The sequence below is a fragment of the Manacus vitellinus genome, unplaced genomic scaffold (genome assembly GCF_001715985.3).
Source record: "Manacus vitellinus isolate BGI_N305 unplaced genomic scaffold, ASM171598v3 scaffold_85_pilon, whole genome shotgun sequence".
NCBI lineage: Eukaryota > Metazoa > Chordata > Aves > Passeriformes > Pipridae > Manacus > Manacus vitellinus.
In genome coordinates, this window is record NW_021940845.1 from 140,007 (window position 1) to 201,912 (window position 61,906).

A 61,906-nucleotide genomic window follows, 5' to 3' on the forward strand; every position below is an offset into this window, starting at 1 on the left:
ATAAGACACGTCTCCAGAATTTATTGACATTTTCAGAATTTTCTAAATACAACCAGCATTCCTCTTTACAGAAACGACAGTCTTCTTTATGAAAACAGTCGTAATAACAACAATCTTCTTAATAAAAACTACTATCTTCTCAATGAAACAACTATCTTCTTAATAAAAAACTGTCTTCTAAAAAGAAACCTCATCCTCTTAATAAAACTACCTTCTTAATAAAAAACTATCTTCTTAATTAAAAATCTATCTTCTTAAACTATCTTCTTTATATAAACAACAAATTTCTTAAAAAGTCAACAATAGAAATCGTATTTACAGAACAACAAGGAACAGGGTGAAAGACATATGTACAAGTGGCCGATTGCATGGCCGGCACATCCATCAGTCCTGCAAGAAAAGCAAGGGCACGGTCAGTGCAGTCGGGCCCTGCTGGGTGTTCCCTGTGCCCCCAGCCTGGCCCACGCGGTAGGTGACCCTTCCAAAAACTGAATACAAATGGAAGATTCCTCCCAGACAAAAGGTGCCACCACACAAAGCTCTTGCTGCCCACAGAGTGCCCAGGCTAGCCCAGCAATTGCACCTGAAAGCCAAAGGTTCCAGGCTTTCTTTCCTGGGGGAAAGGGCTGCTCTTCCCTTTTTTCTACCCACCACTGCAATTGCCGGTCCCACTTCCCCAAAAACTGCATACAAATGAAGATTCCTCCCAGACAAAAGGTGCCACTACAGAAAGCTCTGGCTGCCCACAGAGTGCCCAGGCTAGCCCAGCAATTGCACCTAAAGCCAAAGGTTCCAGGCTTTCTTTCCTGGGGAAAAGGGTTGCTGTTCCCTTTTTTCAGCCCTGCACTGCAATTGCCGGTTCCACTTCCCCAAAAACTGCATACAAATGAAGATTCCTCCCAGACGAAAGGTGCCACCACACAAAGCTCTTGCTGCCCACAGAGTGCCCAGCCTGCCCCACCAACTGCACCTGAAAGCCAAAGGTTCCAGGTTTTCTGTCCTGGGGGAAAGGGCTGCTCTTCCCTTTTTTCAGCCCTGCACTGCAATTGCTGCTCCCACCTCCCCAGAACTGAATACAAACGAAGATTCCTCCCAGACAAAAGGTGACACCACAGAAAGCTCTGGCTGCCCATGGAATACCAAGAGTGGCCCACCACCTGAACATGAGAGACAAAGGGTAAAGGGCTGAACTGCCCTCATTCTGTTTTTGAAGCCCTCCACTTAAATTGCCAGTCCTACTCCACAAAAACACAGAAAGTCACAGACCTACCTCACAGACCATCAGACAGAGCTGGGAGGGTGGCTGTGTTCTTCCTGCTCTCCCTGCCCAAAGTGCCCTGCCACGTCCTCACTGACATGCCACACCCCTGTTTGCCTCCTCCTATTGGCCACACTCCAGGTCGTTTGTACTCCCTGGACCAGTTTATGTCACCCAGAAACGACCTGGACTCCATCCCCTGGTGAGCTGATTAGGCCTCGCAAGGCAGCTGGGCACAGCTGGGCTGAGCTGGGAGCAGTTTCTCCCTGCAGTTTAAATCTCCCACAGACACTCTCAGCTCCATCCAATGATCAGATGATTAGAGCTTGCAGGGTGGCTGGGCTGAGCGTGGAGCAGCTTCTCCATGGACTATAAATCTCCGACAAAGAACCTTGGCTTCTCCCTTGGTCACCTCAGAAAGCCTCGAAGGGCAGCTGAGCTGAGCTGGTCTGCTCAGATGCCAGGACAGAGAGCACTTGCTGCCCATGGAGTGCCGAGGCTAGCCCACAAACTGCACCAGAAACCATGAAGGTAAGGGTTTTCTTTCCAGGGGAAAAAGACTGATGTTTGCTTGCAGGTATCATAGAGCTGAAATAGGAAGTCCAGCTCCAAAAATTGAATATGGATGCGAATATCTCCTAGACAAAAGGTACCAGGACAGAAAGCACTTGCTGCCCATGGAGTGCCTGGGCTGTCCCACCAACTGCACCACAAAGCAAAACAGTAAGTGCTTTCTTATCTGTGGAAAAGCGATGTTGTTGAATTTCAGGAATCCTGTGCTGAAATGGACAATCTGACTCTCAAAATTGCATACGGACGAAGATTCCTCCCAGACAAAAGGTGCCAGGACAAAAAGCTCTTGCTGCCAATGGAGTGCCCAGGCTGGGACACCAACTGTACCAGAGAGCCAAGGGTTTCAGGCTTTCTCTCCTGGGGATAAGGGCTGTTTGCTTTTTTCATCCCTGTGCTCAAACTGCCAGTCTTGGGCAGGGAATGGCCAGTACATGGCTGTCCTGCTGCTGGGGGACTGTCCTCATCCCAGCACCATGTCCTCCTCCTCATCTTCGTCATTGACATCCATGTCCTCCATCTCCTCCACCACATCGACTTCCATCTCTTCTTCAAACTCTTGCACATCCACCTCCTTCATCTCCTCTGTGTCCACCACAACATCCACATCCATCTCTTCCTCCGTATCTCTGGCAGTCTGTGTAAGGGAGCACAAGCTCAGAGAGGGGTCCCTGTCCCACACCAGCCCCATTGAGCTCCAGGGGAAGTCCGGGGTTTCCCACCTGCATGGATTGGCACTGTACCTTGACTGAGAGCAGGCTGCACAGGGTCCTGTCCAAATGGGCCTTCAATGTTCCCAGGGATGGGGCAGCCGCAACCTCTCTGCACAGTCCCTGCCAGGGCCTCATCACCCTCCCAGGAAACAATATTTTCCTAACATCAAATCTAACCCTCCTCTCTGTCAGTTTGAAGCCCTTGTCCTGTCACTACAGTTGCTGACCAAGAGTCACCCTCCGGCTTCCTTGGAGGCCCCTTCCCACACGGGAAGGTTTCTCCCAGGTCTCCACAAAACCTTCTCTTCTCCAGGCTGAACAGCCCCAACTTTGCCAGCCTGTCTGCAGAGGGGAGGTGCTCGAGTGCCCTGAGCCCCTTGGTGGCCTGGTCTGGCCTTGCTGCAGCAGTTGCCTGGCCTTGTTGTGTCGGGGACCCCAGAGCTGGAGGCCGCACTGCAGCTGGGGTCTGCTGAGAGCGCAGCAGAGCGGCAGAACCCCCCCTGCCCTGCTGCCCCCAGGGCTGGGGATGAGCCCAGGACACGGGGGGGTCTGGGCTGAGAGGGCGCATTCTAAGGGCCCATGGAACAACAGTAATCTTTGACATGTATTTACAGAAGGACAATAAAACAAAAACATATCAGAGATGTCTACAGAATTTATTGACTTTTTCTGAATTTTCTTAATAAATCCAGAATTCTTCTTTACAGAAGCAAGAGTCTTCTTGATGACAACCGTCTTAATATGAAGAACCATCTTCTTAATAAAAACTATTATCTTCTTGAAAAAACAACTCTCTTCTTAATAAAAATATCTTCTTAATAAAAACAACTATCTTCTAAATAAAAATATCTACTTAATAAAAAACTATCTTCTTAAAAAGAAACCTTATCTTCTTAAAAACCTATCATCTTCATAAAAAACGATCTTCTTAAATAAAAATCTATCTTATTTAAAAAAACCTTATCTTCTTAAAAAAGCTATTGTCTTATGAAAAAACTATCTTCTTATTAAAAATCTATCTTCTTAATCTATTTTCTCTATCCAAACTACAATCTTCTTAAAAAGTGAATAATATAAAACGTATTTACAGAAAAACATGAAAAACATATGTACAGGTGGCCGATTGCATGGCCGGCAGGTCCGTCAGTCCTGGAAGAAAAGCAAGGGCACGGTCAGTGCAGTCGGGCCCTGCTGGGTGTTCCCTGTGCCCCCAGCCTGGCACACCCAGCAGGTGACCCCGGGGCAGGGCATGGCCAGTACGTGCCTGTTCTGCTGCTGGGGGACTGTCCTCATCCCAGCACCATGTCCTCCACCTTGTCCTCTTCATCCACTTCCATGTCTTCTACTTCATCTTCCTTCATATCCACCTCCATCTCATCATCATCTTCCACATCCACCTCCATACTCTCCTCAATATCCATCTCCATGTCAACTTCCATCTTTTCCTCCGTATCTCCGGCAATCTGCATAAGGGAGCACAACCTCAGAGAGGGGTCCCTGTCCCACACCAGCCCCACTGATCTCCAGCCCACCCAGGCAGCTGGTGGGTGCCCACCTCCATGGAATGGCACCATACCTTGATTGGGACAAGACTGCACATCCTGCTGGGATGGATGCTTAGCTCCAGAGAGCAGGGAGAGTCCAGGACTGACGGGTCTTTCGGGGATCACCTGGCGAGGGTGCGCTGGGAGCTGCTCAGGGCTCACTGTCAGCAGGGGAATGGCTGCGTTGTGCTCGTCGCCGGGCCCTGGCAGTTCCACATGGAACATGGGCACAGCTCTGGCAGCTCTGATGTCACAGGAGTTGTGGGACCACTACACAGTGGGGATGGGGATCATGGAATGATGGAATCCTTGAGTGGTTTGCCTTGGAAGGGAACCTAAAAATCTTTTTTCAACCTGACCAAGTTGCTCAGGGCCCCATCCAAGTGGTCCTTGAATGTTGCCAGGGATGGGGCAGCCACAGCCTCTCTGCACAGCCCCTGCCAGGGCCTCACCACCCTCACAAGAAACAATATTTTCCTAACATCAAATCTGACCCTCCCCTCTGTCACTTTGAGCCCATTCCCCCTTGTCCTGTCACTACAGTTGCTGACCAAGAGTCACCCTCCGGCTTCCTTGGAGGCCCCTTCCCACACGGGAAGGTTTCTCCCAGGTCTCCACAAAACCTTCTCTTCTCCAGGCTGAACAGCCCCAACTTTGCCAGCCTGTCCGCAGAAGGGAGGTGCTCGAGTGCCCTGAGCCCCTTGGTGGCCTGGTCTGGCCTTGCTGCAGCAGTTGCCTGGCCTTGTTGTGTCGGGGGCCCCAGAGCTGGAGGCCGCACTGCAGCTGGGGTCTGCTGAGAGCGCAGCAGAGCGGCAGAACCCCCCCTGCCCTGCTGCCCCCAGGGCTGGGGATGAGCCCAGGACACGGGACCGGGGGGTCTGGGCTGAGAGGGCACATTCTAAGGGCCCATGGAACAACAGTCTTTGACATGTATTTACAGAAGGACAATAAAACGACAACAGATAAGACACGTCTCCAGAATTTATTGACATTTTCAGAATTTTCTTAATAAAACCAGCACTCTTCTTTATAGAAATGACAGTCTTCTTGATGACAACAGTCTTAATATCAACAACCATCTTCTTATTAAAAACAGTTGTCTTCTTAATAAAAATATCTTCTTAATAAAAACAACTATCTTCTAAATAAAACAACTATCTTCTTAAGAAAAAGCTATCTTCTTAAAAAGGAAACTTATCTTCTTAAAAAACTATTTTCTTAATAAAAAACTATCTACTTAAAAATCTATCTTCTTAAACTATCTTCTATAGAAAAACAACAAACTTCTTAAAACTTCACTAATATAAAACGTATTTACAGAAAAACTGGGAAAAGGGTAAATAACATATGTACAGGTGGCCGATGCCATGGCCGGCAGGTCCGTCAGTCCTGGAAGAAAAGCAAGGGCACGGTCAGTGCAGTCGGGCCCTGCTGGGTGTTCCCTGTGCCCCCAGCCTGGCACACCCCCAGCAGGTGCACCCCGAGGCAGGGCTTATGGCCAAGACGTGCCTGTCGTGCCCTGATGCGGCTGGGGTGTCCTGTATCCAGGATCATGGCCTCCCCCTCTCGCCTTCCTCCTTACTTCACTCTCTTCTTTCCATCCCTCTTTCATGTCCACCTCCATCTCCTCTACATCGTCTTTTAGATCTCTCGCCATGTCCACTTCCATTGGCTCTTCGGTGTCTCTCTGAGCCTGCAGCAGGGAGCAACAACCTCAGAGAGGGGGTCCTGTCCCACTCCAGCCCCCACTGAGCCTCCTGCCCACCCGGGCCAGTCAGGTCTGGGGTTCCCACCTTCTATGGATTGGCACTGTACCTTCACTGGGAGGAGGTTGCCCATCCTGCTGGGGTGGATCACAAGACCCAGACTGCAGGCAGAGTCAGGACTGACGGACAGAGCAGGGATCGCCTGAAAACACTCCACTGGGAGCAGGGTGAAGGGTGGTCTCAGACCACCTGCGCTGGGAGCTGCTGACGGTTCGCTGGCAGCAGCGGGAATGGCTGCCGTTGCTGCTCGTCGCCGCCGGCCCTGGCAGTTCACATGGAAACACGGGCACAGCTCTGGCCAGCTACTGGTGTCACAGAGGTCCAGCGCCACTCTGCACGGTGGGAGATTTGGATTGTCGAATGCTTCAAATCCTTGAATGCCGTTTGGCTTGGTAGGAGCGCTCTAAAAATAAATTCATCTTTTTCTAACCTGGTCCACCTTCCACCACACCAGGTTGCTCAGGGCCCCGTCCAAGTGGGCCTTCAATGTTCCCAGGGATGGGGCATCCTCAGCCTCTCTGCACAACCTGTGCCAAGGCCCTCAACACCCTCCTTGCTAAATAAAACCTCCCTAAAGCAAATCAAACCTAAATCCATCTCCTTCAGTGTGAAGCCATCGCCCCTTCTCCTCTCCCCAGGCCCTGCTGAACACTCTGTCTCCAGCTTTCCTCTGGCTTTCATAGCCAATAGGAACCTGCATGGATTGTCCCTGTCTTTTGCTCTTGGCAATGGACCTGAGGACACCTGGATCATTTTTTCCCCCTGAATTCTTGATACTCAAATAGAGACTTATTTTCTCTTTCTTTAAAACTTTATATTTTTCTTCCTTTTTTTCTAACAAGAAAAGGGCTGGGCTGAGGTTCAGGAGTGTCCAGCAACTCCCCCTTGCCCACTCCCTGCTCCCACAGCCCTGCCTTCCCCAGCCCTGCCCCTCCCAGCATCGCATCCCCCGGCACTCTCTGCAGCACCCACGGCTCCCACACCCTGCACCCCCTCCAGGACCCTGCACCCATGGGGCCCATGGCACCCCACCACCAGCACCCTCACACCAAAGGTCCCCGGGTTCTCCCCAACACAGCCTGTGCTGCCCACTCCACGTGTCCCCCTGAGTGGGGGACATGGGCCCGTGCCCGCTGCCAGCAGCAGGAATCGGGCAGGGCAAGGATCCCTCACTGGCCTTTGGGCTCTTCCACAGCCCAGGGCAATGCCATGGGGATGGGAAACAAAACCCAGAGTGCTTGGAGCTTCAAAGCCTTAAACATCAGCCCCTCCAGCTCCAAAACCTTCTCCCCACATCCTGCCTCCAGCCATTCCCAAGGCTGCCATGGCCTTCGGGGCATCCCTTGGCATTTGGCCTCCCTGGGGCCTGATCCCGGCTCTCGCCCCACCAGTCCCTTTGGCTGCAGCAGGAAGGGCAGCAGGAGCTTTCCTGCCTGCTTTGGGGCAGCTCTGCAGGGGCTGCTCATGTCAGACCCCCCTGTGTGCTGGGGACAGCTTTGCTCTTGGGGACACCGCTCTGCCCCAGCCCAGCAACACCAGCAGTGCCCAGGGCCGCCACCTTCCCAAGGGGGACCCCTCTGGGCACAGGGACCCCCAGCCCGGGGGGGCCGTGCCAGCACCCCCAGACAATGGAGTTACACAAGGACAATAAAACAACAACACAGCAATCATCGATACAGAATGGATATACAGTAAAAAGTCTTTATATAAACAAGAATCTTCTTTGTAAAACCAAAAATCTTCTTTATAAAACCAGTAGTGTTCTTTATAAAAACTCTTTTCTCTATAGAAAAAACAATCTTCTTAATAAAAATAAGTCTTCTATTTTTTTAAAAAACAACTATCTTCTTATTATAAACAGCTATCTTCTTATTAAAACAACTACCTTTTTAATAAAAAAGTATCTTCTAAAAAAACTATCTTCTTAATAAACTATCTTCTTATAAAAAACTATCTTCTTAATTAAACTATCTTCTCATAAAAAAATCTATTTCTTAATAAAACAACTATCTTCTTTATAGAAACAAATATTTTCTTAAAATATCAAAAATGTAGGGCGTATGTACAAAAAAACAGGAATCAACTTGGAAAACATATGTACAAGTGAATGGTTTGGCTTGGGACAGACCCTACAAATCATCTTGTTCCAACCTGACCAAGTTGCTCAGGGCCACGGCCAAGTGGGCCTTCAATGTTCCCAGGGATGGGGCAGCCGCAACCTCTCTGCACAGTCCCTGCCAGGGCCTCATCACCCTCCCAGGAAACAATATTTTCCTAACATCAAATCTAACCCTCCTCTCTGTCACTTTGAAGCCCTTGTCCTGTCACTACAGTTGCTGACCAAGAGTCACCCTCCGGCTTCCTTGGAGGCCCCTTCCCACACGGCAAGGTTTCTCCCAGGTCTCCACAAAACCTTCTCTTCTCCAGGCTGAACAGCCCCAACTTTGCCAGCCTGTCTGCAGAAGGGAGGTGCTCGAGTGCCCTGAGCCCCTTGGTGGCCTGGTCTGGCCTTGCTGCAGCAGTTGCCTGGCCTTGTTGTGTCGGGGACCCCAGAGCTGGAGGCCGCACTGCAGCTGGGGTCTGCTGAGAGCGCAGCAGAGCGGCAGAACCCCCCCTGCCCTGCTGCCCCCAGGGCTGGGGATGAGCCCAGGACACGTGGGGGGGGGTCTGGGCTGAGAGGGCACATTCTAAGGGCCCATGTAATGACAATAATCTTTGACATGTATTTACAGAAGGACAATGAAACAACAACATATAAGACACGTGTACAGAATTTATTGACTTTTTTTGAATTTTCTTTATAAATCCAGTATTCTTCTTTATAGAAACTACAGTCTTCTTGATGACAACAATTTTATTATAATAACCATCTTCTTAATAAAAACAACAATCTTCTTAATGAACAACTCTCTTCTTAATAAAAATATCTTCTTAATAAAAACAACTATCCTATAAAAAAACAACTATCTTCTTAGTAAAAAACTATCTTCTTAAAAAGGAAACTTATCTTCTTTAAAAAACTATCATCTTAATAAAAAACTATCTTCTTATTTAAAAATCTATCTTCTTAAACTATCTTCTTCCTAAAAACAACAAACTTCTTAAAAAGTGAATAATGTAAAACATATTTACAGAAAAACGTGAAAAGCATATGTACAGGTGGCCGATTCCGTGGCCAGCAGGTCCGTCAGTCCTGGAAGAAAAGCAAGGCCACGGTCAGTGCAGTCAGGCCCTGCTGGGTGTTCCCTGTGCCCCCAGCCTGGCACACCCAGCAGGTGACCCCGGGGCAGGGCATGGCCAGTACGTGCCTGTCGTGCTGCTGGGGGACTGTCCTCATCCCAGCACCATGTCCTCCTCCTCATCTTGCTGGTCAACATCCATGTCCTCCATCTCCTCCACCACATCAATCTCCATCTCTTCTTCCAGCTCTTGGATGTCCACCTCCGTCATCTCCTCAGTGTCCACCACCACATCCACATCCATCTGTTCCTCCGTATCTCCAGCAGTCTGTGTAAGGGAGCACAACCTCAGAGAGGGGTCCCTGTCCCACACCAGCCCCACTGAGCTCCAACCTTCCTTGGAAGTCAGGGGTTTCCCACCTGCATGGATTGGCACTGTACCTTCACTGGGAGGAGGTTGCCCATCCTGCTGGGATGGCTGCTGAGCTCCAGACAGCAGGGAGAGTCCAGGATTGGCAAGTCTTTTTGGGATCACCTGACGAGCTTTCCCTGGGAGCTGCTCAGGGCTCGCTGGCAGCAGGGGAATGGCTGCGTTGTGCTCGTCGCCGGGCCCTGGCAGTTCCACATGGAACACGGGCACAGCTCTGGCAGCTGGGATGTCACAGGAGCTGTGGGACCACTCCACTGGGGGCGATGGGGTTATGAAATGATGGAATCCTGGACTGGTTTGTCTTTGGAGGGACCCTAAAAATCATCTTGTTGCAACATAACCAGCCTCCCAGCAGACCAGGTTGCTCAGAGCCCCATCCAAGCAAACCTTGAATGTTACCAGGAATAGGGCATCCACAGTCTCTCTGCACAGCCCCTGCCAGGGCCTCACCACCATTAGTGCAAAAATACATCTTCCTAAATCAAATCAAACCTGAATCCCCCTCCTTCAGTGTAAAGCCATCCCCCCTTGTCCTCTCCCCGCAGGCTCTGCTGAACACTCTGGCCCAGCTCTCCTCTGGGCCCCCTCAGCTCCTGCCCGGCCACACTGAGGCCTCCCCGGGGCCTTCTCTTCTCCCGCCTCAGCAACCCCAACGCTCTCAGCCTTTCCTCAGGGCACAGGGGCTCCAGCCCTTGCAGCACCTCTGGGGCCTCCTCCCCACTGGCTCCAGCAGCTCCACAGCTCAGCACCCCAGAGCTGGAGGCCGGGAGGAGCCCTGCGGGGGCTGCAGCTTCCTGAGGAACAGGGGGAATGTTGGGTTATCCCTGGACAGCAACTAAACGCACTCCTGTGCTGAGGGATAAAATCCCCGGAGCGAAGCCTGTGCTGGGCAGAGTCCTGCTGCCATGGGCTGTTCTGTGTGGAGTCTGCAGGGATGTGTCGGGAGCAGATCCCGTCTGTCCCCTGGGCCCAGCTCCCAGCCCGGAGCGGCTCCATGAGGTGCCTGGGCCGGGCCGTGGGTCCATCCCCCAGCTCAGCTCCCAGCTCCCTGTGCTCCCACAAGCCCAGGCTCCAAAGCAAACCCTGGCAATGGGGACACAGGGGCTATTTGGGGATCCTCTGGGCAGTGCAGGTTACAAACCACAGTTTCTCAGGAGGTTCATTGAAAAACAATTTTTACTTGCACACTTTAGAACATCCAGATAGATTAAGGCAGTTGGCAACGCTTGGACTTGATTTTTGGGTTCCAATGTATTTTGGGGAGAAGAAGGTAGGAGAAGAAAAAGATAGAGAGGAAAAGGAGAAAAAGGTAGATAGTCACCGGCCTTGGATCCAGCAGGTTTATCTCCAGTGCATGGGAGCACAGCACCAAGCACATACCTTTTATCTTTTATCAGTCCCCGGTGCCCTGGGGCCCTGCCCAGATGGGCATGTGCTAACTGTGGCTCCCAAGTCTCCTGCCAGAGCTTTACACAGTGCCAGAAGATTCCCGGTGCCATTTGGGGGCTTAGGGTGTCCCATGTGCCCAAACACCCCATTCCAGTTTATTATGTCTGAATTAATCTTTGGGGGTTTTTTATCTGCAAAAAACTTTAGGGATTTGCTTCCAGGGAAGGCATGTCCCAATACCTACTCTGCTCAGAGACAGTGGTTGTGTCAAGTATTAAAGCCCTATTCTAAACAAGGAGCAGGTACAGGATTTGGATCCAGAAATTCTCCAGCCTTGGTTGTGCATGACATCCCCCTGCTTCAGCTTCCTCAGGTACAAACCTCAGGCAGGACAAAAGATAACAGGGGAGGGGGGAGCAGGATCCAACAACATACACTGCTGTTGGAGCAGGATAAAAATTAAAACCTTGGAATTTCCATTTGATTAGTTCTCTCCTGCTGCTGTGGACACCTGGCACAAGGTGCTTCTCATGGAACAACCTGGGTTGGAAGGGACCTACAAGGATCAGCGACTCCAACCCCTGGGACACCCCAAGAGTCCCATCACATGCCTGAGAGTGTTACAACACAAACCTGCCCTCTTCTACAGAAAGAAGCCGCTACTTCCAAATCATTTGGGTGATTTTTGTCCTGATCATGGGAATCTTCTCCTGCAGTCTGGGCTTATGGACAATTATCCTTCTCCACATACATTATTTAGTTTATAACAAATGAAATTGCTGTTACACAGTGGCTGAGCTGCTCTGAACTCCTCTCCTTCCATTTTCCAATTAAATGGAGCACCAGCAACACACTCATCTTGGAGTAAAGCCTAAAGTTGCTCCTTCTAGGACATAAGCTTATGAAACCCTTATCACTTACAGTATTTAAACAAACAACCTCTTGTTTTTATCTTCTATTTTCCCTACAGCTTCTCCTTTATACCTTCTATTTTCCCCACTTCCCAGTATTTTAGCTGATGCCTTGAACCAACACACTGAATTTCTGTGAAGTGTTTCTTTTCAGGGAGGAAAAAAAATAACCATTGATCTCATGTGTTATTAAAGAAAAGACATAACACCGGGTATGAAGGGAAATGGTCAAATTTGCTAAAAAAAGACAATTGTGAAACACAAGTATGACTTTTGCTTAACAATAAAACCCCTCTCCACTTTGGAACATTCTGTTTCTAAGGTGTAATTAATAAAGTGAGTTTATCAATGTAAGGAACGAATGGCAATGCAAGGGCATGAAGCTGAATTGGGGCGGTTTAAGCTGGATCTCAGCAAAAGGTTCTTCCCCCACAGGGTGGTTGGCACTGACCAGGCTCCCCAGGGCAGTGGGCACAGCCCTGAGGCTGCCAGAGCTCCAGGAGCATTTGGACAATGCTCTGAGGGACAGGGTGGGATTGTTGTGGTGTCTGTGCAGAGCCAGATTTGGACTCAATGATCCTTGTGGGTCCCTTCCAACTCAGCGTATTCTATTCCATTCTATTCTATCCTGTGCATTAATGACAAAGTTGGGAGTCACTCAGTACTTTGGGAGCATTTTGTTCCCTCAGGTCCCAGTGTCTCAGGAAGCTCTGGGGAAGCTCCCGTTTGCCTGTGGGCACAGCCAGGGGTGCAGGAGGCTGCAAAGTCTGCACCGTCCCAGCCATCCCACCCCGGGGGCTCGGGACAGTGGGAACTGCCAGAGTCTGAACCCCTGTCCTACTGCTGCCCATGGGGGCTTTGGAGCTGGGACAAAAAGGTGGGTGGTGATGCAAACCAGGGAAAGCAGGACTGGGTTAGGTGAGCCTGGCCCAGGGGAACAGACATGCCACTGCTTTGGGCACTTTTTCATTTACAGAACTCCTTGGAATGGTCTCAGGTGTCTTGGTGCACGTGCAGCATTCCAAGTATTAAACACAAATCCTGTTGCTTCCATGTGTACTGCCTGGACAGTTCTCCTAGTGGCACTTTGCCTGGACAGGTCTCCTAGTGGGACTTGTGTGGGCTGTTCACTGTAGGACAGTCACTGAACATCAGCTGCTGCTCAGATAACAAGTACCGAGCTTCATTTCCAGGGAGGACTAGGAGCTGGGGCGTCAGGGTGAACTCTGTGCTCAGAATTAATTTAAACTTTGCAAAATATATCAGTGAGAATTTCTGTGAGGAAATCCTCACTTTTAAGCATTTCACAGATAAAAGGAGAGGTGTACGACAGCCTGGCTGAAAAGCTCGCCACAGTTTATGACTGGGGCTTGTGAAAAACCTATTGGAGATGTCAGAACAGGAGTGAACGTGTGTGTGACCCCCAGGCAAGGCCGGAGCAGGGCTCTGCCTCCTGCATGTTTGGTAGGCATTGGCTGTGCCAGGGGGCCAGGACTGCAGCCCTGCCCATGCCAGCCCTGTCCTGCACCAGCCAAAGCCACTGCAGGCTGGACAGGGGAACTGGGAGTCCAAGGTCCAGCTCACAGAGCGGCTCACGAGTCGGGCCAGCTCTGCCTGGCACCTCACCAGCACCTTCCCTGCTCACGAGTCGGGCCAGCTCTGCCTGGCACCTCACCAGCACCTTCCCTGCCTCGGTGCCGGCTGGCTGAGCTGTACAGTGAGGGCTCCCCGTGCCCCAGGGTAACACCTGAAAGTGGTGTTGCCCCAGGAAAGTGGGACAAGAAGCGCTGCCTGCTCAGGGCCCACAGTGGCTCCGTGGCTGGTCCTGGCGCCGTCCTGAGCCCCACTGTGGTCTCGTGTGGCTCCAGCCACAGAATCCCAGAATCTCAGAGCGGGTCAGGTTGGAAGGGACCACAGTGGGGCATCTGGTCCCTGCTCCTGCTCCAGTTATCTCAGAGCACATAACACCGGATTGTGTCCAGAGAGTTCTGGAATATCTCCAGTGAGGGACACTCCACACTCTCTCTGGTCTCTGCTCAGTGCTCAGCCACTGCACAGGAAAGAAATTCTTCCCCATATTCAGGTGGAACTTCCCAGGCATCAGTTTCTGCCCCTGACCTCTTGTCCTGATTCTGGGCCCCCTGAGCAGAGCCTGGGCCATCCTCAGACCCCTCCCTGCAGATATTTATATATTTATATATTTATATATTATATATTTATAAATTTAATATATTTATATATTTATATATTTATATATTTAAATATAATTTATAATATTTAGATATTTAGAATATTTAGATATTTAGATATTTATTTATACCACAGGGTCTTGCTTGGCCTGCTCCTGGTGGGTGGCAGCGAGTGGCCAGAGCCTGCCCGGCGCGTGGGGCTGGGGCGGCGGCCTACCTTGGGGTGCATGTTCTGGGGAACAGGGCGGTCTGTGGGGCCCGGGACGACGACGCTGCGGGCCGGGGCAGGTTCAGGGCACGGCCCATGCCGGGGCAGGCAGGGCCGCGCGCCCAGGGAAGCTGCGGCCAGAGGAACGCGGCCACAGCCCCGCCTTTCACGCAGGCGGCACCGCCCCGTCTACTTAAAGCGGGCGCGGGGCCGCCTCCTTCCCTCCTCCTGCCGCCGGCCAGGGCCCCGCAAGCTCACCATGTCGGACCGGCCTTGCTCCTACAAAGTGGGTGAGTGGCGAGCCCCGGCCGCCCCGCGCGCTCCCCCGGGGCCGGGCCGGGAACGCGGCCTCTGCGGCCGCGGCGGCGGATCCTGCCCGGCGGGGAGCCGGGCCCGAGCCCCCTGCGCTGGGGCAGCGGCCGCGGGGAAGGGGCGGCTCGGGGGTGCCCGGAGGGGTTTCCCCCGCCGTGGTGCCGCTCTCCGGCCCCGCAGCCCCGGCCCTGCCCCGCCGCTGGAGCCCCTGGCGGGAACGGGCTTTGCTGCGAATGCGAAAGTGTTTCCCGGCCCGGGACCTGTGATTCACGTGCCCTGGAGGTTTTGGCGGGTGTTTTTTGTGGAGCTGAGACTCACAAAGAATCCCGATTTTTATAAAAAATCGGGTGTTCCTTGGAGGCTGAATTCAGAGAGAAGAACGTTCGTCTCTAAGGCTCAGATTCATAAATAATTTACCCTGGAGGCTCTGAACCCAAAATACTGCGGGATATTTTTTTAAGCAGCCCTGGTAAAGCTGCCGAGCCCTTAAAGGGGTAAGATTCAACCTCCTCTTGATGTATTTGTTTCCATGGTCCTTCCATTGCCTGTTTTCAGGCACTTCTCAGACCCTGGTTGTTGTACAGTCAGCTCTAACACGTGCAATAGCTTCAGTGGCCCCAGGCTTCATCCTGCAGCAAAATGCAGTTAGCCTGTCTGTGTTGAACCCGCCAGTCTGACTCGGAGTCCTGGTGTTCCCCAGTGCTTTAAACGACCCCTGTTCACGAGGTAGGTGAAAGAAAAGCATCTGACCATGATCTAAGTGGAATCTTCTGAAATCTCTGAAAGAGCAAACTGAGTAAGAGGGACAGTGGGTTGATGCACGTGGGCGTTACCTGTCTGACCCCTGTGTTTTTAAAGCTGGGGTCAGACATGGTGAGTGTAGTAGCCTGTTAGAAGCCTCTCTTCGTTTTTTTGCTGAATTTCTACCTTTGTAAAAAAAGATCTGTAGTAGAAGACTGGTAACTAAGGTAGTAACGTAGCCTTAAAATAATTTCTGTGCATCCAAGGGGGTAGGACCTGCAGCTTTGCTTTGAGGAGGGGGAAGGTTCCCCCGGGAACCACAGCTCCTGGTGCATTCTCAGGGAGCATTCTGCCATACAGGCAGCCCCTCCCCACATGCAGGTCATTACTGTGGAAGTCGGTCCTCTATAGGAAGTGTTGGACACTTGGGCAGTGTCTTTAAGTGCTCAAGGCTGTGGCTTACTGAATTAATGGGCCTCAGGATGTCTGTGCACTAGATCACAGCTGATTAATATGCTCATGCAGCGTGCTTTTTCCCCAGAGGGGCTCTTAGCTTTGGTCTAAACTCATTTGAAAGCCTTTTACAATAGTAGAAAAGGAGGGAGTGGCTGCAATAGGGTCTAGTTTTCCCCCGGCTCTGCCTCCCAGCTGTTGCTGGGTGCTCAGCTGTTGCAGCCAGTGCCTCCCCACAAGTGTGTGAACGGATCCCAAGGTCTCAGCTATTTAAACTCTGACAGCTGTCCTGCTTCTCTCGCAGCTGACATCAGCCTTGCAGACTGGGGTCGCAAGGCCATCGAGATTGCAGAGAATGAGATGCCAGGGCTGATGAAGATGAGGGAGATGTACTCTGGGTCCCGGCCCCTGAAGGGCGCCCGCATCGCCGGCTGCCTCCACATGACAGTGCAGACAGCAGTGCTCATCGAGACCCTCATCGCCCTGGGGGCTGAGGTAAAGTGCTGAGCTTCCCCTTCAGCTGCTGGGTGATGCCCTGCTGGGGTCACTGCTCCTGCTTGTATAACACCTTTGGGAATCCTGGCTGTGCTTTTTTGGAAGAGGCTGCAATCTCCCAGTGGGTGGATTATGTCTTCTCTCCTTAAGCACACAGTGTGTGTACTCTGTGCATCTCTGGGGTGTGGTGCCCCCCTGGACAAGCAGGACCTCTGAGTGCCTGTTTGGGCTGGGTGGGTGGGTGGCTGCAGCAGCTCCATCAGCAGTGTGTGCAGTGCCCACAGTGCTCCCACACAGCCCTGCTGTGCTGGGGCATGCAGTGCTGCTGCTGGCTTGAGCCACTGCCCCCACCACAGATTAGCCTGTATTAAGAACCACGCTGTGCCCTGGTAAAGTCAGCAGAATTTAATGAAGCTCTCTGAGAGCTCATGCTGCCCTTGAGCTGTGCAGGAAAACAACAGGGATGCAGTGTGGCTCAGGGATTGAGGGCTGGGGACTCACTGACTTTGAATTTGGTGCACATGTGACTCTGCACCAGTTACTCTGGTCCATATTAAAGCCATTTACAGATGTGTCCCATGCCTGACTTGCTGAATGAAGTCCAGACCTCACGGCTGAGTGTTCACTGTACAGGGCTGAAGAGAGCCAGGCATCTGAGCACTGCTTGTGTGCTGAGCAGGGAGCTGGCTGGAACTCTGATGGATTGTTGAGTTTGTGTGTGATCTGAAATTCCTTTTTCCTGAAGTTTAGCTGCCTGAACTCAGGCTGCCCAGAGGTTCCCATCCCTCCCTGGGAATGGTCCAGAACTGAGCAGTGTCAATGCTGATTGAAAGGCACTGGGAGAAGAGGAAGTTTCCTCTGTAGCACCTGTGGCATTGCCTCAAAAAGAGGAGGAAGCAGTAGGTGTGGACACTTTGCCAGGTCAGCCAAGCTGCTGTGCAGGTGTTCCTCAGCCTGGTCAGAGCTGTTCCATGGTTGCAAGTAGTGCAGTGCTGAAGGGGAGCTTTGTGGAGGTACAGTCTTGGCTTTGTTCCAGCCACTCTGTGTATGAAATTCTTGTCCTTCCACAGGATTTGAAAGAGAGCAGTAGCCACTGAAATTTGGGAAGCTCCTTGCTGCTCCTGTTGGTTGCTCTGTCCCAGCATGGCTGACCTAGGCAGCTGTATGCTTAGTTCAGCATTGCCAAGCTGCTTTAGTCTGAGCACAACCCCAAATCAATGTCCTCCCTGCAAGGAGGTGCCTGCAGGGATTTGGTTCCTCTCAGCATGTTGTGGTTGTGCCTTTTAAGGTGTGTGGTGCTGTGTTAGCTCCTTGTTGTGATGCTCTCTATTCATTTAGGCTTTGACTCGAGTTAGGATTCAGCCCTGGTTCATGTATTCTACCAGAACTGTGGTGCCAGGGAGGGAGGAATGAAGCTGATGAAATCATACCCTCTGTAGTGAGGATGTAGCTCACTGCAGCACAGAAACCTTGGTGTTGCTTTTTTGGCTGGGTTAACAAAGGCAGAATAAATAATCTGTGCCTCGAGAGTGTAAGTTCTAAATTTATAATAAAAATGCATCCTCTTCATAACCAGTGGCTCTGAGCCCATCAAGTGTGCCAGTTATTCAAGGATCTGTGTCACAAGCTGGTGTTACAGATCTGGGAGTGCAGAGCTGAAGTGGCCTGTATCGGTATCAAGCTTGAAGTGTAACACTCTATAGGTATTACAAAAACCCAGGTGAGGAGATGCAGTGCTTAAGGTCATGGTTTCAGTTTTCCTGTGCTCTTTCCTGGTGTGTTTTCACTGGCAGGTGTTGGTTGTGTAGGCTCAGATGAGGTGGGTCCTACTGCAGCCCTTACTTTGAAATGTCATTGCTTGATGAGGTGGGGTGTGTATCTGCAAACAGGCTGAAGGATTGTGCCTTATTGCCCCCTCTCCTCAAGGTCTGCAGCCAATGAACATGAAATACCTGCCAGTCAGCCCTGTGGGGAGCAGAGTGGGAAGTGTCTGTGGCTCTGGGATGTGGTGGTTGGAGCTGCAGTAGGTGTGCAGATCCTTTTCAGTGCAATTCAGCACATGCTGTTGCTTTTCCAGGTGCCTGAGCCTAGTTATGAAATCTGTGGAATACACTTAGCTCAGCTGGAAAAGCTTCCATGACTGGAGCACAGAGTGGGAGGTGGGTGAGCATAACCTTGGAGAATGCCTGTTGATTGAGTGTAGTGTTTCAGCTGCATTTCTGACTGTTGTCAGTGCCAGCAGGTGTGTTGCTGCATGTCCATGTTCCTCAGTGGACACTTGCTATGGGGCTGTTCTGAAAATCTGACCTTTAGTGACCAAAACTTTCCAAACCCACCCTGCTGTGCACTCCTGAAGATCTATAGCTGAAGTATGCTCTGGCTGTCTGGGAGAAGCACTCATGAGCAAGGAGATGGCTGAATAAGTGGCACAGCTAAAGCTCCCTTACGTTCTCTCCCAAAGTGATGTTATTTTCCCTGGCTCAGTCACACACTTAGTTTTCACCTTAATTTCGCAGAGCTACTGAGAAAGGCAGGAACCTGCACTAATTTCTTTCTGCTCTTGCTCCCTTTCTAACTCCTGTGCGTGGTAGAGAGTGCCTGATATCTCAGAACTTTGTTCAGCAAACAAAACTTGGGTTGTTTTCCAGGTACAATGGTCAAGCTGCAACATTTTCTCCACGCAGGACCACGCTGCAGCTGCTATTGCAAAAGCTGGTGTCCCTGGTAAGTTATCCATGTTCTAGTTTGGCTCTGAGTTGGACTGTACTGCCTGTTCCTGCTAAATCCAACTGTGTACATATCAAGCTCTTCCAAACAAGCTTCAGGATAGATACAGCCCATCCGAAGCACTGGGGACACTTGATTCAGGCTGTGTTGCATCAGCCTGTGCACAGCACTCCTAACAAAGGCTGTGGCAGTGCCTGCCTGTATCTTACATCTCTAAGCCTGCTCATTAAGATGATTGAATGGGCTGATGATTAAATAAATGGATTGGTGTGTAGGTGTGTGTAGTTGGAGATGTTTTGTGCTTTCCAGCAAGTTCTATGCTGAACAGGGGCTGGGGAAGGGAAGTGAAGTGAACTGCCATATGCTCTTCACGGTGCCAGGGGCAATACCCAAGGTATTTTTAGGCTAGAGCTGGCCCAGCTGTGTTCCTGCCTGGTATCCCTGAAGTGGTGTATCAGGATGCTGCTGTCTTGTTACTGTCACCTTGCCATGAAGAGCAGTTCCTCAGGGATCAGTATAAATACATTAAGCTGTCTGCTGTGTTGCTCAGCTTAAGGACATGAAATCCTCATGGCTGTGTGCTGGGAACTGCAATACCTGAGCCCAGGTGTTGGCAGAGGCTAAATCTGATTTCTGGCAGCCTGGTTCTCTGCTTTGGGAGGTGTCTCTCATTTCTGTTATAATTAACTATTGCCACAAGTCTTTCCTCATTTGTGGTGCATTCTAGGGCAACAAAGTGGTCCCTTCATCAGCTCCTTTGGCATTGCCAGCTTCAGGCATTGCCTCTGCCTGCCTCTGGCATGGGATGTCAAAGGGCCAGGGAGCACTCTCTAGGTGTTAGGTTATTGTTTTCCTCACTGCTCTCAAGACCCAAAACTCCACTGAAGAGCCTTTTACAGGTGGAGTGTTTGTCTGAGTGTTTGACCTCTGCCCTTGGTGTCCTCATTTTGTGGAACTTGCTCTTTTTGTTAATATTGCACTTCACATCCTGAATTCGAGGCCTTGGGGGAATGCTGGTCCTTTGGATACAGTATGAGATAATGATGCACATTGCTTCAGAAAGGGCAGTTGCATGATTGGCTCTTCTTGGCTCCAGGTTAGTTTTCTGTGTAAACAGTGAAAACATGACGATTCAGTCAAATGTTGAGGGGTGTAAATAATGTGCCTAATATATGTTTGAGTGCCACTGAGGGTCAAGTATAGCACGGAGCCTGTACAAATGCCTGGAAGGACAAATCCTGCTAGACACAACATGCCAGTGGTTGCAGCACCTTGCTGGGGCTGGATGTGAGAGCAGATGAGGCACCTCAGCTTGGATTTTAGTGCTGTGCTAGAGAATAGAATTTAAACTCAGAGTTGCTGAAGAGTTTATATTCTGCTGCTCAGCTCATGCTGTAGTCTGGTCCCTTTTTTCTGCTGTGCTAGAAACTGCTGTAGTTGTGTTTTCATTTGTCTGTACCAATATGTCCAGTGGCTATTTCTAATTCCTGGTAGCATAGGATGTATTAGAGGAGCCAGTGAGGTGTTGTGGATGTGAATCTGCTTTAGTGTACTTTGCCTTCTCTCTCTTAACCTGGAAGAAGAATGAGAGCAATGAAGTCTCAAAATTTTGACCATGTTTGTGGCCTGGAACAAGAGGCAAAGTGATTTAATCTTTGCTCATTCTGAGATCTTTTTTTCAGTACAAATGTCTTTTCTGGCCTGCAGGCACAGATAATCATCTATCTGTTGGCTGCTACTGAGAGCTGCTGATGAAATGTTTCTTTGGCTGCTTCACTACATGCTGAGTAAGAAACTGGCTAATGGTGTGTTTGTTCCCATGTAGTGTTTGCCTGGAAAGGGGAGACTGACGAGGAATATTTGTGGTGCATCCAGCAGACCCTGTATTTCAAGGATGGGCAGCCCCTCAACATGATCCTGGATGATGGTGGAGATCTTACCAACCTGGTTCATACCAAGTACCCACAGCTCCTGAAAGGTGATTGTGTTTTGTTTTGTCAGTCACAGCTCTGCCTGGGAGGCTGTTTGGGAGTGTTTCTGTAGGAATTCCCTGCTGGTGGAAAAGGGATGGGGGAAGAGGGACAGGCATGTGCAAGCAGGCTGGGAAAATTGCTTACAGCCCAAGACCAGAATCTCTTACCTGCAGGAGCTGTTTCCATCTCTGCTCTGTAGTACATAAGGCCCAGTGACCTGTCCTTTTGGCCATCCTTCACTGTGCCCATTGCCTGAGACTGACCAGTGGTTCTGCTGTCTTGCCAAAAGCTTCCTGGAAAAGGGCTGCATTCTATGATTGCTCAGTGTCTGTTTGCAGTTAATATCTTTAACATTAATGCATTTCTTCCCCTTCCTCTTGGTGCAGCTCTGGATGAAGTCATGACAACCTGTAGCCTTTCTTAGAAAGGGAGCAGTTTTCTACCTTAAATACTATAAGGCATTAATTCACCCAGTTTGACAGTGAAGATGCTGGTGGAGCCAGGGTTGGGACTCTTGCTTTGACTTTCCTTCAGTGCAAGTTAGTAAAACTGAGAACAGGCTGTTGTTGCTGGAACATGTTTATGTAAAAGATTTATGTGAAGGGAATTTGGCATGACCAGGCTGATCTGTGCCTGGCAAGTGTGACAGACTCTCCTTAACCCTGCTGGTGTCCATCCCCTGTGCTGCAGCAAGCCATGGGGCCCAGTGTTGCTAAAGGCATCTGGGAGTGAAGAAAATTGGGTGGTGATACAGTGGGGTGTGCTCATGTTCTTGTCTGTAGAGCTGAGGTTGCTGTAGAAGCCCCCTGGATCAGCTCTTCTCTGACTCTTGCTCTGCTTTAGGAGGAAGATGTGGGGAAAAAATCTGAAGGGGGCAGGCTGTGGGTAGGGCTGTGTGAGAGGAGGCTGGGGCTCTGCTCCCCATCCATGTGCTCCTGGGGGTAGGAACACCAGGAAGAGGGGAAACTTTCCCTGTGCCAGGCCTCACTTTCTCCTTCATCCTCAGCCTGATGCCACTTGTAATCCAACAGTCAGCATCTTTGTGTTATTTAAACTGTACTGAGAGGTTTTCATTGGTTTTTGCTCAGCCATGCTGGGCTCCTCTCTCTTCCATTGAAACTCTTGTGCTTCCTGGGTTGCCCCTGTCTGATGTTCATGACCTCTTGCTTTTCTGATGTTTTTGGTGCCAAAGAATACCACAACTGATCATGCCTCTCTGTCTTCCTGGCACTGTAAGAGGCCAAAAAAGGCATTTTCTATGTTCCCACTCTGTTTTGCAGGGTTGTTTCCCTGCCATGCCCATGTAGTGCCTGTTGATGTCCCTGTTCCCAGGGGTCCTTGAGCTGAGCTGCTTTCACACTTCCAGCCCTCTTGCTTTCTGCTTCTTTCTCCCCTCCAGCCCTTTGCTCCTTCTTGCTTGTCTTTGTGCTCCTGGTGTGGAAGGGACCAGCATAATATGGTGCAGTAGGGCAATGGCTGCTGAACTGTCTCATATCTTGGCATCCATCTCTATCTGCCTCTGATAAAAACATCCCTACTGTCTGGGTTTACTTCCTAAATTCATAGGAATGGCTCTTCCTCTGGGTTTTCAAAGGGTGTAGGCAGGATGTCATACCAGTCAACATTTCCCTTGCCAAAATGTGTGGCCATCTGCACTGGCTGTAGTTGAAAAGCCTCCTTGAAGCAGTTCAGGAAGTTAAGAGTGATCTCTGTAGAGGGTGACAGACTTGATCTGTTTTACCTACCAGTCCATTGCTCCTTGGAAACAGCAAAACTTCCAGAATGGGACCCACTGAGTAGAGTCTTGATCTCATTTATCTGAGCTCTGTCTTGAGCCCTCTGCTGCAAAGTCTGCTTAAATGGAGCTGTGTGGCAGCCATTTTTCTGTTATCTTCAAGATGATAGAGGCTAATATATCCTAAGGGCTTGTGGGGATATTTGACCTCTTTGGTGAGAGGTAGAACAAGAGTAACATTAGCAGAGTATGTACAAGTGTGTTGATTTTGAGCACAGGAGACATTTGGGAGTGAGGCAGCTCAAAGTGCCGTTTAAAGGCTGGAAAAATTTTCTGGGCTGATTTCAGAGGGAATTGTCTTCTGTGCTTCAGCTGCTTCTAATTTAAATAGTTGAGTCCTAGTGTGCAAATAACAGTTGCCAGTAGGCCTCCTTCAGCAAGCAGATGTGTTAAATACCTGTGGAGCTGCTCAGCAAGCTTCCCCTGTCCTTAGTGGTGCCTGCTGTTGGAGGGCAGAATGGTCTTTGTACCACTGGCTTATTCCATTCAACTAAATTCCCTTAATAGCAAGATAAATAAAGGTGGGAAGAGAGAAAACTAACACTGAACAAAGGAGAAAATCGTGAGCTTTTGCAAGGGAGGTCTCTTGCATCTGTACAAAAGTCCACTGTTGAGAAAGGATGGAGAAGACTGGATCATTTGTGATCCAGTGATTCATGTTTGATTCATGTTTACTCATTTCTTAGGTCAGAAGTACAGGGGGGCAAAGCAGGTCTGGGTGCTTAGCAAGGCTTTTCCAGTTTAGTCCAACCTTTTCCTTGCTGAATACCCTCCATTCCCCAATCACTTGAATCCCTCAGGCTTTGAACATGAAAGGTGTAGGCAGCACTTGGAGCAGCTGCAGTGGTTTAGAGGCAGCTATAAATGTCACCTGGGGCAGCGTTCAGGTGGCCTTCAGAGAGGGGAAGCTGCTGGCATACAAGATGGGAGGTTTGCTTAGTGCCATTTAAAGGTAGTGTGCTAAGCTCAGGAATGTCATCTGGAGAGCTCTGGAAGGATGAAGAGTGTGTCTTCCAGCTGCCAGACTAGAAGAGAGAAGGCAGGTCTGAACTGGAGGTTCCTGCCGTGACCTCCCACAGGTTTCCTTCACAAGGGCATGGATGTACTTAATCCAGGCAGTTGGACCACAACATCAGTGCTTTTGGGAGGCTTACTACAGATACTCCATTTCACTGTGGATGAGGCAATGTTCTTTAAACTGTCCTGTCCCCTCCAAGGAAACTCTGAATATGCCAAAGCCTGGATGCATTCCCTGGATGCATTCCCACTCAGGGGAGTGGGGTTGTCTGGGGCTCTGTGCTGAGACATGGGTTGGGGATCAGTTGGCCTCATCACAGAATGGTGTGGGTTGGGAGGCACCTTTAAAAGGCCATCTTGTCCAACCCCCCTGCAATGTGCAGGGACACCTTCAGCTCGTGTTGTTCAGATCCCTTGAATGGTCCCAGGGATGGGGCATCCACCAGCTCTCTGAACAACCTGTGCCAGTGTCTCATCACCCTCATTGTAAAAAAAACCCAAAATGTCTGCCCTGTATCTAGTCTGAATCAACCCTCCTTCAGTTTAAAACCATTCCCCCTTGTCCTGTTGCAACAGGCCCTGCTAAACAGTCTGTCCCCATTTTACATGTCCACTTCAAGTACTGAAAGCCTGTGGTGACATCTCCCTGGAGTCGTCGTCTTCTCCAGGCAAATCCAGCTCTTCCCTTCTAGTGGCATTGGTCTCCTTTCCTTTCTGTGCCACGGAGTGCTGGTGTCTCTGCCTGCTGGGCTGGGGAGCCATGTGGAGGTCTCATGGCTCCCTCTCAGGCTCCACTGAGGCATCTGTCCAAAATCTGGTGTGAAAACCACGTTGAATTGCAGCCAGAGGCTTGGCCCGAAGGTGCTCTTGGTTTGTGTTGCTCCTCTGGGCTCGGACCAGCTCACAGCTGGATTTTTTTTATTTTTTTTTTTTAAACAGAGGGGGGTGGGTTTGGACCAGACTCAGCAACTGTGTGTGACTGCCCTGGGAGGGGGTGTTGGGCTGGGGGGCTGTGGAGGCACCGCTGGGCTGGGCTAGGACTGGGGAGGGGCAGTGGAGGGCACTGCTGTGCTGGAGATCAGGGACTGAGATAAACTTGGGATTCCCCTTCCCTCCCTTTTGCCCTGCTGCCCCTTACTGGGGGTGCCCTGGGCTCTTGGCAGCTGTTGCCATCCATGACTGTTCCAGCCAAGCAGATGAATCCCAAAGGGTTGGTGCAAAGCACCCTTCCTGCCTTCCCCTTCCTCCTGCCTTCTCCTGCCTGGGAGGCACAGCACCCCTGGGTGCTGGAGGGTGCAGAGGTTTGTGGCTCAGAAACACATCCTCTGGCCTTCCTTGCGAGCCTGTGGTGTTCTTGCAGGGTCCTCAAGGAGCCTCCCTGGAGCCTGCAGGCCCCTGGGCTGGCTGACTTCTTTGTCCTCTGGGGGTAGAACCAGCTGCCCAGCTGGAAAGACCAATCACAAAATCCTTTAGGTTGGAAAAGACCTTTAAGATCGAGTCCAGCTGTTCCCCCAGCACTGCCAAACCAGGTGCTAACCCATGTCCCCAAGTACCACATCCACATGTGATCTTGCTGCCTTTGTCCCTGCCTTGGGGCTGTGCTGGTGCTGTTGCTCCCAGCAGTGATGGCTGTTCTTGTGCTGTTCAGAGAGGGGATTGTCCACTCACCCTGTCCTATAAATTTCTCATGGGTCTTGGTGGGTGGGGAGGTGGTGACACTGGGACACTTCTCCTCTGTGCCCAGAATTAACAAACTACATTAATAATTTGGGGGGGTTTTGCTGGGGGGTTGTTGTTAGTTCCCTCTTACTCATCCCTAAACTGATATTGGCTGTTGAGGTGTGTGGGCTGGGCTGTGGGCAAGGAGCTCTGCCAGTGCTGCTGCCTGGTGATCTCAGGCAAGTCCTTTGGCTTCCCTGCTGTTACTTGTGACATTTAAAGGGTAGTACTCACCTTTTTGAAGTACTAGGAGGGCTGTGGATAGAGCGTGGATGAAAAAAAGATGAGTGTAGGAACCGTGAGTAATTACGTGTTATATAGTGAGGGAGATGAATTAAGAAAAATGACATGAAAAGGGACAATATTTGTGTCTGCCTATGTGCACTCACATGACATAGCCTGGGCTTCACCTGCTTCACCAGTAAAAGGACATGAACAGAACAGTTCATGAATGTTGTTTATTTCTTAGAGTTTTTCTATCGAAATGGCTGTAAAATTATTTTCCTGATGAGCATCCTGTCAGTCTTGTTCCATGAGGTCAGTGGGAGAGGGTGTTTGCCTGGAGGGGGCAGTGTCTCCTCTGCAGAGATTCCTGTTATGGGTAGAACTTCATAGGTTTCATAGCTCCTCTTTTTTTGTGAATCTCAATCAGCTCTAGATTAGTGAGTATCCAGATTTGGGGGGTGTTGGCTGTTTAAGCAGAGCTGAAGGAGATGACAACAGGAGGATTGGGAATGGTGAACTGTGTATTTGATTTTTTTTTTTCCCAATTGATCCAAGTGCTTTAGTTTTAAGTGTGGTTGTCTGGGTATCATCTCCTTTCAAGCCACTTTCTAGAATGGACTATGCTGGAAAAACATCACTGAGGTGAACATCTTGTCCTTTTTGCAGAGGATTATTTTTTTTGAGAAAATAGATTAGAGTGGGGAATCTTTCTGGTTCCTTGATCAAGAACTGGTCCCTTTCTTTTTTTTCAAAGAGTATTTTGTCCTGCTGTTTTTTAATTGCCTTGTGGAGGAAGAAACTTGAAGCTCCAAACTATTGTTTGAGAATCCAAATTAGGGTTTTCATCTCTTCCCTGCTCCCTGCCAAGGGTTTGTTTAACTTCAGGCCTCTGGAGGATGCTCCCAGCACTGGTATGTGCTGGTTTGCAGCACCATTAACTCCAACTGAGGTGAATCCTTTTACTCTCCCCACAGGAATCAGAGGTATTTCAGAAGAGACAACCACTGGAGTTCACAACCTGTACAAGATGAAGGCCAATGGGACCCTGAAGGTGCCGGCGATCAACGTTAACGACTCTGTCACCAAGGTGATGCAGATGGAGCCTTCTGCCCTCTTCTGCTCTCTGATCAGCTTGGGGTTGGGATGTTGTCATTCCCATGAAAGTCTTCCTTCTCATCCTGGGTTATTCTTGACCTGGTGCTGAACAAATTCCCACCATATCCTTGAAGTGAGCCCATGATGTCTCTAGTGGGATGTGCCATTGCAAATGCCCCGTTTTCAGAACATCAAGGGCTCTTTTGCACATAAGGACATGCATTCTTCTGCTTTTTAATGATGTGAAAACCCCTTTGGGAATCGTGGCTCCTGGGGCACAGTCAGTTCCTGGGGCAAGGAGCCTGTCCCCACTCTTGCATACAGAATTACAGAATGAATTAGGTTGGAAAAGACCTCTGAGATCATCAGGTCCAACCTATGACCCAACACCACCTTGTCAACTAGACCGTGGCACTGAGTGCCATGTCCAGTCTTTCCTTAAACACCTCCAGGGACAGTGACTCCCCCTCCCTGGGCAGCCCATTCCAATGTCAGGTACCAGCTGGAAAAGAGAGTGGGACCTGCATGAGCTTGTGGCTGGTAAAGGTTGGTTGCTCAGCCTCTGGCTGATCTCTGTGAGCAGCAGTTCCAAGGACAGGGCAGGAGGTGTTTATCCCTTGCTTAGCTTTGTTACTGCTCCCCAGGATAAATCGTGGGGGATCCAGGAGGAGGTGGAGTGCTGTTTGAAGGGTGCTGGTGCTTTTTGGCTGCAGGTGAATTACGGTGGGAATTTCAGGTGTATTTGAGGTTTATGCATCTCGATGGTTTTCAATCCAGTTGCTGAATCTATTTTGAGTTCCCACATGAACATTTTCCTGTTGGGCCTGGCAGTTCTCATGGGCTGCTTGGCTTGCCTTCCCTGCAGTGCTGTCTGGAGAGCATCTCCTTTCTGCTCACTAAGATGCATCCAACACTTTTATTTCCTAGCTAGTAGGCTGGAATCCAGTTGATCTTGGAAGAAGCTTGTTTCTTTGACATCCTTTTCACCTAGATTTGTGCCTCTTGCATAATAACTAACTATTAGTGTAGATTTGGAAATCCAGATGTTCCTATAAAAGCCTGTTGAGTGGATTTGGGTTGAGCTCACTTTATTCCAGTGCCAAAAAAGTGCTTATTTTCAAGTACTGTTTGGTGTTTATATCGTGCAAGGTTTGTACTAACCACAGTTGCAGACCTCTGGGAGGATGTGCAACTGAGCTGACATTCTGCTCTCCCAGTTTTTGGCAGTTGGTGCCAGGTTCCTGTGCTAGTATTTGGAGAGAGAAGGCAGGCACCAGCCAGCTCTGTTCCTGCCTTCTACCACTCAAATGTATTTTTGGGGGGGACAGATGTCTGCATCCAGCATGGGAATGCACAGACACCTGGAAGGCTTGGATTGCAGTCAGTGATGAGGAATCAAATCTGACCATTCTGTTTTCCTCCATAAGAAGGCTTATACTGCAAGGAAGATCTGATAGAGGAGTGGGAAAGAAAATTGCCAGCTGGCACTAGCTTTGGAGTTTGAAGGATCAGCAATACAGATTTTCTGAAATAATAATGGCAGATGTGCCAGTGATAAGACTTAGATACACTGAGTCAGGGACTTCTGGATCTGAGGCATAAGTTGTTTTGCTCTAGTCCTTGGCCAGCTCCTGAGACTGGGAGTGACCTGCTGCTGTTCCTTGCTCAGATAATGTGTTGGAGGAGGAACAGCAACGGTTTTAAATGTGGAGTTTGCATTTATTTTTTATTAGAAAGACTTTACAGTTGTAAGCTGTAGACAGAAGACCAAACTGTAACATCACCTGATGTGGCACCAGCTGCAGGGGGGGGTCCCATTTGAAAGAGCAGTGCCCCTGCTCACAGAGAGCCTCAGAATGGTTGGGGTTGAAGGGACATTAAAGCTCATCTTGTTCCAACCCCCTGCCATGGACAGGGACACGTTCCACTAGACCAGGTCGCTGCCTCTAGGTATTTAATCTTAAGATTACCTATAGCAGACAGTGTTAAGTAAAAAGGATTGGTGCCCTAAGGCTGTAGAAGGCCCAGGCAGGCTTTGAGACCAGAAGTTTCCTGTGAATGGTGAACATTAGTAGCCAGAATTTTAAAAATTCTTGACTTCTGTAACTCTCCAGATAATGAAATCTTTTTGTACAGCTCCTCCTCCTGGTCAAAACAGAAGGCCCAAGGAGAAGGAACATCACAAAAATAGTACAGTGATGTGTGTTTCTGGGTTTAGGAAGGTGTTCAAGTGGTGAAGCAGTGTTTGACATCTGACTTAGCAGGGCAATTTTAATTTGAGAGTCTGGCTGTTAATCTCATGTGATAGTGTTGCAGCAGGAGGATGTTGTGTGATGGGGCATTAGGAGATGCAATCCAGGGGTTCCTGATTGCACTGACCAGTATTGTGAATGGATACTTGCTGGATTTTCCTGAATCTGAGCAATAGTGAGGCCTTGGCAGTGTTCTTTGTCAGCTCTTCACAGGGGAAGATGCAATTTTGATCTTCTTGGGCTGCAGGAACCAGTTTCTTGTGATTTATGTGGGCAGCTTGCTGCTCTGCAGGGTGCATTCTTGCAAAGATAAGGAGATCTGCTGGTGTGTTTTGCCTGCCTGTGGCACTCGGTTCAGTTCACTGTCTGATAAACAACAGCAGAGAACTGGTGAACATCTGGTTAGGGCACTCAGACCTACCTCTGTGTACAAGAATTGCTTGTGCTTTTACTTGATAAATTCAGGTTACCAGTTACAAGTTTCTAACATGTCCAAGCCCTGCTCAGTAGAGAGGATGTATTTGTGAAATGCTTTTTACCTGGGATGTGTCAAAACCTGTGTCTGGTATAACTCCATAGATTGAAACTGGATAAAAAAACCCATCAAACCAGGTTACCTTCTTCCCATCCCTCATGGTGGTTAAAATATTTAGCTGACTCTCAGCCTCCTTGCACGTAAGTCCATTTTCTTTCCGTAAGGAAATTTCACTTGTGTGCCTTTGATCTGTTCTGAAACTGCTCCTTTCTCTTCCTCAGAGCAAGTTTGACAACCTTTATGGCTGCAGAGAGTCCCTCATCGATGGCATCAAGCGTGCTACAGATGTGATGATTGCTGGCAAGGTGGCAGTGGTGGCAGGTTATGGGGACGTGGGCAAGGGCTGTGCCCAGGCCCTGCGGAGCTTCGGGGCCAGAGTCATCATCACCGAGATCGACCCCATCAACGCCCTCCAGGCAGCCATGGAAGGTGAGGGCTGCAGGAGGGGCAAGGATTAGGGCATCTGGTGGGCATCTCTGCATGTGGAGCAATAAATGAGAGCTAGCTGAGAAGGCCTCAGCCCTGCCTCTGCTGAGGTAGAGTTGAATCCATTTTAAGTGCGGGAATTCTTTCCTGGCAGTTAAGGAAGGAGTTTATTACTAGAGGCCTTGGAGATGTGTTTGGAGTTAAGGATTCAGACCATAGTGGGGTAAGGCCCCATTTCATAATGCTCTAAGCCTGGTTTTGAGGGGGTTTATTATCCTCAGTTTGGGCAGCTCCAGTGTCCAGTGTGGGATTAGACTTCACTGGAATATCTCCACATTAAAGCATCAGGCCTTCCCCTCAGTAGATGTTTGTGGAGGGCAATGCCATGCTCTCTGCCTTTCCAGCTGTGCTCGTGGCATGCTCTGGAAGCTGTGCTCCTTCACTTCTGTGGATGCCTCATGTAACTGGCCTTCTTAGTACAGTTTATCCCATTTCTGTTCATACCTGAGTAGAACACGCAGGTGCTGTGGGTGCACTTTGCTTTGCAAACTTCACCCCTGAATCCAGTCTGTGTGCTGTGCCAGACATAAGATGCTGAATGTATAGTTCTACAGGTTAGAAGAGGTGAGGGATGGATATTTTCATGATACTTTGGTATTCAGCAAGACAAATATGCCACTACTTTGCATCATCCGTAGATCAGCTGGTTTTGCTCGTAAATAAGACTTTTTACTTGTTCTTTCTCTGTACTTTTCTACTCCTGGGATTGTATCCCACTTGTTAATAAATACTGGTTGTTGGGTAAAGAAATAACTTTTTCTCATCTCAGGTTATGAAGTTACAACCATGGAGGAGGCCTGCAAAGAGGGCAACATCTTTGTCACCACCACAGGCTGCACTGACATTGTGCAGGGCAGGTATGGTCAAGCCACTTGCTTTGGTGAAAGCATACCTGTACAGTTAGATTTGAGGTCTTTTTAATGTAATCATAACATGTCAGGAGTATGGTGAGGATGAGCACACAGTCTCACTTCTGGACATCAGAATTTAGTGTGAATTTAGTGAGAAATTGGGCCTTTGGTCTTTCAGTTCTGTTGGATATTGCACCACTGCAATTGTTCCTGTCTTATGGCAGGAGAAACAAGAGGGATAGATAGAGACTTTTGGAGAATGAGAACATCAGGGCTAAATTCTGTGTTAGGTCAGATAAATGTGAACAGAAGAGGAGGCAGGTACAGGTTGAAAGTAGTTCCATCTGTGAGTACACATAACCTTGAAACCATCCTGTTCTCAATGAACTGCTCTGCAGTGTTTTGTTACTGCTTCTTAGATCTCAATTTATAGCCCCAACTCCACACAATCTCCTTCCTTTCTTTGCCATAGGGATTGTATATGTAATGGAAGATCAGATTAGATGGGAGGAGATAAGGCCATTAGTCCCTAGAAATGTAAAACTGCTGGAAACTTCAAAGTCATGGAGAAAATGAGTTCTGTGTAGGAAGGAGAATAACTGCAGGTTTTGACCAATTAAACAAAATAGTATTATTTTCCATACTGGGGAAAATATAAGTTATTACATCCTTGGGAAATGTCCTTCCCTAGAAGCCTGAGGGTTTTTTCCAATAGACTTCCCAGACCCACACCTTGTGAGAGTCAAATGCAGTCAGTGATCCAGGCACTTGTCCTTGTCCCTGAGCAGAGCTATGGACCAGAGCATCTGCTGCTGGAGGAGGAGGAGGACATGTTTTTTGTGTGTTGACTTCTGATACAACTGTTTTTCTTTTGCAGGCACTTTGAGCAGATGAAGGATGATGCCATAGTGTGTAATATTGGCCATTTTGATGTGGAAGTTGATGCAAAGTGGCTGAATGACAATGCAGTGGAGGCAGTGAATGTTAAACCTCAGGTGAGACAGCCCTTGCCAACCTCTCCTCCTAGAGAGGAGCAGTAGCTGCTCGGTGTCTGGTGCCATCCAGTGCCCAGGTGTTCAGGGTGGTCTCTGGGGAGAGGTGCCTGCTATGGAGGCATCTTTCTCCATGTGCTCCTACTTCCTTGGCAGAAGGAGCCAACCCCTGAGTGGTGATTGTGTAGACAATTAATTGCATTGAGGGAAGTGAGCTTTGCTGTTTGGGGAGTGGTGAGGAGGTAAACACATGTGATTGCTTTGATAACCCTGAGCTCAGCTTCAGAAAGCCAGTTAGGTGATGAATGCAGAGCACACCATCAGAGACCCTATAACAGCTTAGAACTGATTGCCCTGGGGCTGATCTGATTTTCCTCTTGGGAAGCTGCTTGCTCGAGTACTGCTCTGCACCAGAACAGTCTTGGTCCTGAGGGGATGTCCTTTGGGATTGTGTCAAGGTTTGAAAATATTCACACCTCTTTGTTTTCAAAGCATTTTTTTTTTTACTTTGGCATTCAAGCCTCAGGAAAGCTTTTCTGGAGCTCTGCCAAACTCAGACTTCTCTTCTGGACTCAGTGGCTTCATTTTGGAAACCTGTGCAGACCAGAATGTGTGGGCAGAGCAGGGGAGATGTTTTATCCTTGCTCAGCTGGCATTCCCACCATGTGTTTACTTTAAGCTATGGCTGTAGCTACACAAGGAAAACAGGGAGATAAAAATTTCAGCTTTCCAACTGTGTGTCCTAAAGCAGAGAAACAAAACTAAACTAGATCAAGACTGTTTTGTAACACCAGCACTGAGGAGAGGCCATCATGTAAAGCAAACCAGGCTTTATCTGACTTGGCATGGGACTTGTGGTGACCTTTTGAAGAGTCAGTGTGCTTGCTGATAGCAGGATTGTGGGACAGGTTTTCTACTTTTTAAAAACCCACACCCAAACTTACCTCTTAGATCTCAATCTGCCCTTCCAGTTTTCTTAACTCCCCTGTGGCTTTTTAGCCACCCACATCATACTCTTACTAAGCAGTTCTGAGAGGCTTTTCAGTATCCTGGGACACTCTACATGCCCTCAACCAGGTCTGAAGTTACACCCTCAGGTTCTCACTGTACAAGTTTGTTCTTGCTCATGCCCTTAGTGTGGAGCTGACTGTGCTCAGCAGCTCTTGCCACAGAGGAGCCCACAGGTGCTTTCTGGTAGCTCAAGTTGTTTTAAAACTAAAACTGGGACTGCTTAAAGAAATAAACATGGTTGAATGTTTAATTAGATGTTAATATGGTATCATACATGCACAGAGGCAGTGATCCCTTTTGCTTTATGTGCTCTGCATTGAGGAGCCAGTCTGTCCCCCATGGATTGGGTGCAGTGGAGTCCCAGGTACGAAAACTGTAACAAATTTCCAGTTAAAAAAAATTACCATTCAAAAAAAGATGGAAATGGGGTCGAGGTTTTCCATGAGGATTAGTGCTGAAGAAATCCTACCCTGACCCTCTGTTCCAAACTGCTGCTGTCACGAGGAGGTGATCAGTGATGCAGAGGAGATCCCTGCTCACAGCACGCAGCTCCCCACATGCTGGGGCTGCCACAAGTGTGGTTTGCCTGGAATTCCTTAGCTGAAGTTTGACAAAGGTGCCTCTGCCAGCCCTGGGTGAGCCATCTCTGTCTCTGCTTGATGCACAGGGAGCTGGAGCTGAGAGGATTTACTGGGGAAAATAGCACTGTACCCCTGGGCTCTGGTACTTCTCCCTGCTCACCTACTGCTTCCCACTGGAGATGGGATGTGCCTAGAGGTAAATCTGCTCTTCCCTGGCCATTCCACATGCTTGGAGCTGTTCTGAGGTGAGGGTGGCCTGGACATGTGTACATTGCCCACCCCAGTGAAAGCTGATCCCTGGCTCAGGTTAGTTTTGACTCCTAGCAGTGAATCTGGAGCACTGGTAGCTGGTTTGAGTCTCCAGTTGCACTGTTGCATTTGATGCTGTATTTATTTATAATATTAATGTTACACTGTGGTAGTGGCATCCCCTTGTGCTCCATTTTGTGTCTGGATTTCTTGTCCCTAAAGACTTCAGACCTGCAAGACAAGGTGGGGAAGCACCTGCTGAGTAGGTGTTACATGAACAAGTTTTGTTAAAGAGCTTCATTATTTGGAATTTCCCTTCTCTGTGCCTGGTTGCCATTTTGGCTGGGCAGTTGAGCAGCAGGGGGCTAATACACATCCTAAAACCTTCCTCATTTCAGAAGGGGGGGGAAAGACAGGACTGAGAGGCAAAACGTGACTTTAGGCCCCCAAACTCTGTGCTGGAAACAAGAGGTGTTGAGTAGGAATTTACTGCAACTGCTTCACTCTTCCAGGACATGCTTTAACTTTGGATTTAGAAACAGGCTCCCAGGAGGGAGGTCCTGCAACTTCTGTCCCTCACCCTGTACATGTGTTGAGACCATTGCAATAATTGCTAGAATTGCTTTCACACTGAACTCTGGGAAGGAAATTACTGGTTTGGCCATTGCTCATTTCTCCCTTTTGTTGCTCAGATTCATTAAAGGGCCACTTCCATGGTCACATTGTCCCCAGTCTTTTGAACACCTCAGGGGGAGGTCAGTCTTCTCTTTAAAGTGTAAAATCCTGCACTTATTTTAAGGATAACACGTTTCCATCAGGGTGCTGGGTGAGAAATCCTATATTATGCCAAGTACTAACTCTCTAAATACTCTCATTTTTATCAAGACCTGGCAGCTTCTTTTCTGCATCCTGTAGCAGAATGTAGTACAAGAGCAAAAATCCCTCACTCCTATGGAGACATCTGTGTCTTGATTAGAGGATTAATGCTTGAGCTGAGGGTTGTTGGACTTCAGCTGCAGGTTCAGAGTAGCCAAGAACGTGTCCAGCATGGTGGTTTAGGTACCACATGGTCTCCATTTACAAATGGTGATCTGGTGTAAGAGATGTTTAATGCTTGGGACAGAAAAAAACCAACTTATTGTGCCATTTGACTCGTGTTGCTTTTCAAAGGACAGTTAAGGGCTACTCAGCTGTGTTTGGGAATTAGGGACTGACCTGTAGCACAAGCTCAACTCCAGAGGGGAGGAAAGGGTCAAGGTCAGTGAACTTTGGCTCTGTAAATGAATAATTCTTGTTTCATGGAGTGGAGGGGAAGTGCAAAGCAGCCAGCAAGTCCAGAGCAAGCTAAATGCTGATGGGGAAAAGGAGAAGGCGTTTGAATAAGCATGGAGAGGAACTTACTGCTTGGATAACTTCAATTCTACTTCTGTAGCAATTTCTTGGGCTTATGAATCAGCCTATTATATACCTGTGTGAGAGATGTGTTTCCACAGTGCTGACTTGAGTCTCTTGTGCCACTACCTCTGTGTAAAGGCATTAATTTGCTTTTTTCTCTCTTACCCTGTACACTGAGTGGTTCCTGTCAGAGGTTGCTGAAGGTATGTGGTCCATGCACAATCCAGCAGCTGTCCAGGGGCAAGTTGTGTGGATATTACATGGATATAAGATTTTGACACCTTTAAACCACCCAATTCAGACTTCAAAAGCGAAATGTGACTTAACTGTTTAACTACCTTGTAGTTGAATCTGTAAATATAATGTTTGGTATAGGTAATATTGTAGCTGTTCTCAGGGGTTTTAGTGTTGTTCTTCCCTCTTCATTTTGTTGATTCCTCCCAGAATCTCCTGATGGCCTTTATGTTATTTTTTTGGGTGGACTGAGCACTGTCACTGGTCCACACTGGAGAATTAGCATCCATAATAACTACAACTGCCCAGGGAGGATCATTCTTACCCTGCCTTGCTGTGTGCTTTTGGGCAGGACTAGTTAAGACTTTTTTGGGGCTGCTGTTTGAAGTGACTACTGCCTGCCTGTGTTGTGCTGAAATCACAGTCTGTTATGTGAACCCAAGGAATAGAAAATAGTGCTTGGGATTGAAGCATAGCTGGGACACAGACCTGCTCTGAAGGCAAAATACCTGTTCTAAAACAATGGGTTTTTATTGATTTGTTCTTGACATCTCTGCTAAAATCCTGCACAAAGATGGTTTCTCAGAAGCTGGTGTTGTTACAATTAAAGCTTCATCCCCTGTGGCTTCTGACTTACAGATCAGAGCTTTAAGGATAAAATTGAAAATGCTGTGTTTAGCTTAATAGTAAATAACTTTTAGTCTCTAAAGTATAAATACAACTGTGAGGAGAGACCCTTTTAAGCCTTTTGCAGCTGCTGTGCTGTGCCAGCAGAAGATAAATGGTCTGAGGCATTAGGTTTTGTCAAAAGTTGGTCTTTGATTATCTTTCAGGTATTTTCAAGTAGTGCTCTGTTTCCAAGTGCTTGGTGTGACATGAGCAATAAATACCAGTTAATACTGAATATTCTTGTGACTTATAGGCTATATTGTTGTTTCATTAATTACTTTAATATTGCAACCCCCTACAGGGTGGAAGCAGGGGGGAGAAGAGCTGTGAGAGGTATAAAGGAGAAGCAGAGTTAACTCCACCGTTGCAGGTGCCTGGTCTGGCCCAGGCAACTGAGGCACACGTGAAGTGACATGTTTGTGTGGGACTGTCACACAGATGTGCCTCCTTAGCCCACCTGAGACCTGACTGTGTGTGCAGAGTCCTGCAGTCCCCAGGGCAGCCTGGAGAGGACCATGCCTTTGGTCCCCCAAGAGCAAAGGGTGGTACCAGAAGCCAGGATGGCAGTTTATTGTGTGTATTGACCTTATGGAGGTGGAGGGAGTTCCAGGGGACCTCCAGCAGGGTGAGGGCTCTGCCTCTTCCCCTGGCTGAAATTCGGAGGCTCTGGACTGCTGCATGCAGGTCTTCCTTCTGCCCTGTGTCTCCACCCCAGCTGGCACCACTGGGCACATCTGAACTGGGTTTTACAGCTGGCTGGGGCAACACAACGTGGCAAAGCCAGAAGACTTGGATGGCTGGTTAGATACGAAGCCGATGCCAGAACTGACGTGCTGGGAAGTCCAGGAGAGCTCCAGGCTTTGCCAGCACTGCCTGGAATCGAGGGAGGGGTGTCCCAGCTGTAATTCAAGTGTCTTGCAAGCCCGGTGCTGAGCTGTGCTGTGGGAGGGTGGCCCCCAGGCCGTGCAGGTCCGTGCTGTGTGTCCTGACAGGGCTCTGCTGTCCCCGCAGGTGGATCGGTACAGGCTGAGGAACGGCCGGCACATCATCCTGCTGGCCGAGGGCCGCCTGGTCAACCTGGGCTGTGCCATGGGCCACCCCAGCTTCGTCATGAGCAACTCCTTCACCAACCAGGTGCTGGCACAGATCGAGCTGTGGACACACAGTGACAAATACGCTGTTGGGGTCCACTTCCTGCCAAAGAAGGTGAGTTGGAACGGCCAGAGGTGCTTGTGAGGAAGCCAAATTCAGATGTGGTCATTCAGATGTGTCTTGTTTGTGCTTGAGTCTGGTTTTTCTGCTGAATGTTGTTGTTGCAAGGAGCTTCTGTCGCTCAGAGGATGCTTTGGGCACACTGACTCTGCAGTGGGCTGTGTTTTGGGGCTGACCTGGTGTGCAGAACTGGGACTTGCCTGACCTGTGATAGGAGCACCCAATCACTTTTTGACTTCTCTGAAGTACTGGGAAGCCCTGTCTCAGGGTACTCGGAGTTTCTCCCAACCAGCTTGATCCTTCTGATTGTTCCATCTTGTTTCTTCTGCTGATTGTCAGCATTCACATCAAGCCTTCCTGTGCCTGTCCAGCTGCAAAGTGTAGTGGGGCAGAGCTGAAGCTGGAGTGACACTAAATTGCTTTTGCTTGGTTGATAGTCTGGGTCCCATTTGCACCTGAGAGAGCTTATCACAGTCCGGTCCTAAAAGCTTCACAAAATATTCATGACAGATTCCCTCATGTTTCCCTTTAAAGTTATCTCTTTATTCTTTGTTCTTGGAAAAATCTGGATCATATCATAACTCACAAATTCCTTTTAGAAAACTAACCTGGTTTTAATTTTCCAAAAGAAGCCTGAGAATTTGAGATGGTCATGGAAAAAGATGCTAGAGTTAAATCCCACTGCCTTTGGAGTACCACCAGGTGTCAGAGTAAATGTGAAAATACTTTCCATTTGGGAAGTAGAATTTGTATGTTTGGGCTTACTGATTGGGTGTTTGCTGAAGGACTTAAGCTTCCAAGCCCATCCATTAAGGATCAAGCAAAGCATACCAGAAATGCAGTGTAGGAGTGGATCAGCAACCTGGCACATAATTTTCTTCAAAGGAATAGTTTTGTTGACAGTTTCCTTGAAAATGATTGCCCAGTGTTGCTAATAAAATGTGGCTTCATCCTCTTCCTGAATAACAATTTTTAGTAAGCATACTTGAGCTGGAAGGGAGAGGTGATGTCCAGAGCAGTTAAACACAAAGGTGCATGTTAGTGGAGCATGTGGCAGTGATCTCCTCAGGTTCACACGCTGACACAACACTCTTGACCCTCTGTGCCTCACAGAGGGCTTTGCTCAAAGAATAAAGCAGTTCCCTCATCAGAACCAACAAAGAGCTTTCTCTGATAATTTTCTGGGCTAATGCCTTTCCTTTTTTTTGTGTAGTTGCTTTGAGGTCCAAATGTAAAACTTAAGAATTACCAAGTGCCTTACATTGCACTTTCTTTGACTGCAAGAACATTGCTTTGATCAGCTCCTACAAAATGTGCACACGTTTCTGCAATGTGTGTTCCTGGAAATCAAGGCAAATGGTTGTTTCCATGTTCTTGGCACCAAATCTGTCCTGCTCAGCTTTGGTTTTTAAGGTGAGAATGTCAGCTTACCTTCAATTAAATTTGTGTATATCTTTATCTAAGTCTCAAAGTCTCCAAGCTGAAGCAGCTGTGAAACAACTGGTCTCTGGTGCAGCTTGAAAACCTTATCTGGGAATTGTCTGTGACTCAGTTCCTTTTCAAGTGGGTGTAAGCTGTCTTAAACTTGCTGGAAATACACCTCTGAGAGCTTCATATGTCAGTCTACTCAACCAGACCCAATTTTTAACCCTCCTTCTGGCAGGATCTGCTAAGCTTAAATAGTTGTTTCCCTTCTAAACACAGTCCTTCCAGTTAGCTTTTCTTTCTTTCATGGTTTTCCCAAATCTGAAGTGGTGGTTGGTGGATTTCATGATGGTTCCCTTCCACATTCTTCAACCACTGCATCTTACATTTCTAATTTTGTCTTGCCCCCCTTTGGCTGTGCAGGCTCTCAACAGATGTTGGCAGTTCCACATTTCCCATTAGGAGCAGGTTGAGCTGCAGTGAACTGTACTCTGAGCAGATGCAGCTTTTTACCTGGTTCACTGCAGTGGGATTACTTCAGAGTAGTGGCTTGTTACCATAGTCCCTAGGACTAGTTATTGAATCATTTAGACCATGCTGGTTCCCAGAAGCTGAAGGTTTGGCCCTTGACTGCTTTGTTGATTTACTGCCCTTCAGATACGTTGCCATCTTTCACATCTCTTTAACTGGTATGGGGGAAATACCACCAATCTCTTCCATGCTGCTGGGGTTTAAACTTACATCTGTTTCCTTAGCACTGATTGTGTTTTGCAGGAATTACAAATGATCCAGCTTGTCCTCCTGTTGTAACTCAGCAGCACTTGATCCCTACTTGTGCTGTCCTTTGTACCTTTGAAGATCCTCTGTGGCTGTACATCCTCCTCTGACACAGCAGCTCCTTTGCCATCCTGTTGTTTGTTTTCTGACTCTTCTGCTCCTGGAGCACTTACCTGTCTTCTAACTGTACCCATTTCTCAATCTCTTTGAGTTTGCACATCTTCCAGGCACCTCTGGGATAAAGAAGTTTCATCAACATTTCTAACCCTGTGTCCTTCAGGCCACCTTGGCTTTATTCTTTATGAAGACAATGCCAACAGATACAAGTATTGCTGAGTTAGTGATTCTGGAATGGATTTCTGATACGTGTGCCCCTGAGGTGGTATATTTGGAAAGGAAATGCATTTTTTTCCAGTATTATTAATACTTTTGTAAGATGATAGTCCATGATGGTGTGTCCATGTGTCTTTGTAGAGGACGCACGACTGGGCCTTTATTATTCTACCAAACTGCATATTCTTATCTCTAAATAGTTGGATCTCTGTTCTTTGCTTGTTGGATGGATGTGAATGTGTGAGATTGAAATGGGCATGATTATATAAAGTTTTGTCTCACTTAAGCTTAATTTGATTTCCCTCTAAAGCACAGGGCTCTTGCATGTGAATGCAGTTCTGTGCTCAGAGCAGGGATGTTGGCAGAACAATGTGTTGTTGAGTCCCCATTAGAGCTGCTGTTGGTTTCCACAGACTCATTTCTCACTGTTGACCTGTTCCTGGACTAATAGGACTGTGTTCCTCTGATGTTCCTGTCCCTGTGTGTTGTTTTGCAGCTGGATGAAGCTGTGGCTGCTGCTCACCTGGACAAGCTGAGTGTGAAGCTGACGAAGCTGAGTGACAAACAGGCCAAGTACCTGGGCTTGTCGAGGGATGGGCCCTTCAAGCCAGACCACTACAGATACTGAGCAGGTGGCACTACCCAAAGACCAAAGTGCAGGGATACAACCTTCCAAAGCTCTCGTGTGTGCTGGGCATCCATCCTCCTCTCAGTGCTGCACAACCCCTTGCCAAGGGAGCTCCAGGGCCTTGGTAGTGGAGGAGGATCACTGACTCCTGCAATTAGAATTGGTCACTTAGGGTCCTATGCACCTTTTATTGGCTTCTGATGTCCCAGTAAGGGGAGCAGGACAGAAGATGGCTAAATGGAAATGTGCTGTCTGGTCATACAGGGGGCTGGCAGCTTTGAACACTCACCGCTGCGGTGGGGAACGGTTCCTGCAGGTTGGTGCTTTCTGCCCTGCCCTGCTGCAGTCAGATGGATCCTGTTGGGAGACTGGCAGTGTCAGGCCCCTCTCCACAACTGCCCTAGCTGAAGTGCTTATTATGAAACTGGTTGTTTGGTCTCCCTCCTATAAAATCAACTTAACTTCCTACTCAGAGATTAGAGCTGGAGTTTTCTTCTGGGTTAATTTACTCTCTCAATTTTGGTCAGAACAAAGACCCTTTTGTGCTTCTTCCATACTAACTTGAGGAGGGTGAGGCAAGAGAGACTTTTTTAGCAACCTTCTGGTGTGTGGTGAAGGGCTGAGAAGCCTCTGAGGGGATGGTTGGGTTTAGGGCCCTTGTTGGATCCTCTGCAAACACCAGCAGCACACTGCTCCCGCCAACATGACTTTTCTGAGTTGTCATGTCTGCTGAATCATGTTTGTCACTGACTCAAAGTGCTTTTATTAAAGATCTGACTGTGGCCTGACTTGTTTTGTACAGTGAGATGCTTTGGGGTTTGCCATGGGTTTGTTCACCTTTGTGTGATCCTTAAGCTGCTGAAAATGTTTAATGTGTCCCCCTGGGGTGTCCTCAAGGCAAAAGCCAATGCTGTGCATCTTGTACTGGAGCTGGGAAAAGCTACTCCTCAGGTTATTGAAATATTTGCAGGGCTGAATCTTGCAGGAAAGTTGCTCTTCCCCTCTGCCCACACAGATTTATCTCCATATATGTCATGGAAGTCCTTTCTTGTTGCTGTCCTCTTCAGTCAACATTGCTCTGTAGACCACCTCTGTTTCTGGATGTAAGAAGATGAAAGGTTTGGAATGAAGTTACAAAATGTTTGGAGTTCTCAGACTGGTGCCCAAGCCCCGGTGTGATGTCAGTGAGCAATTGAAATGTGGTGTAGAGTGTGATCTGTTGGGAGGAGGAAAAAGGAATGAGCAAACAAGGTGTTGCTCAGTATGCAGCTTTTTTCATTGTGTTGTTTTGCACTGACCTCTAAAAAGCACCAATTTCAACTGAATTTGGGTCCCACAGAGCCACCATAAAATATTCCATAACCAGTAGTAGGGATAATCCTTTTAAGTTACATCTATACAGTGAGTTCCACACAGACACACACACACACACACACACAGTTGCAGTACAATCCAAATGTAGCTGATGGGCCCCTTGTGCATGTGACACAGAATAATGATGATGGAAAGTGTCACTGTAGTAGAACAAATGCAATAGCAAAATAAAGACTTGGTGTTGTCCTTATTCTTCATTAGTTCCCTCCACCTGGGCTTTCTCAACCCCTTTCTCAGCTGAACATCTGTGCTGTAGTACAGGCTTGTAATTCTGCTGTTGGACCATGGCTTCCTAAAATTTATTTAGGATGGGCCACCTGGAAGTCTGTGGTTCATCCCTATCCTACCAGGGCCAGTTAGATCAGGTTGGATATGAGCTTGCCCAGGAGAGTTAGTCTGGGGACAGAGCTCACATCACCTTAGGCTTCTCTCCCAATATGTGAGCACCCTCTAGGTGAAAATACCTTTCTGTACGTTTAAATGGAATTTCCTGCGTTGCTGCCTGGGCTGGTTCTCACCTGCACCTCTGGGAATGGACTAGCTCCATCTCCACTCTGTGCTTGCATTAGGGATTCATAGGCAGCTTTAAATCCCTCTCCACCTTCTCCAGGTTGATGAATCCCCATCTTGGTCTCTGTGTGTGTCCCACTGCCCTGCTGGGGGGTCTCTGTCTCCAGGTGGATGTCTCCAGTATGTCAGTGTTGTCATATTGAGGAGCCAGAGCTGGATGGTGGTGTCTTTAAAGTGCCAAACAGGAAGAGGGATCCCTGCTCTTCACCTTCTGGCTCCACTTTTCTTTCTGCACCTCTGGATAAAGTTTGCATGGGCAGTCAAGGACCTTACACTGCAGCCTTTGGGGGAAAGGCTGCCTTGCCCTTTTCATCTTTAATCTGTTTTGTTGGGACTTTTCTGAGTGACAGATCTGGTGGAGCAGCTCCCTTAGTTGACTGGTTGACCATCTGTGTAAAGAAATGGGCCTTGATGGTCTCCATAACTCTCCTGGATTGTTTGAGCACAAACCCAAGCCCTTCCAGCAGATGCTTCAATATATATTGATCTAAAATATATTCCCTTGGGAGATAAGGTACAGTGTGTTAGGAAAGCAGTGTGCCTTTTTGGCTGAAATGTGGGGGTTTTTTGGAAGATCTGGCAGGAGTGGTTTAGGGTGGGGCCTGGCAACCAGTGGTTCTGTGTTAGTGGTGCTTTATTGTTTTGGAGTGGGTCAGGACCTTCTTTTTCCATGATTGTTCATTACAGAATTCACTGGTTTAACATGTAGAGAAATCTGTTTGTCTATATATATGTACACGTTTGGCTCTTCTCATAAAAACTTGAGGTCCTGTGTTTCCTGCTTGTTGGAGCTCTTGGGAAGTTCAGTGGACATCACAGTGCTGAGCTTCAGAGGATGTGCCTAGTGAGACATCCTGGGTGCAAAGCTATGTCTGGAGTTTAGCTCCCTCCAGAGGCTCTAAGCACCTGAAATCATCATTCCACAGACAAGTCAGGGGAGTGTCCAGACACCAGCAGTGTGGCCAGGTCTGAGCCATCCCATCTGCTTTGCAAGGCCAGGGCACTGAAGCACCACTGACAACGAGACCTGTCCAGTGACTTCCTAGCACAGCATTTTCTTTGAGCAAACCAATGAAAAGCTGATTTGCTGCTGAAAGTGCAGTAGTGGGAACAAGTTAGTTAAAAACGTGGGATTTTGATGGTTTGAACTGATAAAAGTGCAGAAATCACATTTGGAATGTGTTTGGTTAGATTGTGTATTTATTTTTTGCTGTTGTTGAAGAGCACTAGATCAGAGACAAACCCCAATAAAACCACTGGCAGAGTTTCTACTCTTCCCTCTGGCTCCCTGAGGTGCAGTTGTGGTTTGGTGCTGGCTGCAGCAGTGCTGTGCCCAGTACCTGGCAGCAGTGTGGCTTGGCAGTTGGCAGAGGTAATGCAGGACCATGTTGAATATTTTTGTTCAGCCCTTTTTGTGCACTTCCCATTCTTTAGGTCCAGCTTATCAGCCTTCAGCCTAAACAGGGTCATCTTAGTTCTCACTATGATACGAGCTGTGCTTTGGCCAAACTCATGTGTTGGTTCAGTTTGAACTCAAGGGAATGTGGCACTTGGGGACATGGGTTAGTGGTGAACTTGGAGGTGCTGAGGGAATGGTTGGACTCAACGATCATAAAGGTCTTTTCCAACCTGAATGGCACTATGAGATCACTCAGCCTTGTTGCTTGCTTGCTTTTTATGGGCAAGAGCACATCTGATGTCATTTACAGTTTCACTAAATCATTCACACTCATTTTTTAGTTCTTTTCTCCTTGTTTGTTTTCAATCCACATGCAATTAATTCAGTGCTCAGTCTAGCCTGAGGTCAAGCATCCAGCTTCCCCAAATCCAGATGGTCAGACCCACTGTGGTTACTCTGCAGTGGTTTGGGCAGGAATGAAGAACAGCAGTGAGGAGAGCCTGCTGTCTGTAGGTATTGAGGCTGTGCCCCAAACCCCCCACAGGGGCTCATCTGGCATCCCCCATCCAACTGGTGAGTCATGGGACAGGGACAGACTCCAGCTTCTCTCACTCCTGGGACTCTGCAGGGCAGATATCACAGTGCCAGGGGGAGATGAGCTGCTGGCTCCCTGGATCTGGCATGGGGGATCCCAGAGAGGCTCAGAGGGGTTGCTGCACACAGAGACCTGTGCACAGGGAGGGATGAGAGTGGGAAGTGGGAACAAATGCAAGGTTCATACTCAAATTCGAGACACTCAGCAGGTCTGGTGTAGGGGTGAGCAGGGGGATGCACAGTACAATGCTCTGCTGTCCCCTGGGGAAGCTGCAGTGAGAGGCTGTCCCAGAGCAGCGAGGGGCCCTTGGGCTCCTGCCCCCAACCAGGCTGAGCAAAGGTACAGAGTCCTAAAGCAGCTCTGCCTTTCAGCTCAGCAGCCTCTTCCTCCAGTCTTGTTTGCAGGCTCCTTTTGAGGGGCAAAAATGCAAGAAGTGAGATTTCCATCTGTGCACGGAGGAGGTCCAGGTTGGGAAGGTGTGTACAGAGTGTCAGAGGGATGTGCAGAGGTGCTGTGTGCTCTAGTTCATACTAGAGGAATTGACTCAGATTTGCAGCTTCCCCCCACCCCCCTGTCCCCCACGTATCAGCAACCACTGGCTGACAACTGGGAAATGTCTAAGTCCACCCTAGTTAACAGCTGTTCCTCAAATTTAGCCATTCCTGGCTTTTAATTTAGCAGGGCTTTTTCTACTATTCTCTTCTACTCGATCAGGAAATGTCCTCAGGAGTAAAGTGCTACATCAGACCTGGTTGCCGCGCTGGGAAAAATTTTTATTTAATGCTATGTCCAATTTCATTTTGGTTTTTAACACCTTCAAGTCCAGCAGCAAACCACTGCCTTCAGTGCAGTTGGGCTCTCCTGGGGTGGTGATGAGCACCATCACCTTGGCATCCCTGCAAAATGATGGAACCTGGTGAGAAACGAAGTTACTGATGAAGGATTGTCCTCCTCGTCTTCAGGCAGCTCTGATTTGGCCAAAAGTAGTCACATATTGCCTTAAAAGCCTTTCAGATTAATTTTCTGTTAATGCTGTCCTTATTGTTACCAGTGGAAATACTCTTGTAAAATGTGGCACCTCCTGCCCCTGTTTTCCCTCCACTGTTGGGTCAGAAGTGATAAGAGAACACAAGCTCTATATTTCTCCACTTAACCAGAAATGCCAGGCTCCCTGATTTTTAACTTTGCAATACATTTTTTCTAGCCCTGCTCTTTATTTTTGTTTTTGCAGAGCTGGATGTTCTGGGAAATGGAGATTGATGGGGGTTTAGAGGCTGCCTGAGGAATTGGGAATCACTGCAACAGAGAACAAAGGATGGATAAATGGATGTTGCACTGGTGACTCTGTGATTCATGACTGAGCTTGTTTTCATTGCAGTGGTTCTGCTTGCAGATGATATGAAGTTTCTCAGAAGCTAATTTTGGTTTGTAGCCTGTGGGCCTTTTTCTTAAGACGAATCCATTGTAGTGAATGTGCCCTGTGAAGCCTCAGCAGTGTTTGCAGTAGCATTGTTTGCCATTGGACAGCTTTGCACAATTGTAAGAAGCATCAATTACAGTTATTTTTCTTTTTTTTTAAAGTCACTAATCCTTCAGGCCTGTGGTTTGCACGCCAGCTTAGGGAAAGCAAAACCAAACAAAAGGCTGGAAGAAGAAGAAGAAAAAAAAGCCCTGTGAACAAACACTTCCAGAAGTGAATAGGATGAAAACAAAATGGTTTAATGTTCTGCAGCATCCTTTGTACTGGATGGGGACTAACATCCCCACTGCCTGTCTAATTCCCTGAAATTCCATGGCAGAAATTAAATTCTTCAGGATACTGAGAAAATTTAAAGATAAATTATATATTCCCCCATTTCTAAAACAATATGTACTTCTTTATGTTAAGTTAAATTTTAGACTTTAAGAAAATAATTGTCATAAAAACTCAGAAAATTGTCAAAAAATCAAAATTCAACAAATTTTAAAAAATGTTAATAAAGTATTAATTTGTCTTCTTCTGTAAGGCCCTCTATTCCCCCTTCTTTGTTAGTAGGTAGTACATTTTCATGCCAATAGCTTCCTTTTACTTATAAAATTAAAAGTTGATAAACTTAAAAAGGCATAAATAAGTTATTGTTATAGTTTGTTAATATTAATTACTGTTTTTGTATACCAGTAATTTGAGATATACTTGGAGATTGGAATGCAGGGAAATTTTGTAGAGCCATTCACGGTTACAGTGACATTCTGCTCCACACTTATTGGAACCACATTTAGGACAAGGATAAAAACATCCTAGGCAATCACAAGGATCCATTTTACTGTATAGTAACAGTCCTTCAGTGCTCTAAATATTTGCTTCCCAAATGGAGAAATTGGTATGAATTGAATCACAGCTTTGTAACAAGGAGGTTTTTAAATACTGAAACTTTAAAGTGCTCTGGCTCTGTCAGATATTTCTGAGGCCTTTTCAGAGAGAGGGATCCCAGGCTGTTGAATTACTTTAAATGTGTTTGCTCCTGTTTCCATTCTTGAAGACTTTAAGATCTTCACCAAGGGGTGAAAGACTGTTATCCTTGAATTAGTTTTTATTTTTATATATATATATTTAAACACCACCTTTTTTGTTTAATGGAAACCAAGGAAGAGTGAGACTGTAAATTCTCATAGGTGATTTCTGGATGTTACTCTTTATAAGTCCTATAATGCTCTTGTTCCTCTGTTTGAGGGAGCTGTACATATGCCCACATGAGATCACAAATGACATTTTAGCTGAGGACACTGCCCAAAATAGCTAGGGTACCACAAAACCACTGTTATTAGGTAAATCTACTGGATTAGCTAAAATGTGGCGAGTGAGTGATGAAGGTGTTATTAAAGTATATTAAAGTCAATAGAGGATTTCCACTGATGCAGAAGGACCTGATCACTAGGAATGGATGCATTTTAGACTTTTCCTGCCTTTATCTGTGTTGAATGAAAGCCACATGTGAGTCGGGTTGTGACACTAATAGAGCCATTTTAGGGCTCCCATATTTCAGGCAGGATTTCATCTCAAAGGATTTCCTGGACAGAAAGATGTGTGCATATGCCGTGCAACAACTGTATAGTTTCTCATTTCACTGAAAAAAATCTTGCAGAAATAACTAAAACCTTCTTTAAGGAGAGGACCTTAGCCATGTGTTGGCCATCTGAGAGGTCTGCCAGTAAAATCTTTGTATTACCCCAGAAAGCACTCTGCAGGCACCACAAATTTCTGAGGGGCAGCTTGAGAGTGAGTGGCTGTGCTTTTGGGCAGCCTCGTGTGTCTCTGGCCTTGTGCTGCTCCTCCAGCTGGGGATGGTCTCCCACAGGTCCCATGTCACATCTACCAGCCTTTCATGGGTGTTCCTGGGGTGGCTGAGGTGGCACTGGGCCTTTTGTGAAAAGCAGTTGGCAAGGGGAAAAAATTTCCTTTCCCTCTTCCAACCCCTTCCAATGTCACTGTGCGAGAGGCAGAAAACAACTGTTGATTCTGGGAGACCAGAAAAACCCAAACTAGCCCAGACTGACATCTGGGTGTCTTGGTCCCCTGCTCAGGGTAATTTGCTGGTGAAGGGGAAGGAAATTCCACCAAATTCACTCTGGCTGTGAAACTTCTCTGTTTTACAGGTTTAAGAGCTGCTCTTGTGAGTGGCCACGTGTGCTGGGACCCAGAAAGGCCCCGTGCCCTGGGCTGATCCCCCAGCATGGGCAGCAGGGGAGGGGGGGATTCTGCCCCTTGGATGAGACACCCCCCCTGCAGAGCTGCTCCAGCCCTGGGGTGTCCAGCACAGCGAGGACATGGAGCTGCTGGAGAGAGTCAGAGGAGGCCACGAAGGTGAGCTGGGAGAGCTGGGGGTGCTCAACCTGGAAAAGAGAAGGCTCCAGGGAGACCCTGTTGTGGCCTTTCAGTACCTGAAGGGGGTCTGTAAGAAAGATGGGATCAGACTTTTTAGCAGGGCCTGTTGTGGTAGGAGAAAGGGTGGTGGTTGTAAACTGAAAGAATTTGTAGATTTAGAATAGATATAAGGAGGATTTTTGCTTTTGTGCTGAGGGTGGTGAAACAATGATATAGGTTGCCCCATTCCTGGAAGTGTCCCAGGCCAGGTTGGACAGGGTTTGGAGCAACCTGGGCTAGTGGAAGGTGTCCCTGCCCATGGCAGGGGGTGGAATGAACTGATCTTTAAGGTCCCTTCCAACCCAAACCATTCTGGGATTCCAAGAGTGAGCGAACGTGTTGCAGGTCTGTTGTGTGTGTGTTCCTGTGCTTTGTGCTATGGCAGAAGCTGCTGATGCCATTGGAAAATACCTGTTGGAGTCTGGATACTGCCAAAACAGAAACTGGAACAGTGGAGGTTGTACAAATAGAGGATAGAATTGTTCATGGAGTGCCTGTGTGTGTGCCCACCTGAGATCCCCTCAGTTGTATTTTTATACTGCTTAGCCCAAAACTGTATGAACATGTAGGAAAGTGCAGTCTGTAGCAGACTGGGGAACTTCAGTCATTGCCTTTGGTTGGGTGCTTGCTGAGAGTGACTTGGGAATTTCTCATCCTCAAAGTTAGAAAAGCATGTGGTGGTTTGCATCTAGCACAGGAAGCAATTATTTCATTTCAACAATCAAATGTACTACAGAAATGGAAGATTGTGTTTCTTTTTGGAAACGAGGAGCTGTTTGCTGTACACTCTTGGTTTTGGAAATAAAGTGTCTGTGGCAAATCTGCCCCAGGTATTGCAGGGGTAACTGGGATTTTGCAGTGTAGTGGCCCCAACTGGCCCATCCCATGTGTTTCCCTCAGGGTGTTGGAGATCACACTGAGGAGAGGACTGTCTGGGGGGACAGCAGATCAGAGCTCGGCAGCAGAGAGAAAAAAAATGTGAATTGTTCCTGGGTTTGTTGAGGGAGTCCCTTGTTAATTATTTTCTTTTTCAGGCCTGAGTACATCGGGTGAGCAATTGGCTCTGGGGTTGGGCACAGAGGGTGACAGTGACTGGGGTGACATCAGACTGTGACCTGTCACTACTGGGGTTCCCCAGGGCTCCATCTGGGCCCTGTGCTCTCCAACATCTCCAGCAATGACTTGGACACGGCACTGGAAGGGACACTGAGCACGTTTGCAGGTGACCCAAAACTGGGAGGGGCTGTTGAGCCCCTCGAGGGCAGGGAGGCCCTGCAGAGAGACCTGGACAGATCCCAGGGCTGGGAATCACCACCCATGGGAAGTTCAACAAGGGCAAGTGCTGGATTCTGCCCCTGGGATGGGGCAACCTTGGATGTATGGACAGAGAGGGGAATGAGAGGCTGGAAAGCAGAGCCGGGAAAGGGCCCTGGGGGTCCTGGTCGGTGGCCACTTGGCCCTGAGTCAGCAGTGCCCTGGCAGCCAGGAGGGCCAACCCTGTCCTGGGGCATCAGGGAGGGGACTGTCCCGCTCTGCTCTGCCCTGGGGTGGCCTCACCTTGAATGTTGGGGCAGTTTGGGGGGACACAACGTAAGGAAGATGTTCAACCATCAGAGTGTCCAAAGGAAGGACAGGGAGATGGGAAGGGCCTTGATTTGAAGCCGTGGGAGGACACTGAGGGCACTTGGTGTGTTCAGCTGGAGGAGACTGAGGGGAGACCTCACTGCAATTAAAACTCCCTGGGCAGGGGCAGAGGAGGGGCAGGGCCTGAGCTCTGCTCTGGGGGGACCAGGGACAGCACCCAGGGAATTGTGTCAGGGGGGTTTAGGCTGGGTATTACAAAGAGGTTCTTCCCCCAGAGGGTGGTTGGCACTGCCCAGGCTCCCCAGGGCAGTGGGCACAGCCCCAAGGCTGCCAGAGCTCCAGGAGGGTTTGGCTGATCCTCTGGGGCACAGGGGGTGACTCTTGGGGATGGGCCTGTGCAGGGCCAGGAGCTGGACTGGATGGTCCTTGTGGGTCCCTTCCAACTCAGCATATTCTGTGATTCTGTGAACTCAGTTTAACTCATATATGTGTTAAATAGGACACTGGATGTGGACAAGTGCTGAATTGGCCTATTTAGTGTGTTTATAGAGTCACTTCTGGCCATAGAATGGTCTAATTAATCTTGAAGTACTCTGTTGAAAAATGTTATGATTTAATGCTTTTTTGCTTTGTCCTTGAGTGGCATTTAATGTCTACACCCAGTCAGGGAGTGACCTCAAGGCTGCAGTACCTCCTGAGGAGTGTGTCCTCTGAGAGGTCTGCTGGAGGACTGAGATGATGTAATTTTTGCTCTGTAAAATGGAGCTCCCACAGAGCCAGCTTTGGGCATGGCACATACAACTTCTTCCTTGGCTCCTCAGTTTGGATATGCAAATGTCCATCTGGTTTTCCTATAATTAGGTTAGCACTGTCCTCATCTCAAAGGGATCTCATCCGTTCTTTCATCACCCTCAGCTAAAGCAACGTCACAGATGCTGCTGACTCATCTAGAGAATTTGGGAAAAGTCATTTTACCTTCCATCAAATCTTTCCTTCTCCGAGAATTTCCTAAAGGCTGACGTGGGGAGTTGTTTGGTTTCCTTTTGGGGTCTCCCAGACCATTTCAGTGATTAGCTTGGAAAACTATGACATGTTTAAAATTAGTTTGGTACAGTTGTTAAGATGTTAATTCTACCATTTGTTTTATCCACCAGGATAAACTTGGGTTTTATGGGCTTTGAGTGTGACAATAAGCAATCAAGCCAGGTCTCTGGACGGGAAAAATATAGTATCTGTTTTAAATTTGCCCGAGACAGGCAATATTCAGAAAAGCTTACAGTGATTTATTTGTGCTTAATCCTCCTAACCTCTAATTAGGGTTAAACTCCCATTAGTCTCTAGGAGCACAATGGCTCTGTCATGGAGCATTTCTGGGGCTGTCTCTACACTTGAATTCCAAGAAATTTTCAGTGGAGGTATTTTGGTATCTGACAGCTAAAAAGTTAACACTCTATTTTTTTCATGTGCATGTTTTATCATCTGTGTGCTGGTGACATTCCAGGTGGGTCCCTGGGGGAACTCTTGCTCAGCAGAAATAGCTGTTTAAATTAAAAACATTGAAGCAAACATTTGGTGCACATATTTTATTGATTTCCATATCCTCTCAACACCTCATGCAACATGATCTTTACCCAGAAAGGTCAAGTCACTAAGGCTACTAATTTCAGAGTACTTGGTTATATATATTATATATAATATATATTATATATATTCTTTGGTGTGATAGATGAACAGCAAAGAAAGCATAACCTCTTTCTAATAAATTCCAGTTGCAAAGAAGGCTTATTAATAAATCAAATTTTAAAATGCACTGTAGGTAAATGCTATATTAAGAAGTGTATGCATATGTGTTGAAAAACAAATCCCCTCAGTGGTCTGCCTGGGTCTTTCCTTTTCCTTCACTGCACATCCCGTCCTTGGCTGGCTCTGCTGCCATGTCCATGGCTCCTCAGGTGGGTCTGGGCACTTCCCACATCCCTTGGTGACAGTCCCAGGCTGTGCTACACCTCTGGATGATGGGGTGTCCTTGGCAGGTTTTCTGGTGACACCAGTCTGGGAGCAGGGGCTGGTAAGTTCAGAGGGACTGAGCCAGGCTGCAAAAACAGCCTGAACCTCCTGCTGGTCAACAAGGAGAAGCACCAAGTCCTACCCCTGGGAAGGAACAGCCCCAGGCACCAGGATGTGCTGGGGGACACCCAGCTGGGAGACAGATCAGCAGGAAAGGCCCTGGGGGGGCCTGGGGAGCACAAAGTTGGACATGAGTCTGTGTGCCCTTGCAGGACAGAAGGTAAGTTGTGTCCTGGGCTGTGTTGGAAGGACTGTCACCAGCAGGTCGAGGAGGGGATCCCTTCCCTCTGGTCAGCACTGGGCAGGTTATCCCTGGGGTGCTGTGTCCAGGTTGGGCCTCCCCAGCACCAGGGAGACATGGACATACTGGAGAGAGTCAAACATCAGGAAGCTTTTTTTTCTGGTTTTAATGGTGAGGGTGACCCAGCACGGGGACAGGTTGTCCAGGGAGGTGGTGGAGTCTTCCAAAGCTGCCTGGACACAGTCCAGGGCAAACAGGTCTAGGAGGCCCTGCTTGGACCAGATGACTTCCAGAGGTTCCTGCTGTCCTCAGCCACCCTGTGATTCTGCAAAGCTGGAGTGGGAGCTGCTGTCTAGAGAGCAGCTGTTTGGTTGGTTTCTGGCTCTCTCTCCTTCCCTTCCCTCTCCTCCTGATCCTCTTGACCCATGTAAAATACAGATTTTCTGACCAGCTGGACTTTTCTGGTATGAAAATGACACTGTCGACAACTTGAAGGGAACCTAAATCTTCACCTAGTAAAGGAAGGGTCCGAATTCCCAAGTCTGCTGTAGTGTGCCAATCTTCCTTCTCATTCCCTTTTTATCATGTCTGAGTGGCTTACAGGTTCCTGAGCCAAGATATATGATTAAAAAATGTACCTATGTAAATGTACAAGAATTCAAGCTTGCATGGCATGTGTCAACAGATGTATTTTATAAAAGATAAGGAACACAATGGCATCCTGTCATCATTAGGGCTCTCTCTTAGATTAATCTGTCATCTTTATATCTTTAGACTGAACAAAAATTTCTGTCAGCACCTGACCTGTGTTTTGAGTTCTGGGCTTCAGACCGATTATTATAAGAAAAAAGAGTTCGTGAGGCTTGAGTGCCTTTGGAGTGTCATCTGTATCATCTTGGCCTTCCTGGAAGACTTTTGTAGCCCTCAGCTGCGTGTTTAGAAATAAATCAATACAGAAATTTCCTCTCAGGTAGACCTGCACAGAGGATTAGAAAATTCACGAGTTGCGTTCAAAATTCACGGTTAGAAGATCTGTGACTGTGAAATCTGCAGAGCGTTGGCAGGGACCCCGTGGAGGCAGGTGGAGAGAACACAGGAGAGGGGGGGGTTTAACCTGGAGTGAACGTGGCTCCTGGGGTGACTGGGAATAGCAGTGGGATGAAGGGAAAATGCTGAAATCAAGGAAGTACCAAAGAAGAAAAAAAAGAAGGGAAGGGAGCACGGGAGATGAAACCCTGTAGATACAGAACAGAGGAGGTGAAAAGCAAGAGCTGGACTCTGACAGAGGAGTCATTGGGACATTTTCTGGGTCTGCTCCCTCCTTGTTCTCCTGGTGGTTTAACCAAGAAGGAGTTTCCTTCTGTGCCATCTTGGATACCTTGAGATTGAGGCAAAGAGCTTCAAGAACAAGAGAAAGAAGCCTCCCAGACACCTGTTTGCTGCTGCCTTGAGCTTCACTCACACCTTCAGAGCTGTTTCTGAGCCTTTTCACCCTTTGATGTGGGTTCTTTTTTTCCCCTGTGGTCACTGGTTGCCTGCAGCACATGGAGACTGATGCCTGAATTCACCCTTGGGGTGGGTTCTGGGAACTGCCTCTAGTAGTAAAGGGCAAAGAAAGGGTTTGATTGCTTATAATTTGCTTTGCTTCAAGATGTACATTCATTTTTGGCCGATCTTTCCTTCTTCCTCCAAGTTGTGGATATGTCTTCCTGCTTTTGGGATTTCTATACACAATATCCTTGGCAGCAGGAGAAGAAGGGCTGAAAAGTTGATTCCTATGGACATGGCTGGGGAAAAAAAAATCTGATTTTTATGTTATGAGGCACAGATACATTTAGGGTTCAAGTATACATGTATTTTATACACATGGGAGGTGCTGGTTACTGCAATGACTACAAACCCTGAAGGTGGATGGACTGATGCTCAGCTGAGGATGATTGACAAATTGCCTTATTTTCAGGTAGAATAACCTACATAAATTCTTGTCCTGATTTTTGTTGAATATGTGAAAAGGGTTATGACTCTCTTAAAAAAAGAACCAAAAACCCAAACAGTCCCAAAGCACCAAAAATCAAGAATTCACCCTAAAACAAACTCTTTGCTAAAAATACCTAATCACTGTCAATCTCCCTGGTTGTCTGCTCCTTGAAATAACAGCCTGGTTGTGATACCATTAACCCCATAAAAAAACCTGTCCACTAAATTTTAAGAGGGGCAAATCCAAGCTTCAGAGAGCTCTCTATTTTGCCATACCCACGGAGCAATTCAAAATACCCACTTGAGAAGCTAAAGAAAGACAGGAGCCTCACTGTGTCCCCAGCTTGGCTTAGCACTTGGGGTTTAACATTAGGCACTGGCAGATTGTCTGGAAAATTCGGCATTTGCACAAAGCACAGTAGTTACAGCAGGAATTCAGGTGTGGTTTGCAGGGTCTGAAGGTTGGCACACAGTTGGCAGCTGGTGGGGGCCTTGGTTTCGGAGGGGTCTTGCGTTCAGCATTTTTCTAGAAGACAAAAACGTGGGAATTCGTGGAAAAGCGAAGTGAGCACAGGTCACAGGGGTCAAGGGAGGGAACAGAGGGAGGGACTGGCTTGAGGTGAGGAGGTGGTTGCTGGCAGTGAGACCTGGATTAGCAACACAGAGGTGTGGTTGGTCTGGATCGTGGGAAATGGTGGCTGGAGACCAACCCTCTGAGCAAAATGGTAAACTTTGTGAGCCCTGGATTTTGACTGTGACTGGGCAGAGTGTTGGAAAATGATCTGTAGGGAAAACTGTGGACACAGTGAAGAAAGGTATAGAAAAACATCCAAAGGTGGTGAAGTTATCAATAAAACTAATTAAGGTGTTGTGCCTGGATCCCCAGACTTTTCAAATGAAAGACTGAACCCTCCCTGTCGGTCTGTGGGGCTGGTACTACTCTGCTGGGCTGAGAGAGCAGGGAGGTGACCTGGCAATGCTCCACCTCCCAGGGCTGGGCTGCCAAGCTGCCCTTGGAGCCCAGTGATCCTTCATCCATGAGAAACCTGAACTGCACACACGGATAAGTGTCCCCCAGCCTGCCCAAGGAGTGCTGCTCCTCCGTCTGGGACCGGGAAAGGTGGGAAATTTTGGGTTGCTCAGCACGTGCCTGGGACCTGGGAGGGATCTCTGGAACATGCCAGCTGCAGGCACCCTGTGCTCCTTTGTAACTCAGAGTTATGGGATAGTTTGGATGGGAAGGGATCTTTAAAGCCCTTCTTGTTCCACCCCCTGCCATGGGCAGGGACACCTTCCACCAGCCCAGGTTGCTCCAAGCCCCATCCAACCTGGCCTTGGACACTTCCAGGGATCCAGGGGCAGCCACAGCTTCTAGTTTTCTTTCCACCTTTATCATTTTGCATGTGGTTTTACAGTATTTAGAGCTTTAAGCTGTATGTCAATTATTTAACTCAGGGAATGGCAGTAAAAGCCTTCCAAACAAATGCACAGAGGGAAACTCTACATGTAACAAACCATTCTAATTCAACAAAGTTTTCTGAACAACCACCTACCTTGGAAGATTTCTTGTTCTCTGCCTCTTTCCTGCTGACTTTCTGGGATCTTCTAGTTAAATCTTCAATGAGAATAGCACAAATAATATGAAACCAATTTTACAGCATGGTGTTTCGTTGAGATAATCCTATTTTTGGGTGAGAGAAGGCAAATAACTTGCATTGCCACCTCATCCCTGTGTGTTTTCCAGTGAAGGTGTTCACCTCAGGCACAGAGTGTCTGAACTCTTGTTGTCACTGCTGCTTGTGCAAAGCAGAAGAACACTGATGTTTGTATTTTAGGAGAGAATTTTTACACTTTGTTTGGTAGATGCAAACAAGGAACAATTTCGGAGAAATAAAATTAAAGGTCCCTGTCTAAAAGATGAGGGTACTCATGAACATTAGTCATGTGAACAAAAATAGGAAAAATCTTTAGAATTCTGGTTTTTTTTCCTGTTAGAAGGTGGAGTTACATGCATAATTTTGGAAGGAATTAGGAAGTGTACACTGGTTTTCACAAGCAAAAACTCTTTGCTGGTTTGTTACAAACTCCTCATCTGAGTTATGCCACCTTTCACTTGCAGTTCTTTGTTCCTTCTCCACCCACCATTTGTTTTAGAAAACATTATTCTCAAAGGTGTTTCATTCATGTGCCTGTAACTTGGATTATCATGTCTTTATCACTATATATATACATTTATAACTATATATAAATTCCATGACTAAGACTTGTCTTGGCCTCTAACACAGCAAGACTGTTAAAGTGTGAGACACTTCCCAGCTCCCCAACCTGTTATGATATTTTTGATACCTTTACTCTGTGTGTGAGTTTTGTAATAAGCACTGTGTGTATGTAATGAATGATTGGGATAAAAAATGTCCATATCCCCACTGATAAATGGTGGCTCCTCATCTATTCCAGTGTTCTCTATCAGTATGCTTCTGAATATTTGCTGATTGCAACAGAGTGAAGAACAAACAGTTTGGGCTGGTTTGAGGCATTTCATTTATTAATCATGATTTTTTATGGTTAGAGTTATGTATCTCTAAGAAATAGTGTGGGGGGGAAACCTGTACTTCAAGCATATAAAGTTATTGTCACTTAATAAGGGCAAGCCTTAATAAAGGTATTGCACTAACTCAATTAGTGATTTGGATGCAGTTCCAACTGGAATATTGAGTGTTCTTTGTTATTCTGTCCTTTGAAACTTCCTGACAGTAACAAAGGTACGTGTAAGTAATTTAAATCTACCTCAATTTGACTTTGTGTAGTCCAGTTGTACAGGATTGTTTGGATTGCTTTGGCTATAAGAGAGGTGAGTGTTATGCAGAGATCTGTTTCTTTGAACTTTTCCTGCATTTTCAGTGTCAAATGTTCACTCTATTGTATGAAATGACATTGTATGTAGGGGAGGAACGAATGCAGAGGTGAACTGGAGATTGTGGTGTTGGCTTAGACTCAGACTATCAGTGTGCTGGGGATTGCTCTTCACTCCCTGGCTGATTGCTTCATCCCTCTGTTGACTCTAAAATGGGGAAGCAGAATAGCTGGGATGTGCCATGGAGGGGATACAGGATGCTCTGCTCCTGAGGGAGGAGGAGTCTCTTTGCAGACAACCAAATGGGGCAGAGAGGGACAAGGGCTTTTGTGGGGCATTGCAGAACCCTCCAGAGCAAAAGGGCCTGACAGTGTTAGGGGATCTTTGCTATCCTGCATGTCTGTTGGCAAAGGAATAGCAGAGAATCCTTGCAGAGCCATGGAAGAGTTTGGTACCTCAAAACGAGCTGTACTGAAAATAACTCCAACCTCCCCTTTTTGTTCTGAAAAAGGAAGGTAATTCTTAGAGTATCTGAGAGATGTTCCATCTCTGTAGTAAACTCAGTTCATGGAATCCCAGAATGGTTTGGGCTGGAAGGGACCTTAAAGCTCATTTTGTTCCACCCCCTGCCACGAGTAGAACACCTTCCACTAGCCCAGGTTGCTCCAAACCCCATCCAGCCTGGCCTTGGACACTTCCACATGGCATGACACAGCATCTCTGTCATGTTTAAAACAGGGGCTCACTTTTGTGAGAAGACAGAGAAATCAACTGAAGTGAGTATATTTTATATCTCTGATTTTAATTGGAGTAAAAAAAAAAATGTTGGAAGTGTGATGCTGAAGGTATCAGGGATCACAAGGACCATGCAATGGTGCAGCTTGGGAGGCTGCACAAGGTTCACTAAACTTGCAGTTAAACAAGGCCAAGTTAACTCAGCATTCAAACACTCAGATTTCTGTAGAAATGCAAGTGCAGGGCAACTGTTTTTCCTTAAAGAAATGTTGTCCTGAGTAAGAGCTCTGAAAAAATACAATAAACAAGGTAAGAAACCAAACTGCTTTAAGCAAAAGCTCTAAAAGCCTGTAGAAAGGAGCTAAACAAGAGTATTTTTTGCATTATTAGTGTTTTGACAGTTATGAATGGTGTTCTGCAGCTAATTAGCTCCAAAAACTTGATTCTTGAAAGGAGAAGTTTGTGTAAATTAGGGCAGACACAAGGAAAATATCTTGTGAAGAAAAGAGTTAAGCTTTGCCCTAACAAGGTTCTTCCCTAACAGGACAGAGTAAGAGTAGGGATAGAGCTGGTCCTGTCTTGGATAAATAGATAACCCCTGGCTCTCCCTTGCAGTGCTCTTTTCTTCCCCTGGTTAAACTGGGGTGATATTAATACCTGTTAATACTGTTGATTTCTCTACCACAAGAGCAGATATTTCAAAAGACCCCACATTATGTTCATATTTTTTATATGCATGAGATTTTCAAAGGAAGGTTATTGCCCATATTAGCAGAAGAACACCTAAACACAAAAAGACCTGCAGTATGATAGGACCTGAAGTAAAGTCTGTAAAACTAAAATAAGTCATCTGATGACTATTCTTTTTTTCCCCAAAACTGAGGGTTGTCACATTGTCATTCTTGGGTGCTGTAGCCACAACAGCTCTGCACTAAGGCAATTGTGTGACATTGCAGTGTTATCCAAATAGTCTGTAGGAACCAACAACTGCATTTTCTGCAAATCCTGTTAATTTGGCACCGAATGGCAGATTTTACTCACCTACTATGGAGATGGGTGGGAGATCTGAGAGATCCATTCTGCTGCTCCTGGACAGGTTGCATTCTGCCTTCTCCTCAGTGACCATGTGGGAATCAGCAGCTCTGAGCAAGCTGTAGCAGAGCAGGAGGCTGAGGAAGAGCCTCTTCCTTTCCATCGTGGGGAGGAAAGATTCCATCGTCATGAAAACCAGAGTCGGTCAAAACCTGCAGGTGGAAGAGGTGCAAGGATATGAATCTCAGAAATGGTTTTCTGTCACGTTGTGCAGCTTTAGCAACAAAACTTTGGCAGTTCTTTTACTTCCAGCACTTTGATACCAGAATGCCCAAGTTTCTAGTTGTCGGAGTGGAAAAACACTGTATCAAATAGAACTCTCTTAGACAGTCTCTTTTTTCCTGGTTCTTTCCTTGAAATGTTTATTTTCCCAGAAGATGCAGGAGGTCTCCCAACAACGTATGACCAAGGGCAGAAGCTCAATCGCTTCATCAGACTTTTTTCCCAGAAAATCTCGTTAAAAAATTTGTCCTAGAAAACATGGAAAAATAATGACAATTTAAAAAAAACTGCCGAAAACCACAAATTGTGTTTCCCTGTAGTTCTCTCCTCTTGAAAATAACCTCAAAAGTGACTGCTCTAATCCCACAGTAAATCACGGCTGTAACTCACACGAGTTATGAAAAGGCCCAGTGCTGTAAAGTCTTTATGGACCTTACTGTGCACTGAATGACTTGCAAGATGTGACAAAGTCCGTGGGATTTGAGGATATTTATGGAGGAACCTGAGCAGAGTGTGGCCATTCACCTCAGATGACACTGCCAGCCCCCGGTGACGCAGTGAGGGGCACACAGATTGTGTCACCAGCCTGGGCTCCTTCTAGGGCTGTGTTTCAAAGCTGATTTTTATTTCCATGTGCATTACTTTGGTGCTGTGTCAGAGTTATGGGAACCTTCCCCCGGGAGCACTGTCAGCCTCCAGATTTATGGGTAGTCTTTCATCAGTGAAAAGCTACTGGTAGCAGTAAAAGGAGGGAGTGGAACCAAATGTTTTAAGCCATTCATCTGCTTGTGATGACTTCATTACTGGAGAGTTAAAAGATGAAGAGTTTCTGCATTGGAAGGGCTTCAATCTGGTCACTGCTGCTATGCAGAATCTGTTCTCTGCACGTGCTTTTATAGCCCCCACTGCCCCTCTGTTCCTGTGAGATGGTGAATATTATGCTTCTAACTCCAAGCGTTTGGGCTCAGTTCTAAAATCGTCTGTTCTCCAGCCCATGCTCATGGACCAGATCAGTGCTGGGTGTATGGATGCTGCTTTCCATGGTGGTTGTAGCTGTGCCATGAGGATATTCACCTCAGCTCTGGAGATGGGCTGGGAGAGCTGGGATTGTTCAACCTGGAGAAGAGAAGGCTCCAGGGAGACCTCAGAGCCTCTTCCAGTGCCTAAACAGGGTTATGAGAAAGAGGGAGAGCAACTTTTTACACGGGCAGAGAGCAATAGGGCAAGACAGGATGGTTTCAAACAGAAAAGAGAGAGATTTAGGCTGGACATTAGGAAGAAGTTCTTTACTCAGAGGTTAGTGAGGCCCTGGCACAGGTTACCCAGAGAAGCTGTGGCTGCCCCATCCCCGGAAGTGTCCAAGGCCAGGTTAGATGGAGCTTGGAGCAACCTGGGCTGGTGGAAGGTGTCCCAGCCCGTGTTGGAACTGGATGAGCTTTAAGGTCTTTTCCAACCCCAACCATTCTATGTTTCTATGATCCCACATCTGTTAGGACTCCAGTGGGATTTGCAGGGAAGCACGTGTTGGATCCTTTGTGGTTTAGACATCTGTGTGAGGTGCAACTGAAATAGAGCCTGGAGATTTACACTGGGGGATTAACCTTGGGAAGGGAGGGCTGTTATATCTGTATTTTGAGTGATCCACAGCTGGTGTTGTTCAAAGCTGATGTAAAGTTCAGACCCCAGCTGGGCCATGGTCATGGCTGTGGGTAAAAGTCTTCTTTGAGCCAATTGATTCCAGTTTTGTAAAATGAGATGGGAGGAATCTTTCATTTGATTCCAAATAACCTCCTGGAGAAGAAAGTAGACCTTATTTAGAAGAAAATAAAAATTGCAATAACCAAAAGGAACAAGTCTTCCCATGAATATTTGTTGTGATGGTGAAATCGTGGGCTTGAGTTTTCAGCTATTGCAATTGAGTAAAGGGTCAAGATGACCTGTCTGTGTTCATTCTTTTCATGCCCTGATCTTGCAAAGTCTTCTACAGATGTTCAGCCCTTGCCTGGGGCAATTGTATAATGGAAGTATGTGAAAATATTTGCTAAGTCAGGATCCTACCCTCATCTTTTTCTTCTGTGCAGAAGAAATACCCTTTTATTTGCTTTTTCCCATCTCCTTTCACAAAAGGTATCCAAACCTCAGTGACTTCTCTGTCACATGGCTTTACATGGAGAAAACCATTCAGGTCATAATTAGAATTTCTTTTCATGGACCTAATTTTACCAACCTGAGTGCCCCTAGTGATGTTCATATTCCAAGTGCATGCTTAAAAGTCATAAAAGACCTAAATAATGGCTTGTGTGCCCAAAAGCTTATCTATATTTCCCAAATATGCAGTTGGTCAAATATAATATGTTACTTAAAAATGGTAGCCTGCTCAACATTTAATTTTGCTGATTTTTCTGGGTCTGGGCATACAGGGAAGGAAGACATTTTTTACAGTGAGGGTGGTAAAACACCAGCACAGGTTGTTCAGAAAGGTGGTGATGCCCCATCTGAGGAATCATTCAAGATCAGGTTGAGGGTCTTTGGGCAACCTGCTTTAGATGATGATGTTCCTGCTTATGGCCGGGGAGTTGGACTAAATAACCTTTAAAGGTCACTTCCAGCCCAATCTGCTCCTTCATTCTGTGACACATGGCTTGTCTATGGCAGGTCAATGCAGACATTTGGGCTCTAACTCTTTCCAGGCTCTGGGTTAGAGTGAAGAGAGCAAGCTGGGAGCTGGGAGCCGTTTGCTTTGCACGTGGGAGTGTTCATACTGTAGATTTTGCTTTTTTAAGCAGCTTTTTAGCCTGGCTGCAGGAAATGCTCTATAACACACCTGCAGTGTTGGCACAAAGCTCCCTGGTGGAGCCCATGCTGGCCTGTCCCCAATGTACTGTTTAAATGAGCTTCCACCCCAAAATGCTGTTTCCACTGTATTTCCACATCTTTATCTCAGCACAATTGCTGA

At 47.6% G+C, this 61,906-nt stretch overlaps 2 protein-coding genes across 3 annotated transcripts; one reads left to right on the forward strand and one right to left on the reverse strand.

Annotated features, from left to right (window-relative positions):
• Positions 1–14,402: 14,402 nt before the first annotated feature.
• On the forward strand, positions 14,403–41,127 carry AHCY (adenosylhomocysteinase). 2 transcript variants are annotated; one of them, XM_029964937.1, is made up of 10 exons: positions 14,403–14,447; positions 15,968–16,158; positions 18,807–18,882; positions 20,711–20,863; positions 26,589–26,701; positions 29,718–29,925; positions 30,752–30,839; positions 31,711–31,828; positions 36,976–37,170; positions 40,208–41,127. In XM_029964937.1, exons 1-10 carry the CDS (start codon positions 14,417–14,419, stop codon positions 40,337–40,339), a joined length of 1,305 nt encoding a protein of 434 aa, XP_029820797.1. In that variant the 5' UTR covers positions 14,403–14,416; the 3' UTR covers positions 40,340–41,127. The 2 variants fall into 2 exon arrangements, with proteins under 2 accessions (XP_029820797.1, XP_017941174.1); XM_018085685.2 differs by lacking the exon at positions 14,403–14,447 and adding an exon at positions 15,084–15,195.
• A 13,162-nt stretch (positions 41,128–54,289) lies between these two features.
• Positions 54,290–58,873, reverse strand: ASIP (agouti signaling protein). Its single transcript, XM_008921092.2, has 3 exons — positions 58,678–58,873; positions 55,601–55,662; positions 54,290–54,573 (listed from the first exon to the last, which is right to left on the reverse strand). The coding sequence occupies exons 1-3, from the start codon at positions 58,856–58,858 to the stop codon at positions 54,397–54,399; spliced, it is 420 nt and encodes a 139-aa protein (XP_008919340.2). The 5' UTR covers positions 58,859–58,873; the 3' UTR covers positions 54,290–54,396.
• Between the last annotated feature and the right edge of the window lie 3,033 nt (positions 58,874–61,906).

Coding starts and splice junctions, on each gene's coding strand:
- ASIP (XM_008921092.2), bottom strand. CDS start 58,858: ATGACGATGGAATCTTTCCTCCCCACGATGGAAAGGAAGAGGCTCTTC. Junction 55,663..58,677: donor CCCACCCATCTCCATAGTAG/GTGAGTAAAATC, acceptor TTCTCATTGAAG/ATTTAACTAGAAGATCCCAG. Junction 54,574..55,600: donor AGAACAAGAAATCTTCCAAG/GTAGGTGGTTGT, acceptor TTTGTCTTCTAG/AAAAATGCTGAACGCAAGAC.
- AHCY (XM_029964937.1), top strand. CDS start 14,417: ATGTCGGACCGGCCTTGCTCCTACAAAGTGG. Junction 20,864..26,588: donor GTACCCACAGCTCCTGAAAG/GTGATTGTGTTT, acceptor CTCTCCCCACAG/GAATCAGAGGTATTTCAGAA. Junction 31,829..36,975: donor CAGTGAATGTTAAACCTCAG/GTGAGACAGCCC, acceptor CTGTCCCCGCAG/GTGGATCGGTACAGGCTGAG.